The sequence below is a fragment of the Helianthus annuus genome, chromosome 14, assembly GCF_002127325.2.
Source record: "Helianthus annuus cultivar XRQ/B chromosome 14, HanXRQr2.0-SUNRISE, whole genome shotgun sequence".
Classification (NCBI taxonomy): domain Eukaryota; kingdom Viridiplantae; phylum Streptophyta; class Magnoliopsida; order Asterales; family Asteraceae; genus Helianthus; species Helianthus annuus.
Window position 1 is genome coordinate 34986826 of NC_035446.2, and position 72089 is coordinate 35058914.

Below are 72089 nucleotides of genomic sequence, written 5' to 3' on the forward strand. Positions count from 1 at the left end.
GACATGCTTCGGGCATGCGTCATCGATTTCGGCAACGGCTGGGAAAAGCATCTCCCTTTGGTGGAGTTCTCATATAATAACAGTTACCATACCAGCATTCAAGCCGCTCCATTCGAGGCATTATACGGACGTAAATGCCGGTCACCTCTCTGTTGGGCAGAGGTGGGAGATAGTCAGATTACGGGTCCAGAAATTGTAGTGGACGCCATAGAAAAGATTGCACAGATACGACAACGCATGGCGGCAGCACGCGACCGTCAGAAAGCCTACGCAGACAAGCGTAGAAAGCCTTTGGAATTTGAGGTCGGAGACCGGGTTTTATTGAAAGTTTCACCCTGGAAGGGTGTGGTACGTTTTGGCAAACGGGGCAAACTGAATCCGCGGTACGTCGGACCATTCGAAATCTTAGAAAAGATTGGCAAGGTAGCCTACAAGTTGAACCTACCAGCTGAACTCGGAGCAGTTCACAATGTCTTTCACGTATCGAACTTAAAGAAGTGCCTATCAGATGAAAACCTCATCATTCCTTATAAGGAACTCACTATCGACGAGCGGTTGCAGTTCGTTGAGGAACCAGTTGAAATCACGGACCGGGATGTGAAGGTCCTCAAACACAAGAGAATCCCTCTTGTTCGAGTTCGTTGGAACTCCAAACGTGGCCCAGAGTACACCTGGGAACGCGAAGACAGAATGACAGAAAAGTACCCCCAGTTATTCGAAACCAATGCTACCACTACTGAGGATGAAGCTACTACTTCGGAATTTCGGGACGAAATTCCAGATCAACGGGGGGAGGATGTGACACCCCAGGAAAACCAGTGAATGCTATAACTTACCTAGCTTCCTCAGTGAGTGCATACCAAATTTCGGGACGAAATTTCCAATTAGTTGGGGATAATGTGACAACTCGAACTTTAGACTTACTGTGATGTAACGTTACGTGCTTACGAGAACTGAATTATATGATTTTAAATGAATATTTGTTATGTGTGCATGTATGCTATGTGTTGCACGAGCCCAAATTACACGAACCGGTCACACAAGCCCTTTGGGCCACACTTTGAAATCGGACCCCATAAGGTAACCGAGTTGGGCTCGGCCCACTCCCCACTCGCAAACACTAAACCCTTTGGTAAGGGTTTGATTCTCATTGTGGTTACAATTTTCATAACACACACACACCCTACTTGCTCTCTCTCTCTCGGCTCACTTGGAACCCGACGGCAAGAACACCCCTACTCGGATCACCCTCTTCTCCTTCTTTAATCCGGTTAGTGATTATGTTATTGATTGTGTGTTATTGGTTGTTTGTTGATGATTGCTTAATACTCGAAGGATTCTTGTTAACATGCTATGAATAATAATATTACTAATCAATGATAGATAATGATCATGTAATTGGCTTGCACACGAATCGGATATATATGAATGTATCGGCTGTTATGTATTGTTTGATCGGATATGATTAGTAACCGAGATCCATGTTAGAATGTATAATTATTGATGAGTTGTTTAAGGGTTATTCATGTTGTTCATACGAATTAAGGTTTAGAAAACCCTGTTTGATCGATAAATTCTTGAATGGTAAACTGTTAGTTGTTAATTGATTTTTGGAAACTGACAACGATAATTGATTTGCATAAATGTTGTAACTGAATTGCATGAAATCAGGAAGGCTGTTACACATTTGGTTGCGACTCGGATTGCGAGTCGGAACCCCACTCGAGACCACAACAGCACAAGCCGGAACCATGGTTGCGAGTCCCGTTGCGACTCGTAACCACACCATGAAGAGCTGAAATCACCAGTTGCGACTCGCAACCTCCTATTGCGACTCGTAATCTCCGGCTGTGACTCGTAACCGGGCCATGATGAACCGAGACCGCCTGTTGCGACTCGTAACCACCGGTTGCGACTCGAGATCGCTGGTTGCGACTCGAGACCCCCTGTGCACGTACACTGTTTTGGGCCTACACTGTCACGGGCCCAACCTTATGACTGTTATGTTATTGGACTGCTTAGGTTAATCGGGCCGACTACTTGGACTCGTTATTTGATATGAACTGCTGATATGTTTATGTGCGTTGCCATGATCATACTTGATACCATACGTGATACAAACGTGCTACATACGAACCTAACTTGCATAGTAACCATGATAGGACGTGGTTGATTCCTTACTTGTATACTTGAGCATTATACTGTCTGCCGAGCAAACCCAGGTGAGTTCACACTCCTACTAAGGCATGGGATTCCCGGGTAGTGGGAATGGGATAAAGGTTACAATTGACTAAGAACGAACATATACTTTTCCTAGACTATCACCTACCATGATCCTCGGATGTCAGGACGGTTCCGTAGGTTAGGATAACACCTACGTGGTCATATGCCATTACTGCCTCGGATGTCAGGCACGCACGTAAAACCTACGTGTACGCATTACTTACTTCTATCCTCGGTACAAAGGATACGTACGTGAAACCCACGTACACCCCCGCGTCTCCTATCCTCGGTTGTGAAGGATACGTACGTAAGACCTACGTACACCCCATACGCGCTACTGTTCTCGGAAGAAGAACAGGGATGATACGAGTAGTTGATACGAATAGTCTAGTGGTCACATAACATGGGAAGCCCCCACCTATATAACTTACTATCGGCCCAGTAGAGCCACCCTTTACTTACTGTTACGCACTTACTTACTGTGAACTCGCTCAACTAGTTTGTTGATCATTCTGTTACATGCCTTGCAGATCATTAGGTACTTGGAGCTTGCACAAGGAGGAGCCGGTCGTTGTGGACAAGGATCGTATTACTTTGATTAGATATTTATGACATTTCAGTATTTTAATTTGGGTTTATAACAATGCTTCCGCTACTTAAACAATACTTGGTTTTGAAATATCGATCATGTCAGGATGAACTACTTTATGACTTTTATTATTATTAAATGCAATGTTTGATATGATTGATGGCTTGATCCTGGTCACGTCACGCTCCCAAGCGGTGGTACTCCGCGTGTGGATTTTGGGGGTGTGACACGGTAGACCAGGTAAATCTTCAGGAAACACTTGAGGAAATTCGCGTACAACTGGGATATCCTCTACCCTTTTCTCTTTCGTCGATGCATCAGTAACTAGTGCCAAAATGGCAGTGTGCCCCTTTCGTAAACATTTCTGAGCCTTCAGGAAGGAGATGATGCCAACCACAGCACCACTCTTGTCGCCTTGAACTTCGAGAGGTTCTTTACCAGCACGAGGAATACGGATGATCTTCTCTTTACATATGATCTCTGCTTGCTACTTGGATAACCAATCCATACCAACGATGATGTCGAAACTCCCCAGAACAATAGGAATGAGGTCGATAGAGAAAGCTTGACCAGCGAGGATAAGATTACAACCCTAAACTATGTGTGTGGCCTCTAGATTTTTACCATTAGCTAACTCTACGACATGTTTGGTGCTTAAGGGGGTTGGTGCACGTTTTAACATTTGACTGACTTTAAGAGACACATAACTTGTATCTGCACCCGAATCAAACAAAACAGTAACGTAAAAGTCGTCGAGAAGAAACTTGCCCATGACTACGTTAGGATCGTTCCTTGCGTCACATCGACCCAGCACAAAAGCACGACCCCTAGCTTCATTGCCGTTATTGTTCCCACCGTTGTTGTTACCATTGCCTTGGTTGTTGTTGTTGTTGTGATTCTGATTCTGGTTTAACTAGGGGCAATCACGCTTGAAATGACCTTCAGCCCCACACTGAAAACATCCTCTGTTGCCCCGCTGTTGCTGCTGCTGCGGGTTTTGTGGGGCTGGTAATTGCAGTTGCTGGTTCTGATTCGCAGGCCGTGGACTCCTACAGTCTTTGGCCTCGTGACCCATCTTGAGGCACCTCTGACAACGACCCTTGTTGCACTGGCCGCTGTGATGCCTGTTACAGTTGTGACACTTGGGGTGAAATCCTTGATACCTTTTCTGCCTATGACCACCAGAAGATTGCTGACTAGGACTCTGGTAGTGGTCAGTCTTCTGTCGCTGAGCCTGAGACTGAACTGTTGCTGAACCCTTGCTGGAATCCCCATCCCATTTTCTCTTGTTGTCACTGGGAGTAGCAGAAGTAGTAACAGCAGTAGTGGTAGCACTGATGCGTTTGGGCAACTTGTTCTGTTCCACCGCCTGATCTGTGAGGCGATGAGCAAGACGTTGAATGTCTTGGATATTATCGAGATTAGCCGATGTCACATGGCTCTGAATTTCTGATGCTAGACCCTTGAGGTACAACTCAATGTGCTTGATCGGAGGGTCCACCATGGTTGGACACAAGATGGCCAGTTCGTTCGACCGTTTCGTGTAAGCTTCGATTTCTGACCCCGTCATTTTCAAATGATACAGTTCCACCTCCAACTTGTGGATGTCATCACGTGTGCAGTATTCCCTCTTGATAAGTTCCTTGAAATCATTCCAAGGGGTGGCGTTAGCAGCTGCCAACCCTAGGATCTGTACTTGCGTGTTCCACCAAGTTAGCGCGATTCCTTCCAAAGTACCAGTGGCGTACTTCACCCTGCGAGCCTCAGGGCATTCACACATCTCGAATACCGACTCGAGCTTTTCGAACCAATGGAGTAGTCCCACTGCTCCCTCTGTGCCACTGAATGTGCTTGGACGACAGTCCATGAAGTTCTTGAATGTGCAGACAGGTTGCGGGGCGGGTTGGCCTATTGTGTACGAATAGGACGAAGTTAAACACAAGAATTAATGTAGGATCTAAAGATCCTAGTGTGAATCACATCCGCAGGGTATACTACCTGCTTGTGCAGCTGCAAGTGCCGCAGCTACTTGTTGGTTGATAAGAGCCGTTAACTGGGCTTGAGTCATGTTAACACGTCCAGCCATTGATCTTCACGTCAAAGGCAACATAAGTGAGAAAGGTTCGCGAATAGTGCGATGACAGAAGAGTGTAAGCACACAAGTGTTCTCAAACAATAACAAATAGTGAGCAATGTAATCTAAGCATACCACGAGCAAAGTTCTATGTAATTCTAGCATGTAGGCAATAAACATAAACCTTATTACCTAGGATGTTGAGTCTTGCACGTGGAGCGAAGCGTTGTTGTGGATCGTTAAGAGCACTGTTCTGGTTATAGTCTGGTTTTAATAAAAACGTTTTTTCCATATTAAAACCAAGTTCTCTATAACCAATGGCTCTGATACCAATCTGTCACACCCCCAAAATCCACACGCGGAGTATCACCGCTTGGGAGCGTGACTGACCAGGATCAAGCCACCAATCATATAGAACAACGTATATAGTATAAGTAAATGTCATTAAACCAAACCCATCCATATGAAAGGTGTTCAAAACATAAGTAATAGTTCAACGTTTAGCGCAAGCAAATAAGTAAAAGCCCAATCATAAATAAGTATGTAATGTCATAATGTTCAATCATAGCATTCACGATCCTTGTCCACAACGACTTGCTCCTCCCTGTGCAAGCTCCATATGTACCTAAGGTCCTGCCAGGCATGCAGCAGAGAGTCAACAACTAGTTGAGCGAGTTCACAGAAAGTAAGTTCGAAATAGCAAAATCGTATGTTCATTTAGTGGGGGCTTCCCATGTATGTATGTACTAATAGTGGGGGTTTCCCATGATTATATTTATTACTAATGGGGGCTTCCCATGTTTATCCTTACTAGACTATTGTAACCATGTGTGTTCTTCTTAATCCGAGAACAGGAATACGTACAAGGTCACGTAGGTTTTACGTGAGTTCCCTTCCCCGAGGACAGTGGTACGCGTGGGGTTTACGTAGGTTTTACGTAAGTGTCCTTCCGACCCGGAAGACAGTAGTAGGTATGAGTTTACGTAGGTTTTACGTAAGTGTCCTCCCGACCCGGGAGACAGTGGTAGATACTAGTTTACGTAGGTTTTACGTAAGTGTCATGACTAACCTGAGGACGATGGTATATAGTCTAGCAATAGCGTAAGTACGAGTAATTATCCAATTCAAATCTTCCAACCCAATTCCCAACCCGGGAATCCCATGCCTTGGCTGTGTGAACTCACCTTGGGTTGCTCGGTATGCTAAACTATGTGCTCGCAAGAAATCAGTCAAGTCCTATAGTTATGCATGCATACACAATCAGTTAAGCTCGCATGGATTCGCATGTAATATATGTCACGAAGTGTTTTTAAGCAATCATCGTCATGTAACACATAACAGTTATTTCACATTCATCCAATCACACTTGACAGAGTTAACATCTAACAGAACTAATGAGCTAACTGAATAAATAGAATTAACAGAGTTAATTGATTAACAGGATTAATCAACTTAGCTTAACAGGGTTGACATGCTTAGCAGAATTAACAGAAGCTCGGATCATGTATCATTACTATAATTCGGACCATAACATAACATAGGAGTTCGGACCATAACATGTCATACAAACTCGGACCATTACATTACACAAGAAACTCCAGTAGTCCCACAAAGGTCATGGGTTCGATTCCCACAAAGGGGGTTTTCCTAGATTTATTGGGTTTCCTCCTGAATTGGTGTATAGGCATTATTGCCTAGTGGAGATGGATATGATCGGGTGGTTCTGCTGGTGGCACGATGATACTCCAGTAGTCCGTCAGTGATCCAAATTTGCCGTTCAAAAAAAATTACATTACACAAGAAACTCGAACATAGACCATCAAAGCATAACTCGAACAACATGTGCAAGCAAAACTTCGGACCAAGCATGCCTTAGATTAAAACTCGAATTAATTGATTTAGATTAAAACTCGGACTCCATCATGTAATAAGAATTCGGACAGCATCATTTAAACAAGAACTCGGATGGTATCAATTAACAAAATTCGGATGGCCTTGTCCCTTGTCAAAAGTCGGACAAGGGGACTTCCCCCTTTACAAAGTCGGACAAGGGACTTGGCCCTTTAAAACTCGGACACCCCCCTCCCACACTTGAGAAATTCGGACCCCCTTTTACTATACAAAAGTCGGACCCTAAGCACCATGTGAAATTCGGACATCATATACTACAACAAGTTCGGATATCATGCTCCATTATTAAAAATTCGGACTACATGAAGTATAAAGGTCGGACTAGTTAACCTCACAAAAATTCGGACTCCATATCTTACAAAAGTTCGGACCTTTCACACTTCACAAAACCCTGATATAATTCTACGGACTAGAAATCATACAGTATTCAAAACCAAGTTCAATATAACAGTTACGTTTTTGGTTTTCATACGATCAGGAAAACCCTAATTCATTCATTTTGCATAGCAGAAATCAAATCAAAAATTAACATCTTCATCATACCAGGCATATTAGCATCAGACAATCGATTAAACAACCAATCACAACCATTTCACAATAAATCAGAATTGATCAAAAACACAGAACCATCATATGAAAAACTAGGGTTTTTTTGCATGAATCAACAATCAATGATTAATACAAACAATCATTAAACAATTACCTTGGATTGATTCTAAATGGATTGAAAGATCAAGATTGATGCAGAAGACTTGTGCCAATGATGAAGAGGATGGTTGTAGAGAGAATTGGAGAGGAAATCTTAGGTACGTATGATGATTGTGTGATTGATTAGTGAAGGGGATTAGGGTTATGAGTTGTTAAAGTTTCACTATTAGCACTAAACACCCTTAAGTATTATCTATTACAGTTTCGTCACCACATTCAAGTATTTGTCAAATCTTTCACAAGTAACACATAACCATGCACAATTACAATACGCTTTATTAAATCAAAACGTGTATAATTACAAGGCAACAAATTGTGCAAGTAAACAACTAAACAAACAGTGAACGTGCAATAAATGCGAAAGTGGAATCTCGAAAACTCGAGTTGTCACAGCTATGGTCCTCGTCAAGCCCCAGTTCAAGCCGCCGCTCATCAAGCTCTACTCCCAGCCCCTCAAGGTCAACCCGCAGCTCAAGCACCCGCGGTCAATGCTCGAGTCTGCTTTGCATGTGGTGATCCTAGCCATTTTGCAAACATGTGCCCAAACAGGGTGGTGAAACAAGAGCCCCAGCAGCAGCAGCAGCAGCCGCCTCAGCAGCAGCAACAAGCAGCCCGTGCCAGAACCTTCAACATCAACGCCCGTCAAGCTCAGGCTGACAACAACGTGGTTAATGGTACGTTCCTTGTGAATGGTATTTATGCATCGTGTTTGTTTGATACTGGAGCCGATAACTGCTTTGTGTCATTTGAATTCGAGAAGCTCCTTAGTCGTAAGCACTCTTATCTCCCCTCATCATTCGAAGTCGAAGTCGCTACTGGCAGAACTGTCACCGTTAATTCTGTTCTCCGTGATTGTACCCTCGAGCTCAACAATCATATCTTCCCTATCGACCTTATTCCCATGCAACTCGGAAGCTTCGACATTATAGTAGGCATGGACTTTCTTCGCGAAAACCATGCTGAAGTTGTGTGTTTTGATAAGATGATTCGATTCTCGCTCGCTAATGGTGATCTATTATGTGTGTACGGTGAAACAGCTTCGAAAGGTCTCAAGCTCATGTCGTGTGTCCAAGCTAGCAAGTATCTCCGCAAGGAATACAAAGCTTTCTTGGCTAACATCGTAGTAGCGGAGAAGGAAAAGAAAAGGAAGACAGAAATCAGAGACGTTCCAGTGGTCCGTGAATTTCCTCAGGTGTTCCCTGATGATCTTCCTGGACTACCGCCAAGTCGTGATATCAACTTTCGTATCGACCTCATTCCTGGAGCTAATCCCGTAGCCAAAGCTCCATATCGACTCGCTCCATCCGATATGCGGGAACTTTCGAACCAATTCCAGGAGTTACTTGAAAAAGGCTTTATTCGCCCGAGCACCTCTCCCTGGGGCGCACCAGTCCTTTTCGTTAAAAATAAGGATGGGTCGTTCAGGATGTGCATCGAGTATCGGGAGTTGAATAAGTTAACCATCAAGAACCGTTATCCTCTACCTCGAATCGATGACTTATTTGATCAGCTGCAAGGTGTCAAGTGTTTCTCGAAGATCGATCTACGTTCCGGTTATCATCAATTGTGCATTCAAGAGGAAGACCTTCCTAAAACCGCTTTTTGAACTCGATACGGCCATTATGAATTCGTTGTTATGCCTTTTCGTTTAACTAACGCACCCGCGGTTTTCACGGATCTGATGAATCGCGTGTGTAAGCCATTTCTAGACCGTTTCGTCATCGTATTCATCGACGATGTCTTGATCTATTCCAAATCGAAGGCCGAACACGCGCAGCATCTACGTTTGGTTCTCGAGTTACTCCAGGGGAATCAACTCTATGCCAAGTTCCCCAAGTGCGAATTCTGGCTAGAGGAGGTTCAATTTCTGTGTCACATCGTTAATAGTCAAGGTATTCATGTCGATCCCGCGAAGATTGAAGCAGTTAAGAGCTGGATTACGCCTAAGAACCCGTCCGAAGTTCGTTCCTTTCTCAGACTAGCGGGCTATTATCGACGATTTATCGAAGGATTCTCTAAGATCCCTGTGCCGCTTACCACCCTTACCCATAAAGACAAGCCTTTTGTTTGGGGAACCGAACAAGAGTCTGCTTTTCAAGCCCTCAAGCATATGCTCTGCAATGCTCCTGTTCTCACGTTGCTCGACGGAAACAACAATTTCATTGTCTATTGTGATGCTTCCAACCTTGGTCTTGGCTGTGTTCTCATGCAACGGGACAAGGTTATAGCTTACGCATCTCGTTAGCTCAAAATCCATGAGAGGAACTATACAACCCATGATCTCGAGCTAGGCGCAGTAGTTTTTGCATTAAAGATTTGGTGACACTACCTGTATGGTACCAAGTGTACGATCTTCACCGATCACATGAGTTTACAACACATCTTTAATCAGAAAGAACTTAACATGCGTCAACGCCGATGGGTAGAACTTCTTAACGATTACGACTATGAGATTCGTTACCACCCAGGCAAGGCAAATGTTGTTGCCGACGCGCTCAGCAGACGGAGTTATTTGCTTAGTATTCGCAATACCCAAGCCCAGCATGACCTCGAAACCCTCATCCGCGAAGCCCAACATTCTTGCTTTAATGAACGCACTTTGAAGAAAGAGAGGATCTATCACGATGGAGCTTAGCTGGTAAGCAAAGCAAATGGGATTTTCTATTATCTGGACCGAATTTGGATCCCTAAACGGACCGATTTGCGAAAGATTATAATGGACGAAGCCCACAAATCCTGATATTCTATTCATCCCGGTGCCGATAAAATGTACCAGGATCTTCGCTACAAGTACTTGTGGTCGGGCATGAAACGGGATATCGCTCTTTATGATGGAAGTTGCCTGACTTGTGCAAGAGTTAAGGCTGAACATCAACGACCTTCTGGCTTACCCGAACAACCGCCAATCCCCATATGGAAATGGGAGAGTATAGCTATGGATTTCATAACCAAACTTCCGCCAACGCCATGAGGTCATGACAGCATTTGGGTTATAGTTGATCGTCTGACCAAATCAGCACACTTTTTGCCAATACAGGAAGACTACAAGGTAGAACGACTAGCCCGAATCTACACCGACGAGATCATTTGTAATCATGGTACGCCTCGTGACATCATTTCTGACCGTGACACTCGGTTTACCTCGAGATTGTGGGAAACGTTTCAAGCAGCTCTTGGTACGACGCTTAACCTGAGTACCGCATTCCATCCTCAAACCGACGGACAGACTGAAAGGACGATCCGTACTCTTGAAGATATGCTCCGCGCGTGTGTCATAGACTTCGGTGGTAGTTGGAACAAATACCTACCATTAGTCGAATTCTCGTACAACAACAACTATCATGCCAGCATACAAATGGCACCATTCGAGGCTTTATATGGAAGAAGATGTCAATCCCCTATTATGTGGCACGAGATCGGTCATTCGCAACTAACCTGTCCCGAGTTACTACAAGAATCGACTGACAAAATCCTCCAGATTCGAGACAACTTGTCGAAAGCTCGAGATAGACAGAAAAGTTACGCCGATAGAAGACGCATGCCCCTTGAATTTGACGTTGGCGACTACGTACTCCTAAAGTATCACCTTGGAAGGGTGTGGTCAGATTCGGCAAGAAAGGGAAACTAGCGCCTCGATATGTTGGACCTTTTAAGATTCTGGAAAGGATCCGCAAAGTCGCCTACAGACTCGAACTACCGGAGGAACTTAGTAACGTCCACCCGACTTTCCATGTGTCCAACCTCCAAAAATGCCTAGTTGATCATGATCTGATTGTACCTCTCAACGACCTTCAGGTAAACGAAACGCTGCATTTCGTAGAAAAGCCTGTCGAAATCATGGATCGCCAAACCAAGCAACTCAGACGCTCGCGCATCCCTATCGTGAAAGTCCGATGGGAAGGCAAACGAGGCGCGGAGTTCACTTGGGAACTCGAAAGCGACATGAAGGCTAAGTACCCGCAGTTGTTTAAATGAAGATCTGAAGCGAGAAATTGGTAAGATCATTCACGGTGCTGTGCAGCTTTCAGCCTAATTTCGGGACGAAATTCCCTAAACAAGGGGAGGCTGTAACACCCCGTGTTACCAAATGTCAAAGTCAAAGTCAAAGTCAAAGTTAAGTTTGACCTCTTTGACTGTAATTAGTCTATTTTATGTTTTATTTGTATTATGTGGAGTAAGTGTTGTTAATCAAAGTAATCAAACGAATCGAATGTTAATCGACGCGAAACGATTTACGACTGTGAATAGTAGGAAGTAACAATGCGATAAAGTTAATCAATCAATAATCAAGCTAATCGAATCATCAATCGAACTCGAAACTCAAATTACGCGACTTTGGTATTATTATACGTGTGTGTGTGCCTTATGTGTTACCTGTGCGTGCTTACTTTATGTTATGTGTGGTGATCAATCGAATCGAAACTCGAAACTCAATCGAAATCGAATTATGATGAATGGAAGCGAAAAGATAAGTGAAATGTAAATGCTTGTATGTAGATATAGTAGTTGGGACTAAAAGTAATTTGAATAGGAAACTCTATCGTATTCATATCGTCTTCAATCGAAATCGAAATATCAGAAATCGTCGCACCAAACGCTCAACGCAGGCTGTTGATCGATCAGGCTCCTAGCCGATCGAACAGCCCAGCCGATCGGACGGACTGTCCGATCGAGCAGGCTGTCCGATCGGGATGCCTGGCCGATCGGCCAGCTTTTTCCCTCTTTGGAAGCCTATAAATAGGCCTGTCATTGTCATTCTTTCCACTTTTGGAAACCCTCTGACCGACCAGCTCGTGTTCTTCACTATTTCTCAGATTTCTCTCAATCCCGGTAAGATTTCATCCTAAATCTTGTACTTTCTTGATCTATGCACACTCCTACACCTTTCTATCTTTCAAATCTTAACTTTTAACCGTGAAATCATCAAGATCTAAGTGTTCTAGGATGATGTCATCATGGGTTCTTGAAGAACTTCATGTTTTGGCCTCAATCCACCAAGAATCACTTGGATCTAGCCGATTTCCACAGAAACGAACTAAGATCTATCACAGATCCGAACATTACCATGGGGTGAAGGATTGAAAGAAGGATTTCCAACTTTCTTTCAACTCTTTTACACTCAATGCCTTCAAACCGGTAGAAACGGAGCTTGAGCCAACTCACTAATCGTTCTAATGGTTGTGTGGTTCAAGATTCGGATTCTATCTACGAGGTTCACCGATTTCGGGTTAAACGTTAAACTACCGTTCCGAAACGTTCACCGGCCAGACATTAGGTGATTCCTGTCCGAGCAGGGGAAACAAGTAAGAACAAAGGTGCCATGGTTCAACTCATTGTCAAAATACCTCGATATAACGTCAAACAATCAGAACAACCAAGTGTTAGACGAACAGGCCGACCAGGTCAGAATGCTGACCGCGAACAGGCTGTTCGAACGAACAGCCCAACCGATCAGACATGTCAGCCGATCGACCAGGCCAGCCGATCGGCTAGCATATGGCCCCACACTTTAACAATTTCATGAATTCTAGTATTGAACGAAGTGTTGTTCGATCGAACTACGGGTTGGGTTGAATTACTCTTCGGATCATGAGATACTATGCTTCAACACTTAATCTATTTTCAACTCGTTCGACGTATTGGAGTGCCACCCGATCGAACATGCTGTTCGATCAGGTGACATCCTACTAAGGACCCCTTCTGAAGTACCTAACCGATCGGTTAAGCCGGCCGATCGAACAGCCCGTTCGATTGATCGACCTGAAAGGTAAGAACACTTCAATGTTCTCAAATACTACAACGAAAACTTCAAAAGGACAAGCCATCATACACAAACACATCCTACTCAAAGGAAGAAAAACCCACTTGAACAGACCAACCGATCGAGCCTACCGGCCGATCGAACAGGCTGTCCGAACGGACTGTCCAACCGAACGAACGACCCGTTCGATCGAACCTACATTTCGATCGACCAGGCTGTTCGACCCATCATCACTTGTTCCCATTTAACGTGTTACTCATCGTTATGCTATCGAACTATTCAGGCTAACCCTACTCTCAAGCGCTCCCTTCAATCCATCAATCGCTGTGAGTATACTCGAACCCTTTTTGCTTTAGCACTTTTGGGTGTTACATACGTTACTTATCCAAAATCACAATCGAACACACTACTCAACTATGTAAACGCTAACCGTTCTGCATGTATTACGTGACTAAATGAATGCTTGTTGTTATGTTTACACGTGGAATGCTGTCTACCTGCCTTAACGACGTAGTACTATAGTTTAGACTCAGCACCCGTTCACACGGGGGTTGTTAAGGACAATTACTTACATGGATTACGGTGGTAATCATGTATTGCAAATTGTCTCGGACAGTCAACCCGCAGTCATTGGTATCGATAGATCCATGTCGATAATTAACATGCTTTTTTTTCCTCTGTGTACGTGCTGGTTATGCGTAAACTATTTCGAACTCTATATGTTATTATCAAACTTGTATGCTCCCCTTTACATTTTATGTATTGACTTTATTTTAACATATGTGACAAGCAATTAGGATGCTTATCTGCTAGGAAGGCGAGCTTAGAATAAGCGTCTAGAGCATAGTTGTCTGTAGATCTTGCAGATCGAGTCTCTAGAGGCGTTTGAACAATTATATTATTTATATTTGAATCTGAGTTGTCGGAACAGAACATTTGACTAGTTGTTATCTGTAATAATTTGTTTTACTATTTGGGATATGGTATGGGACGTATTAATTAAACTAAATAGTAATGATAGTTGTTGTTGAAACTTCTGGACAATCTGTTTCGCTCAGTGCCATGCCCCGATGATTCTGCCATCGGTTGGTGTGTGACATGAATGATCACACATATGTAACCTCCAACGAATGAGCTTTTCCAAGTGTATGAAGTGAAAGCATGACCTTTCCAAACCTATGCAGCAAGCGGGTGAGCTTTCTAGGCGTATGAGGTGAGCGAATGAAACTTATCACACGTATGAGACTTATATGCTTGAAATCTTCTAACGGATGAGGCTCATGCGTGCGTATGAATGCACTCAATGATTTCTTCATATGTCTGAACACCATTTTATGGAAATTTTGCCAGAATTTTGGTGTAAATGGATAAATTTTTGTGTATGCTTTTGATATGTTGTACAATAGTGAAAGATGAAGGTGTAGAAGAAGAATCAGAACTTTTTAACCGCGAGAAGTATGAGAAATTTGCAAATTAGGTCATTTTTAATCTCTTCCAATCAAATTCTTCAATATTCAAGTGAAATACAGGTAGATATTAGCCATCCTCGCTCTGATACCACTTGTAGGATCGGTTTGGACAGTTAGAAATGTGTAGAAACAAGAAAAACCGCTTTCCAAGATATATAACGGATCAACATACATGTGGAATCCATATATTGATCATATATAACACTTGTTTCATAAATTCACTTTGTCATTTCAAAATTTAGCAGCATGACAGTACAAAATGAAATCCTATCAAAAGCTCCAAAGTGTCAAGTTCCAAAAGTCTTAACCCTAAGCGCATGAGCCTATCTATTCATAGGCATATCATGAGCATACGGCTCATGGGCATGGTTGAGTCAAGGCCTCATACGCACGTATGACTCATGCGTGCGTATGAGTCCTTGCTTTACATTTTCAAACACACATGACACCATGTTATGCTACCTATACATAAAACTACACTGTAAGTTGTACACTTGTCGGGCATGTGTGGTTTATTTGAGAGTCTCACTTTAAAAGTCGCTGAAATATATAATTATACACTTTTCACACATCATTTATTTGTCACTTTTTGTGATTTCTAGATTTGCTTTGCCTTAAGTTCCTTTGCTAGTTTGCTTTCTATGTGTGTGTTTAGGTTTAATAATTCTTGATTTCGTGCATGCCACATACTCGTTCTCAGGGATCCCCCAATATTGTTTATTCAGAGCTCGAGCGAGAGCTTCACGAGCGCATGCCATAAGGAGCACGTGAAAAAGATCCCCGATAAAAAGGTAATCATCCTTATTCATCTTCCTACGTTCGACATGGGTAATAACCTAGACCCACCGCCTAGGCATACGATCCATCAGCTTACAGGAGGTAGTTCTCCTATCACTCGACCCGCCATTCCGAATATCCATAGTTGGAAAATCTCGTCCCATATTATAACCACCATTGCGAATACCACCCAGTTCTATGTCCTTGATGACGATCACTCGATCAAAACACAAGTCAACAACCCATAAGAGCCCCGACACCCATGGAATTTTTACCGCCCCCTTAGGCAACATCGGGCACATCAATGACCTAAGGCATAATATGAACTAAAAGAGCAAATGAATAATCAATCAAAATAAAAAAAAATTGTAAAAGAGGTAATCAAAAAGTATATTTTGATGTCCTTCAAGAATCATTTTTTAAAAGATCAAGCTTCATGTAATTTCTAGAAGAAAAGATGGGTAAGGGCATGAAAGTCGTGGGATATTAAGTAAGTACAATGCCGGAATTTTTTTTGTCATGATATTGTCAAACACTCCTCAGTATTCAAACATATAAATTTAATTCCTTAACTATTTATACACGAATAGTTACAAATCGTTGTATGATACAAAGCATGACATTATTGACTAGCCTATTGGGTTACTTTTTAAAGGAAACATTACGATTAATGATGGGAAAAATGCGAAACCGGTCACAAACGGTAAACACAAACGCGGAAGCAAACTTCGTTTGACCAAGACTTTTCCCAAACTAGAATGAACTTGTGAGGATGCAAACAAATAGGGTATCCCAACTACAATCAAAACAGCCCCAAACAGCCCGAAAACAATAATAATAAGAACACCAAATTTTAGCGTGGAAAACCTCTCAAGAAAGGAGAGTAAAAACCACGGGACTACTAGAGCCGCTTCAAATCCACTATCACCAAATTAGAGCAATACAAAGTCTTCCCTAGGTCTACTAGAGGCATACAATAATCATCATACACTTGGAATCAACAACATCAAGCATATGGAATCAAATACAAAGACAAAAGAAGGAAATGTCACCAAATTCTGCAGCAGCAAACAGAGGCTGTGCAGACGAACTTCCAGAGCTTATTTGGACAAACCCACCGTTGGATAAGGTCTCCCTGATGTCCGGATGACTGTGCCAAAAATTCAGAGCGATCCAACGGTTCAATCTCCGGGAAATGGACGACCTTTGCAGCTAGGTTTTGAAGTGACGGAAATGAACTTCTTCTTTTGTGTGTGTGTTGTTGTTGCTATGATTTTAGGGTGTTATTTTCAGCTCAAGACCCCTGCTTCTTTTATTCAAGATAAATAAAACCAAATGGCCCAATAAGAATTATTGTTGGGCTTCCACATGGGCCAAAAAACCCAACAATTCTCCCCCTTTTTGGCCTATGAGGAAGAGTTCGCCATCCCGGCGATTGAGCAACATATCTTCAACTTCTCCCTTGCCAAAGATTTTGTCAACATATCGGAACCATTATCATCGGTATGAACTTTATCAAGTTCAAACAACTTGTCTTCAAGCGCATCTCTAATCCAATGATACTTCACATCAATATGTTTTGTTCTCTTGTGAAACATAGAATTCTTTGCAAGGTGAATAGCACTTTGATTATCACAAAGAACCACGTAGCGCTGTTGCATAAAGCCAAGCTCCTGCATAAACCTTTTCAACCACAACAGTTCTTTGCATGCTTCTGTTGCTGCCACATACTCAGCCTCAGTGGTAGACAAAGCAACATACTTTTGCAGTCTTGACTGCCATGAGACAGCTCCCCCTGCAAAAGTCATCAAATATCCAGAAGTGGATTTCATGTTGTCTTTGTTTCCCGCCAAATCAGAATCCGTATAACCAATAAGCATTGGCTTTCCATTTCCAAATGTTATACCCAATTTGGAAGAACCACGTAGATATCTAAAGATCCACTTAACTGCTTCCCAATGCTTCTTACCTGGATTTGATAGAAACCGACTAACAACACCTACTGCATGGGCAATATCAGGTCTTGTACACACCATTGCATACATCAAGCTTCCAACCGCTGACGCGTATGGAACTTTATCCATGTCTTCAATCTCCTCCTTCGAAGAAGGGCAATCTTTGTCGGTTAGTTTAAAATTGGGAGTAAGAGGCGAACTAACCGCTTTAGCTTTAGCCATGTTGAATCTGCTAAGCACCTTCTCAATGTATTGCTCTTGTGACATGTGCAACTTCTTTGAAGCTCTATCTCTAGTAATCCGAATACCAAGAATTTGTTTTGCTGGGCCCAAGTCTTTCATAGAAAACGACTTGCTTAATTCTTTCTTCAGCTGAACAATTCTCTCTGCATTCTTGCCTACAATCAACATGTCATCAACATAGAGTAATAAAATGATAAAATCATCATCACCAAACCTCTGAAAGAAAACACAGTGATCTGAAATAGTCTTTCGGTAGCCTTGCTTCCCCATAACAGACTCAAATTTCTTATACCACTGTCTTGGTGCTTGCTTCAACCCATAAAGACTTTTCTGAAGCTTACAGACATAGTCTTCTTTACCTTTAACCCGAAAGCCTTCAGGTTGCTCCATATAGATTTCTTTATCCAAGTCACCATGAAGGAAAGCTGTCTTGACATCCATTTGCTCAACCTCAAGATCAAGACTAGCTGCCAAACCAAGAATCACCCGAATGGAACTCATCTTCACGACTGGAGAGAAAATCTCATCAAAATCAATACCCTTTCTTTGACTGAACCCTTTAACCACTAATCTGGCTTTGTACCTAGGCCTCGAGGTATGTTCTTCAGTCTTCACTTTGTAGACCCACTTGTTCTTCAAAGCTCTTTTGCCCTTGGGCAACTTTACTAACTCAAAGGTATTGTTCTCATACAAGGAATTCATCTCATCTTGCATGGCTTCAACCCACTCCCTTTTGTGTTCATCTTCCATCGCCTCTTCATAACACTCGGGCTCTCCCCCGTCAGTGAGCAAGACATACTCATCAGTAGAATAACGGGTGGAAGGATGACGATTTCTTGTAGACCGTCTGAGTGGGATAAATGTTGGCATACCTGGCACTGGTAACTCTGGATGAGGACCCTCATCTAACTCTTGCTGCTCTGGAATATCATGATTATCAGTACCGTGTTGTTCATCATGTTGAATATCATCTTCATTATGTGGCTCAGAGTGTTGTGGAGGAACTGGATCCAAATCAGTAAGATCATCAGTATGTTGAGGAACTATCTTTGTCTTCTCAATATCTTTCAAACTTTGATCTTCAATAAAATCAGCATCGAAACTTCTTATGAGTTTCTTCGAGATTGGATCATAAAACCTGTGTCCAAACTCATCTCCCCCATAACCAACGAATATACATGGCTTGGTCTTTACATCAAGCTTTGTTCTTTCATCTTTGGGAATATGCACAAAAGCCTTGCATCCAAAGACCCGCAAATCATCGTATGAAACATCTTTGCCGCTCCAAACCCTGTCAGGAACATCAAAAGACAAAGGAACACAAGGAGTACGATTAATAACATTTACTGCGGTGTTCAAAGCTTCACCCCAAAAGGAATTAGGCAACCCTGCATGTGATAGCAAACATCTAACCCTTTCAGCCAATGTTCTATTCATCCGCTCTGCTAAACCATTCAACTGTGGTGTCTTTGGAGGAGTCTTTTGGTGCCGAATACCTTTCTCTCTACAATAAGCATCAAAAGGACCAATGTACTCACCTCCATTATCTGTTCGAATACACTTGAGCTTCTTCTCAGTTTGTCTCTCAACCAAGGCATGAAACTGCTTAAATACATCTAAAACTTGATCTTTAGATTTCAAGGTATAAGCCCATACCTTTCTTGAATGATCATCAATGAATGTGACAAAATATAAGCAGCCCCCAAGTGTTCTAGTCTTCATAGGACCACAAACATCTGAATGCACCAAATCCAGTATATTGTTTCTTCTATGAGGAGGGTGACTCTTAAAAGAAACTCTTCTTTGTTTACCTGCTAGACAATGAGAACACTTCTTCAAATGAACATTAGTTAAATCTGGCAAGGCATTTCTTTTCAACAATATATGCATCCCTTTCTCACTCATGTGACCAAGTCTTTTATGCCATAACTCGGTCATATCATTATCGACTAATGAGTGGACTGAATCTGTAGAGATCTTCGGATGTGCCATATATAACTTTGAACTTCTTTTACCTCTTGCCACGATCAAAGAACCACGAGTGAGTTTCCAAACACCATCACCAAAGGTACTATGGTAACCATCATCATCAAGTAAACCTGCAGAGATCAAATTAAGTCTAATATCTGAAACATGTTTTACATTATGTAAAACCAACTCCATCCCAGTATCAAACTTCAAGCAAACATCTCCAACACCAATGATCTTAGATAGCCCATTATTACCCATCTTAACAACCCCAAAGTCACCAGGTGTATAAGATGAGAAAAAATCCCTTTGTGATGTCACATGACAAGTAGCACCACTGTCAACAACCCAACTCGAATCATCACGTGTAATGTTCACCACATCATCATCACAACAAATAAAGAACTCTTCGGTAGCAGTATTAACTTCAGCTGTGTCATTGCCACCATCATCTTTCTTATGGTTGTTCTTCTTATTGTTGTAGTCAGCTTTCTTTTTCTCCTTCTTCAGTTGTCTGCAGAATTTAATTGTGTGCCCTTTCCTACCACAATGATGACATTCATAATCAGCAAACTTACCTCGAGACTTACTACGATGCTTCTCTTTGTTACTCGGACCTCTACTTTGACCTCTCCCCCTGCTTTCTGTAACTAAGACATCTGAATGTGAAGAGGAACCTTGTGACTTTCTTCTCATCTCTTCATTTAAAACACTGCCTTTAGCCATTTCCATAGTAATAATACCATTTGCTGCAGAGTTGGACAATGATGTCCTAAAAGTCTCCCAAGAATCCGGTAAAGTACCAAGAAGCCATAAGCCTTGTACCTCGTCTTCAAACTTGATACCCATTCCTGCAAGCTGATTAATAATACCCTGAAAAACATTCAAGTGATCAGAAACAGGAGTTCCATCATTGTACTTCAAATTTATCAACTGTTTAATCAAGAACAGTTTATTGTTTCCGGTCTTCCGAGCATACAACTCCTCAAGCTTGTTCCACAAAGTACGAGCGTGAGTCTCACCGCTAATATGGTTCAAAACATTATCATCAACCCATTGGCGAATATAACCACAAACCTTTCTGTGCAATATATTCCACTCTTCATCTGTTTTATCACCCGGTTTGTCGGTATTAAAAACAGGCATATAATAATCCTTAACATAAAGGAGATCTTCCATCTTGCCTTTCCAAACATGATAATTAGAACCATTCAAATTCACAATCCTACTTGTATTAGCTTCCATCGTTCAATCAAGTTTCAACCCAATAACAAGAGCCAATGGCTCTGATACCACTTTGATGGGAAAAATGCGAAACCGGTCACAAACGGTAAACACAAACGCGGAAGCAAACTTCGTTTGACCAAGACTTTTCCCAAACTAGAATGAACTTGTGAGGATGCAAACAAATAGGGTATCCCAACTACAATCAAAACAGCCCCAAACAGCCCGAAAACAATAATAATAAGAACACCAAATTTTAGCGTGGAAAACCTCTCAAGAAAGGAGAGTAAAAACCACGGGACTACTAGAGCCGCTTCAAATCCACTATCACCAAATTAGAGCAATACAAAGTCTTCCCTAGGTCTACTAGAGGCATACAATAATCATCATACACTTGGAATCAACAACATCAAGCATATGGAATCAAATACAAAGACAAAAGAAGGAAATGTCACCAAATTCTGCAGCAGCAAACAGAGGCTGTGCAGACGAACTTCCAGAGCTTATTTGGACAAACCCACCGTTGGATAAGGTCTCCCTGATGTCCGGATGACTGTGCCAAAAATTCAGAGCGATCCAACGGTTCAATCTCCGGGAAATGGACGACCTTTGCAGCTAGGTTTTGAAGTGACGGAAATGAACTTCTTCTTTTGTGTGTGTGTTGTTGTTGCTATGATTTTAGGGTGTTATTTTCAGCTCAAGACCCCTGCTTCTTTTATTCAAGATAAATAAAACCAAATGGCCCAATAAGAATTATTGTTGGGCTTCCACATGGGCCAAAAAACCCAACAATTAAGTCATACGTACATATTTAATTGTGTTAATGGTTCCTATAATGTATTAACTACTCTAGTTATTTAAACCTTTTCCAAAACCTATAGAATTAGATCATCAACATTTTCCTATTAATTTTGTTCAAAATCATGCATTTGGTAACTTAACCGTCACTAAAAAATATTTTGATGGTAAGTGGTGCACTTTACAATTTCGAGCATGTAGTTGCATGTGTGTATTTAACATAGAAAACTAGAAATTGTTAAGAAAAAAGGTAAATATGTGATTGCATCTAACTCAGCCACGTCTCAAGGTGAGATCTATACATGTAACAAGTGAGTTGCAAAAAAGATAAATATCTTTGGAGGAGAGGAACTGCTCTAGATCGTATTCCGACCGAGGAAACCCTAGCTAAAAGAGTCATTCTGATCTATTCATGCTCATGTTCTTTGTGTAGGGAAGCAATAGAGTCGGCGAACCACTTACACTTATTCTCTATGTTGCATCAGTTGTTTGGGAGCGATTGTCCTTTTAGTGCTCCATCACTCCAATATTTGTTTTTTCTTTCTTGCATCTACTCAAGATCCATGAAGGGATCTCTGGGTCAGCGGTAAAGAGAAACATAGTACATTCGGTGATAGTTTTATTTTGTTGTGGACCTAAAAACTTACAAATTCAATGAAGTGTTTTTTTTTTTTTTTTTGCCAAGATTGTGGACATCACGAGCCTCATGGACGAAATCAAATCATTTGGATTCCTATGGGTGTGAAAGAGATCCAAACTAGAACACTTGGATTGGTTACAATGGTGTGCATTTATCAAACAATATTGATGAATATTAACGTCAACCATTCTGACACCCTAGGCAAATCTCAAACGGCCCGTGACCATGAGAGCTTCTTGGATCATAAGGAATGCTTCTCTTAAATTGCCAACGTGTTTTGGGCGGATTGACTTTGGAGCACATGAAAACTCCACAGCTAAATATTCTCATATGAGAGTAATACTAGTATGGATGCTCTTTTGAAAGTTTCTACTAGGGCAATGGGCAACCGGATGAGCAACCGATAAACATATAATATTGATGGTACAAGTTAGCGGATTTTACAAGATTGGTTATGAGTTGTCAATATTTTTTGGCTGTGCTTGTAATCTGTCTATAATAAAATTTGTCGTAGAAAAAAGAAAAGTCAGATTAAGTGATACCCATCCATCTATCTATCTGAAGTTTGATCCAACATCCTTTTCAATAAACTTTTAACTAATAATATAAGACTAGCGGGTGTGGGGCGTTTTTTGGGGCGGAGGATGCCAAGCAACACTGGCTAACCCACATCGTACCAGCGTTGGCCACGGCGTTGCCCTGCTAGCGTGACTTTGAAGCCTGGCGTTGAGCCGGGGGGGGGGATCTGAGCTGGCCGGCTAGGATTGGTGAATGAAATTAGATCGTTTGGGGTAGCCGTTAGCCATAGCCGTTGGGCATGGCGGTTTCAATGTAAAAAATCAATTTTTTTTAAAAATTTACAAATTTTTACCTATAAATACCCATCCCAAACTTCATTTTTCCACAATTATTTACAAATCTTCTTCAACCAATCTCACACCAAGCAACAAATCTTTTTCAACCAAACCAACATCAAAAAACCGAACATGGTGCATTGGACGGAGGAGGAGATCGTACTTGTCACATCGATCGTCGATGCACAACATACGTTACAAGGTGGTCAAACCGCGTATTGGGGACAAACGTTCCAACAATACCAACAACACGTTGGGAACACTCGTAACAATTTAAATGCTTGCCAACGCAAGTGGCGTGAACTAAAACCGAAGCTGGATCGATTTAAAGTTTGTTTCGATTGTGTCCCTACGGGCGACCTAAACCACGACGATCGAATGGAGATCGCGAAGATCGAGTGGAGGCATGACGGGAATCCGGAATTTAAGTGGGTTCTCCACTTTAACATTTATCGAACTCTGTAATTTTTTTAGGAAGTGTTAACTACTTTTTTATTTTTTTTAGGATTTAATAAATAGTTTTTTTAAATTTTTAGGATGTTATGTAACTTTTTTTTAAATTAATATAATTTTGCGTTTTATTTTATAATTCTTAACTATATAAAAAACCAACATGGACCACTAACGCCGCTAACCCACGCTCCTTGCACACTCAACTTTTTTTGGGTGGTCTGATAAAGCCCACAATCACACCACGAGTCGAGCAATCCCACCAACCGAACCCCCACACCTCCTCATGGTCTATAAAGCCAACTCAATGAAATTGATAAAAGAAAAGCGTCCACGTCATATCCTACCATCGGCAACCGCTTTTAACTCTTTCCTCGTCAACTTTCGTATAAAAGCCAGCCCCTTTTCCTTAACACCCACCATATTCTTCACCCTTAAGCTATCTCTCTCACATCTATAAAATTCCCCACAACCACAATTAACCGTTGCAATCAAATTAAAAATGGAGAAAAGTGAAGAAATTGATGGTAATTTTTTTGAGTCGTTACCCGAAGGGTTTATAGCGAACGCTATGGCCCGTACGAGCCCTAAGGATGTGTGTACGTTGTCGTTGGTGTGTACGTTGTTCAAATCGGCTGCGGGATGGGACGCTGTTTGGGAGAAGTTTCTGCCGCCGGATTATCAGAAGATTGTTGCGGCGGCAGACGGTTGTTCGAAGAAGGAGGTTTATCTACGCCTTTGTGATTATCCGGTTCTTATTGATGCTGGAAATAAGGTTTGTTTTTTAGTTTTTGGTTTTAATTTTGTTTGTTTTATTCATAACTAACTCGTGTATTATTCGGGCTGAATAATAAAAATGTTAGATCGTGATGAAGATTTAGGAATTATAAAACGACGCCGTTTAATTAACTTGTTAAAAAGTGGGAAATAGAATCTTGTGCTAGTATAACTATACAAGGGCTGTTTGTTTACCTCTTAATGAGCTCTCTGGTTTAGAGCTGTTACTAGTTCAGCACTTAATAGTTCAGACTGTATGTTTCACGAGCGAGGAGATGTCTGAATGGTTCAGACATTGCCTTTGAATGGTTAAGATTTATACAAAGTCTGAATGGTTAATATCTCTAATCTGAATTGGTCAGACATTTGCCTCTGAACGGTTAAGTATTATACAGGCTCTTAATGGTTTAGACCTCTTACTGGTTCAACACTTAATGGTTCAGACCTCGTACTGGTTCAGATCTTTTACTGGTTCAGCACTTAACCATTCAGATGTTGCCAAACAGCCCCTTAATTATTAGGTATAGGAGATATGTTTGTTGATTAGTTTGATGTATGAGGAAATCGAGTGTTGGTGTTTTGGATGCTATTATTTTTCATGTTTATGATAATACAAGAATACATTTCATTAGCAAAATATGTTATTTTGATTAAGAAGTGAGAAACATACACAAAATTGGGATTATGAACTACGATCAGGTAACTGAAAATGATGAAGGGAATGATGAGCAAAGGTTTTTCTTTGATGGATGCATTTGAATTGAATTATGCAATTGGAACATACATTTTGAGTGTTTATACATATTTTGAAGAAAATAACTATGTTTTAATAAATGCAAGGCGCGTGCACGCGTGATGTATGCGCGCCTAGGCGTGCTTTTTAGAAGTTACAATACATATGTAAAGTTAGTCTTTCATGATAGTGAGCGAATTTTCTCATTTTTATGGATTTGAGTCCCGGAAAGTAGTTTAGAGAAATGGTTTCTACATGACATTTTTGTTGCATTTTGAGTAGGCTCAAATGGTAGGTACCCTTAGGAAGAGACAACGTGGATTAGTTAGCTAAAGGCTGAACAAAATGGCTACCAAAAGAACTTCTTTATCTCTTCATAGACTCAAAATAGCTAAACGCTGAACAAAAGCGTCATTGCAATTTGTGAAATGTGTTGATAAATATGGCTTTTCGCCTTTCTATAATAAGCACACATCTATAGAATAATATCACATGTTATGATTTAGTTTTGCGTACCACATGCGATGTTAATACGTCATCTTACATCATAGTATCTTTTTTTGACCCATGTTATTCACCCTAGATTTTCCAAATTTTCTATTTTCTTGAAAGGGAAATTAACATAGACATTGACTCTTCGTTCTTTTCCTAGCGACTTGAAACCTCTACATGTTAAATGAAGTTAGGGATGTTTGTTTTTTTTTTTTTTTTTTTGACTTTTTTTTTATCATACATTATTGTATTGAACTTCCAATTCTTGATATTGTATGTGTCTTACCTTCTGTAACTTGTAAATCAAGTATGTGTTGGCGTTTGGCCGGTGTCTGATGATGTGACGACTTAGATGGCCGCCACGTTGATACAAAAAATTAATAAGAATTTAAAAGTTTGGTACATTAAAAGGTATGTTATATAGTTCAGTACATATCCATATGGTGAGAAGTTTCATTCATTTACATAAAGTTTGCCCTATATATTAAGCAGTCTAAGCATGAGGTCGGGGATAATTCGGTAATTTTACACCAATCTCAAATTATGCATAAACATCATTCTCTAAATCTGATATATTTTGACCATAAATAGTTAGAAAATCATAATTTTAATCCGCTCTGCGTTATGAATTATGATGTTACTCTCGCGAATCTGAGTCTATTGTACTTGTAACAGAGCTTCTGGTTACATAAATTGAGTGGAAAAAAATGTTACATGTTGGCTGCACGAGACCTCTCGATCATTTGGGGCGATACCCCGAGGTACTGGAGATGGATTTCTATCCCCGAATCAAGGTTACATTTCTCCTCTTTATTTAATATTTGTCTTTTCATTGTTGGTCTAGAATTTTCTTTTTCTGAAAGCACGGATTTGACCCCAACGGCAGGTTTGCTGAGGTGGCCGAACTTGTTAGTGTATGTTGGCTCGAAGTTCGTGGTAGAATCGATACTTCCCTGCTGTCATCCGACACTCGATATGCCGCTTACCTTGTGTTTAAATCGGCACCACACACTTATGGATTTGAATACCATCCTGTTGAAGTTTCAGTCGGTTTAATTGGTGCTGAGAATCAAACCGAGAGTCAGATCAAAACGGTTTTTCTTGAACCGGAAGCGTCCGAAAGGTACAGACACGGTGAGTATGAGCGGTCACTGCCGGGAAGAAGACGGATGGGGGTGTTTAGCCGTTTGAGAGGGTTAGCTAGCCGAGCTAATGCAACCCCACCTCAAATTGGCCCGAAACGCCGACAAGACGGGTGGCTTGAGATAGAATTGGGCGAGTTTTATAATGGGAAGGGTCAAGATGGGGAGGTTTATATGAGCATGATGGAAGTGAAAGGAGGGAACTGGAAGGGTGGTATAATCATTCAAGGGATTGAAATTAGGCCAAAGGCAAGTTAAATATTTCTTTTTCTTCTTGTTAACAATGATTGATGGTTCTAGTCTTGTACTTATGATATGATCGTTGTTGTCCTGTCCGTATCACGCTTAATTGCATCGATCTTGGACCCCACCGTACACTTCTGTTAGTTGAGATGCGAAATGACAATTTTACTCTTTCTTTTTACCCATGTTCTTTGTAATAACAAAATGTTTTACACTACACCCTGTACAACTAACTTTTAGCAAGTCAAACAAGCAAGCCAGCCTCGGCTCAAGCTTGGCTTGTTTACAAACCTTGCCAATTTCGAGCAAGCTTTTTCCGATGGAGATTCAAAGCATGAGCAGCTCAGTGAAGATGATTCCAACCCTGATGTCAGGATTGAGGGGTGAAAACATCTCTGGGTATGGACCATTCGGAAGGAGTAGTTGCACACTTGCACTCCTTTTGCGCCCATATGTGGGATTTGGGGCTTAATTTTAGGCCTTCTAAGCATATTTGGGACCAAAATATAAACACTGTTTGGACTAAATCAAATTAACATTTGGATCAGACCGTGATGGAGATTTCAAAGATTCCAAAATTACATAGCACATATGCAATGAAGCGATGATTCTAACGTACAAGTAATTTTTCAAGTAATTTTTCTTTGTTCTTCATTTTCGTACATCTCTTCCAAAACTAAATACTGAAGTGCAACGGAATATTTAGCAGCTGCTGTTCTCACAATTTCCGGACCATTACTCTTGATGATAAATGACCCGATTCCATCACCTGCCAACAACAAACAAACACATTGCAAGGTTTAAACATGCAAGTATATGTCATTTATATGTGATTTACTATTTCAAGATAAAACCGTAGAGACCTTTGACGGTGTATATAGAGTTGACCCATCTCTTGTAAATGTGAAGAAATTTAGGGGTGTCACCATGGTGAGTGTCAGATAACAAAAGCATACAAGTCCCTGTTTCACTGTGTTCAAAGCGGGTGAATCAGTTGTATAATAAGTTAAAGAGTTAATTACTGTTATGGTTTGTCAAAAATCACTATTTCAGTCCATTAGTTTAAAAATTGCGATTTCAGTTCCTGTGGTTTCACTTTCGTAACCATTTCAGTTGATGTACTTAACAGAATAATGGATTGAAATGGTTACGAAAGTGAAACCACAGGGACTGAAATCGCAATTTTTAAACTAATGAACTGAAATAGTGATTTTTGACAAACCACAGGGACGAAAACAGTAATCAACTCATAAGTTAATAACAAACATAAATGGTTTACTTACTTGGCATGATCAATTGCATTCCGACACAAAGCTAAAGTTCGAACTATCGCCAATTCTCTTCCACGAGGACTATGGTACCTCTGTTGGCAAATTCTGCATTACACAAAACAAAGCTAGGAAAAATTAATGTTGTCAATTATCTCTTTGAGAGAGAATATCAAGACTACCTTTCATCAAAAAATTCTCCAAAATCATCAATTATAACCAACACAGGAAACTTATCATGCATGTGAAAGGCAGCAAAGAACTTGTTGATCCCTTCCTCATCCTCCACATATCTAGAATTTTTTTTTTTTTTTGCATTATAAAGTAAATTAAATATCAACAAAGAAAAAGCAAATTGGATTTTAATAATCCAACCGACTGGACTGGACTGGACGATAATAATTCATTCCAACAAAGCCGCTCCTAGCTTTCACTGTCGTTACCTGAACTCTTATCTGCTCCGAACTTTCATGTATGTCATGTCAAAATAATTTACAACATTCTGATCAGGCAAAAGCCAGCAGTTGTCAATTGTTCATTATTAAGCACACAGGGTTTGGTTTGCTTTTCTGTTACAGTGAGATTACGAAAGTGAAAGTTACGAGTATAAATTAGTTTAATCGTTAACTTTTTTTACACCTAAATTACCGCCTAACATTGCACTCACAAGAATTTAAACCTACACCACTTTTGTGAGGGGCAAACACCCTACCACTAGACCCCCTAGAAGTTGGTTCGTTTGATAAATGGGCCAACATGAACAAGAAATTTCGTTGGATTAGTCAAACGAACAAGGTCTCGCTCATTAAATTGTGTTGATGGTATAAATTATTATCAGATATTTTGGATTATTAAAATAAAATGCAATTTCCAAAAAGAAAAGAGGGCAAAAAAGGAGTGAGCACTGGTGGGCAGTGATAGGAGACCAGGGAAACTTGGGCTCGATCCTTGAGCCAAACGGGTTTTACCGGTAATTTACCGTCGTGCCTATGGGCGGGTGGATTACAGGGTTTTCCCCGGAATTGGTGGTGGACGAATCAGGGTACACTCGGAGTACTCCGTTTGTCCAGTGGTGCCCAAGAGTGTTCGTGATTGATTTGTTCGCCGTTAAAAAAACAAAAAAAAGAACAGAATCTTTAATCTTACTTGATTTGGATTCGATCAAACACATTAGACGACGGATCAACTCCCTGTGAATCAATCAATAATGAGCAAACAACAATGATAGTAAAAAGTAAAACAATATAAACACAAAAAGACCTTGGAGAGAAAGGGGGCTTTCGTGCGCCGACTGCAAATAAAAACAGCAGACGTGTGGGCGTCGTTGACGAGGAAGTTGAATGCGAACTGGAACAGCAGCGATGTCTTCCCTCTGCAACAACATCAAAGTGATTAGATGGTGTGTTTGTGAGAAAGATGAGTAATAGAGTGAGTACGATGGAGGAGGGCCTGAGAGGAGGATTATTGGATCGTCGTGTGTGGTGGGGGAGTTTGTGGTGGAGAAGAATCTCTCCACCATTGTTACCGGTGGTGAGTCGAGGGACGAAGGAGTGAGTGTACTTGCCCCCTCTAGTCTACCCCTAATTAGACTAAAGGGTATGGGGCCGGCTGAGGCCCGGCTAGGACCGGCGCCGGTCCCCCACACCACCTCCCTGGGGCTCGGCTCGGCACAACCGGCACCCCACAGCCGGGTTAGCCGATCCTCTCTCTTAACACACACATGTATACATATATATATACGTAAAGGGGCTCATCCCCCATCCCCTAGGTTCATCCCCTCCAAGCCGAGCCTACGTGACAGCCCATCCCCTTGGAGATGAGGCTCTCCATACCCTTTAGGGGGCGTTTGGTTCGCATGAATTCAATAGAATTTAAGGGAATTGGAATTTGAATTCCATCTCTTAAAATGTTTGGTTCACAGAATTTGATGGAATTGGAATCTCAATTCCAATCTTCATGTGTTTGGTTGACAATGGAATTGGAATTGGAATTAGGCATGAATTCCTTCAAATTCCTTTAACTAAAGGAATTCAAAATCCTTCCTATATGTGAAGGAATTAAAGTAATTTCATTGGAATCTTCGACCGTTTCGACCTGCACCGTTTCAACCCGTACCGTTTTGACCCATACTGGTTTCAACCCGTACCGTTTCGACACGAACAGTTTCGACTCATACCGTTTCGACGCGAACAGTTTCGATCCGTAACGTTTCGACGCCAACGGTTTCGACCAGTAACGGTTTCGACCCGTACCGTTTCGACGCGAACGGTTTCGGCCCGTAACGTTTTGATGGCGAAAGTGGAGTTGGTCACATCCTCTGCTCATATGGCTGAAAATAAAAATGGTTTACTATCATTAATATATACATGCTGACTCACAGATAAGACCAAAACACACAAAATAATCCTTTATAAACGGTTTCGAACCGTAACGTTTCGATGGCGAAAGTGGAGTTGGTCACATCCTCTGCTCATGTATGGCCAAACATTCATATGGCTGAAAATAAAAATGGTCTACTATCATAATATATACATGTCGATTCACAGATAAGACCAAAACACACAAAATAATCCTTTATAAACGGTTTCGACCCGTAACGTTTCGACCTATACCGTTTCGACGCGTCCGTTTTGACCCGTACCGTTTCGACCTGTACCGTTTCGACGCGAGCTGTTTCGACCCGTACCGTTTCGAATCGAACCGTTTCGACCCGAACCGTTTCGACGCGAACTGTTACGACACGTACTAGTGGTTGTGGGTGCCAGGGTGATGAATTCCAATTCATTTGACAACCAAACACAACAAAAATGGAATTGAGATTCCAATTCCAACAATTTCCAATTCCAATTGGAATGTTTAAATTCCAAATCCAATTCCTTCAAATTCTAATTCCTATACAAATTCCAATTCCAATTCCAAAACATTCCGCGAACCAAACGCCCCCTTAGTCTTAAGGGCATGTTTGGCTAACGGGGTGTTTGGGATTCCTTCTCAAAAACAACTTATTAACTTATATAAGTCATTAACTTTTCAAAATAAGCACTAATGGGTGTTTGGTTTAGCTTTTTAAACTTATGCTTATATAAGCTAATTCCAAGAAGCTTATGGGAACATGGTTTTTTAGCTTATTTGAATAAGCTTATTTGAAGAATATGGTTTTTTACTCATTACACACAATGATAACATACCCCTTCCCATAATACAAAATAACTTAACAAACAACTAAAGATTAATTATTAATTATCAACTTGTAGAATATAAGCTAATCCAAACACTTAAAAATAGCTTATCAAATGAAAGAAAATAAGCATAAGCTACTTGAAAATATAAGTATAAGCCAAAAAAAATAAAAGCTAGGCCAAACACCCCCTTAAATAAGTTAAAACAAACACTATAAAAACAACTTATTAACTTTTATAAGTCAATAAGTTATAAGTTGCTCCAAAATAAGCTAACCCAAACACCCACTAAGTTGTTTAAGTTAAAAAGGATTTTTTTTTTAATAACTAATTGACTTATGACTTTTTAAAAATGGGTTTTAAAAAAGTGTTTAGATTAGTTTATGAGTTGGAAATAGCCAATAAGTCAATAAGTTGTTTTTTAAAAAGTGTTTAGCTTAGCATATTGATCTAAAATGACTAAAAGTGTTTGAAAAGCTATAAGCTCCTCAAAAACTCACAACATTCTAACTTCTCAAAAATGATTTTTTCTCCTATACAAAAAAGTCATTGTGAAAAGTCCTTTTGGGTTTGTCAAACACTAAATCTCCTTATTAGCTTTTTGTAAAAGTCAATAAGTTATAAGTTGGGATGGAAAAACTTAGTCAAACATGCCCTAATATTTCAGCTAGGTTCATGCATTTGTTGGGGTTTTTTTCTGACTTGGTGTTTACTTAAAGTTCTTAACCAAGGACAAATCTATTTGGATCAACAAAATGTTCCCATTATATTTGATTACTAGATAGGATTTTTAGGCCTACACGTGACTTGCATCTCATCCATTTTGGTAGTATATCCGTGTCGGTAACGAAAACTTAATGATCTGGGATATCAAAAATCACCAATTCGTTCATTTGTTACAACGGCATGAATTGGATATTCGATCTCGTCATTTAAATCCATTTAGAGAAACATATCATCATTTTGGCACATAAGTAGCAGAGATGAGGATGCTAAGGTGGATGTGTGGGCACATCAAGATGGATAAGATAAGAAATGATGTCTTTGAGATAAGATAGGCAAGTTAAGAGGAGGTGATGCCCATAGTTAGAACCATGGACACGCTTACTATGTAGGGGAGAATGAGCAGAGGCAGATCTAAACCGAGTTAGGAGTAGCAGATTAGGCAAGATTTATTACATTTGCATCTCTCTAAGGACAGTCGAGAATGGGAGTTTGTGGAGTCGGGGATTTAAGGTTAAAGGCTTTTAGGAGTAGGGTAGGGTTTGTTTTTGTTTTTTTCTATTCTCGCCTTACGAGTTTAGTTTCTTAGTGTTTTTCTTGACGTGGTACTTGCATGCTATATACATCCTAATTTGAATTTTATGTGTGGTTATAACTTTGGAGCTTTTATTATATGACATGTAGTACTGAACATATGCCGTGAATCATAACAAGCTTTCAGTTGGCATATAGCAACATCAGTTACTGTTTGTGATGGAGAATTCCTTATTACAACATCAATTACTGTTTGCAATCGGTTCTTATATGTAAAGCAGTCGTGCCTGACCAGTGACCACAAGAATAACCATCTCTGGCCAAGACATCCTCTTTATAGCTTTGCTCTCGTGGTCAGGCACGGCTATTTCAATATTAGAATGGTAAAGGAGTTATGCATGTCCACAAGAATATCAACAATAGAAACCAACCATTATCGAGTCTAAAAGGCAATAGTACTGGTATAATCCGATCAAAATGTTAAAGATTTCATATTCAAGTACAAATTGGAGAAACATGTTAAAAGTTTTTGAAACCACTCTGTTCGAGCATTGCAATTTGCACCCATCTTCACAATCGATACCTGCAACACGTTATATTCGTCCTTACTTCCATGCACGTAAAAATAAATAAAACTCATATGCATGTAGTGTAATAGCCTAGCCTAGCCGGTATAACAAAAATCGCACAATCAGCTTACCAGAGCACACACGATGTTTTCACTTTTTGTAGAGTATGTCATAGTGACCAGGTCGGTATAACAAGACAATGAACGGGTTTGGTTCAGACCCAGTCTCACTAGTACTAGCGTTTGCACCATCTGCGGGTGTGGGAACAAAATCATGATGGTTCACACTCACACCGCCCTCCTTTTCACATGAGCTACGGTCTAGATATACAACACGAATGGGTACACCCAATGCATCACACAATGCTGTGATGTGCACATGGTCACTTTCTTCGCCCATGGGCTCCACTGACGTCTTGCAAAACTTCCATATTTAAGAAAACGTACTTCAGTAAGTAACAACTATGCATTTAAAGATATTAATATCAAATTTTCGTTTAATACCGTACCCAATAAAAAAATCATAAATTTCAAATATACATACACGCATTCTTATATTATATATGCTATAAATATGCTATTTTGTCACATCAACCAACTTTTGCCCCTCAACTTTTATAATAAACAACTTTAGCTCCTCAACTTTTATAATGACATGTTTAGCCCCCTTAACTAAAACATCAATCAACTTTAACTCTCGCAATTTGCTTATCTACGTTTCTAACCCGCGTAATCCACGAGTTTGATATTAAACTCTTTTGATTGGTTAAATATGATATTACGCAAGTTTTCAGGGGTACATATGAAATTTCCCCGTAAAACAAAGCCATGAAATAGGAGTTTTAAGTACAGAACCAACCTGCTCTACGGTTGTATTTGACAAGCCAAGTATGAAAGGTTCGAAGAATTCCGAGCGTTTCTTGATTTCTCCAGAGGTGACGAATCTAAAAAACATCACAACTACAAAGTGGACAAATCATTAAATAATTGGTAATTAATATAATAGGTGGTTATGAACATAATAGGAAAGGTATAAATTATTCCAAATTGCCAAAACTAACCATAATCAGATACACACTGATCGCGACTTCTTGATACGAGTTCATCATGACTGAAAAAGAAAAGAGATTATTTCAGGCTCACAAAAACACTTCAATCCATATTCAGACAAAGGCATTTCAGTTTTGCTTTTATTAAATTATTTGAAGAAATATGAAAAAGTTGATCCCCAAACCTTATAGAAAGCTCATTCCCTTGAAGAACACTATCCAGCTGCTCGATAAACAACTGTTTGGAACAAGATCTAAATATATCAGGCTTTTATATGTTAAAAATTCAAATACAACTGGAAAGTTCCACCCGCGCGTTGCAGCGGGTAGGCTTTTAAACATCGAGACGTAGATGAAGAAAGCTTACGGTTACGATAAACATTATTGCTGTCCGAATAAATGTTAAGAAACACAAAATTGAACTTAAAATTAAAAGAAGTAAAAATTTGAACATATGAAAAACCTTAACAATAGCATTTAAAAATTGTTTAGTTAAACAATAAAAAAATGTTAAATAATAAGAGAAAAACTTGAAAAAAGAAAATAATTTTAGTTAGATTAATTTTATGTATGCTAAATATGAAAATAAAAAAAAGAACTTATAATAGTTTAATTAATTTTTTTCTGAATAAATTGGATAAAACCTAAGAAAAAAATTTATTACTAATATTAGAGATAAATGCAATTTGTTTGCATAGTATAATCCGTAATTTTGTATGAGAAAATAAAGGAAACATAATATATTAATAATCAAGCTGAATTTGAAAAGAACTATTTATATATAATGTACGGTACTACTTTAAAATAAATAATTATGACATTTTTACCTTTGTGCACACAGATATTGTTCTTTAACATATATTGGTATTTTGGTAACTAAATTACATTAGCCGTCATTAAAGAATGGATTCATTATGCATGGAAACTTACTGAGAAAAAATCTTCAAATGTGAAGTCAGCATAACCTAAATCCTGAAGGGTCTTTCTGCATTTTTCCACATTTGCTTTAACGTGCTCGACCTCTGCTTGGTCTTGCGATTCAAGAATATGTTCCTTTTATGCATAGAATGAAAATATAACTCTTCAGACCAACAAACGGATGCAGATATTAGGATAAGAGAGAAAAACGAAATGAGCATACGAGATAAGAGAACATAAAACTCCGGAAGAAACAGTTCCCATCTCCACGCGTTCGTCTAATGGCGGCATATTTTTCACTCAGCACCTGCATACAAGTACAAGTCAAATTTCAATGCAAAAAAAAATATATATATATATTAACATGAAACACAAAGAGATAAAAGTAACCTTTATTTTCTCCAGTAAAATAGGGCTTCCAGACTTATACTCAGCTTCTAATGAAGAAAGAGGTTCCTGTAATGACACGAATAAAATGTTTAAACTAAAAAGTATACTTAGCACAGAGCTCATCGTATAATAAAAACAAGACTACAAGAGTAAAATGCCATTTTTGCCCTTGAGGTTTGGCCAGTTTTCCAACATTCGTCCAAAGGTTTGTTTTTCCGAATCTGGATCCAATGATTTGAAATCTTGCCATTTTCATCCGGCTCGTTAACTCCATCCATATTTCTCACGCTAAGTCGGGTATTTCACTCTTTTTTGTTAACTTAAACGGCAATTTCCGAATTGCCCTTTAAGTACATTATAAGCTAAATGCTTGTACATAAAGTGAAAAAAACCGAATTGCTCTTTAAGTTAACAAAAAGGACGGAAAGACCCTCGACTTAACATAGAAAAATGGATGGAGTTAATGAGCCGGATGAAAAAGGCAAGATTTCAAACCTTTTGAATCCAAATGCGGAAAAACAAACCTTTGGACAAACGTCGCAAAACTAGCCAAATCTCAGGGACGAAAATGGCAATTTACTCTATAAACAAAATAATCCTTGAACCAAACAAGCAAAAAACACCACACCGGAAAGCGTTACACCATGTATTCATAGAATATAATATAGTGAATATACAAAACATATACCTGATAACGACTTCCAAAAGGATACTGCAAACAGCCATGTATATTAAGAGAAATTTGTAAACATAGACACCACTACAAAGGGATTTATTTATCAGCGATAAAAAAAACTTTAAACAGTTATTTTTATATTACCTTATCACCAACAAACGGAAACCTAGCTGCATCTTGTTCAAAAATTGCAGACTGTTGTTGCATAACATCACTATCCTTGTAATTGGACCAATCATCATCAGCTTCATAATCTATGTTGAATGCGGTGGACTCTGATTCAGATTCCACAGGGATCTCATCATGATTCTGCATCTTTTCCAGCAACAACAATACTGCAGGAATTGTTTTCGTTTATGTGGTTGCTTTCACCTCTGCCAAGAACCTGCTAAAAGTTAAAATATGCAAAGAGAACGGTTACATTATATATCTAGAAGGATAATGATAAGTTAATGACAAATATAAAAGGAAATTAAATGAGTATATTTGCTTAAAGTTAATAGATGAAGAACACTCATTAAAGCAAAGATATAATTGGCCCGTAGCATTACAACTCAAACAATGCTTACCCTCTAATGCTCGTTTAACTAGACCATCTTAGGTAGAAATAGACGACATGTAGAACATTCAAACATGAAGGCGGTAAGAGTGGTATGTCCCTAAGAGCTTCTCAAATAGAAGCCCTAAGAACGCAGCCAGGTTACACCTGCCAGGCGTTTGCCCCATAGTCACCAAATTCGCGGTTTACTCCGATTTGGGTATGTGGTTCTAGTTCGCGATTCGCTAGATGGGACAAATTCGGTACGGAGGGGGGTAGGTTCATTTCGGTAAGATCCGGTACGGTGTACCACTGAGTCTCGATATACACAAATTAAAACAGAAATTACTATATTCGTTAATCCATATACCAAAATCCAATATTCATATTACCAAATAGAAAACATAAACATAAAGTTCTAAAATTCTAATCTAGAAAACATGAAATTTGCCGATATTTATATATGATTCTGTTATAATTTCTGTGTAAATTCTTTTTGGAAATTGGAAGAATTAAGGTCGTCGCTGGTTATACATATTCTGGGGAGTTTCCCGCTTGCCTCTTTCCCGCCAATTTTATACGTACCCACAGTGAAGGTACGTATTAAAAACGAACCAAAAAACATACCCCAAAACGAATTGAACGCTGAATCGAAACCCTAAATTTGCAAATTAGGAAGCAAATTGGGTTGTATACGTATTCCGTATGGTACGAAACGTACCAAGTCGATGTACGCTGGTTGGCCAGCGAATTTGTATACGTATTCCACATCCCTCACAGCCAAAAACGTCCAGAACTCCAGATTGAGGATGCTCTAAGAAGCAACTAAAAGGAGACACAATTACGACAGCAAGCCCAGCATGTTGAGAGCTCACAGCCAAACACGCAAACAGCTTGAACGACCATCATGGTTGACTACATGACTTAACTCGTGTTCTTGTTTCCGTGTGTTATTTGTCAAGTATTACTTCTAATTATTCACATATAATCCATTAACAAAACACATCAACAATACCTCTTAATCTGTTTCACTAACGGCTCCTTACTAATTCAGTAAACTTCATAATCACAAACGGATGAGTATGATATCAATATCACATCCATAGGCATATGATACCACATTCATCATTAGATAATTACATAAAAAATCAGAAATAAGTTTAAAAAATCTAATAAAACTAAAAACAACCACGCAGAGTACAAATTACACAACAAAACCGAATACAACTAAACAACAAGATGCATTCAGATTATCACAACACAAAATTCCAACTATGCCCTAATTTTAACAAATAATTCAAAAGCATCAACCCTGTTTTAAACAGAACAAAATATGTAACCTACAAAACCCTAACTTCAGTTAAAAATAGAAAATTACGAACTTATGCATATAATTCCACGTTTATCATCCATCATAAAATAACTACATAATAAAATAAAATTAAAAAAAAAAACACTAAAAAAATTGAAAATCAGGTAAAAACAACTACAAAACTGATCCGCAACGAAAGAACAAGATGCATTAATATTATCACAACACAACTTCAAACAAACACCCTAATTTTGACGGAAAATGAACATGAAATGTAACGTGTAACGTACAAAACCCTAATTTGAGTGAAAATTGGAGAAATTCGAACCTGTAATGTGAAGATCTGAAGATGACGATGAAAAACCGATCAGAAATTAGAGAAATTGAGAAGATGAACAGCAGAAATTAGCGCAGATGATCCATGATGAGTTGTGAGTAGAGTAGTTAATCGAAGAGAATGATGTGATGATTGACGTACGATTGGCGGCTTTTTAAACACGTTCGACCCGGCCCGTATCTCGGTATCCGAGCGTGGAGTGGTTTGTGAAGTGTTAATATTAGGGATTTTTACATATTTCCCCCTATATATTTCTCCAAACCAAAAAAACAATTACATATTTCCCTTTTTTTGAGAAATTACCCAATTACCCTTATAAAACCCATATAATCGTTTCCTATTCTCCTAGTATACACACGAACCCTGCCAAACCCTACAAGATCGTTTCCTATTCTCCTCTAGTACGCACAATTGCAAGTCCAGGTATATTGATTACTTCGATTGTTATTATTTCTGCATCGATTGTTAATGTTTTTGCATTGAATATTATTGTTTTTGCATTGAGTCTTGCTGTTTTTCATCAGATATTGATTTCGCATCAAGTATTATTGTTTTTTGCGTCATTCAAGTTAATATGCTGAAAAAAGTCTTATCTGATTGTTTTTTTTATGCAACGATTGTTATTGTTCTACTATTATTATGTATTATTTGTTTGCTAAGAAATAAGAAAATGAAAAAACAATGAACTTTTTGTGGTGTGATAGTGGGTCGGTGGGTATGAATCAGTTTATTGTTTCAATGCATATATGTTTCAATGCAAGTTTAGGAAAAGCCTAAGCCTATTGTTTGTAGAAACTAATCCTTCTTAATTGTTTCAATGCATTGTTTCAACAGCCTAATTCTTATTGTGATAATTGTTTGTTTTTTTTAAGGTGATTCATGAAGGAAGATGATGATATGAATGATATGGAAGACCACTTATCTACACCAATTTGAGAGAATGAGGTAGAATCATCAATACTCAACATCAAGCCTCAACAAGCAAAAAGGGACGAGGAAAGAGTACAAAAAAAACATGAAAGTAATTCGTCAAAGCTGAGCGGTTGATTTTGAATTTTTGGTATCGTATTTGTACTTCTTAAATTTTACTAAACTTTATGTTTTTGAACGGAATTGATTACGAACAAGTAAGGATTGCATTTTAATGAAAGTTTCGAATTTTTATTATGTGGTTTTGTTTGTATTGTTTGACAAAAGTAACGAGTAGAAGAATTTGGGTGATACTACATGTAATTGATTAATGATATTAGAATGGGGAAATATGTAAATATTCAGTGAGTAGTTCATTAAGGGTAAAATAGTCATAAATAAGAGTTATTTTAATGAAAAGGGGAAATATGTAATATATATGGGTTAGGGAGGGGAAATATGTAATTGTTTTTTTGGGTTGGGGAAATACGTAATAAGGCAGCTTAAGAGGGGGAAATATGTAAAAATCCCATAATATTATATTACTAAGAGTAAACTGCCATTTTGGTCCCTGTGGTTTGATCAATTTTACCATTTTAGTCTAAAACTCAAACTTTTTGCATCTGGGTCCTTGTGGTTTCAGTTTTATTGCTATTTTGGTCCAAAAATAAATCAAGTCATATTTGTCTTATAAAATCCTGTTATTTTGTCATTTTCTGCAGGGGCAAAATGATCATTTCTTTTTTATAAATAAATACCATATTTTATAAGACAAATATGACCTGATTTGCCCATGAGGAAAATGACAAAATTGCAGGATTTTGATAAGACAAGTATGACCTGATTTCATTTTTGGACCAAAATGGCAATAAAACTGAAACCACAGGGACCCAGATGCAAAAGGTTTGAGTTTTGGACTAAAGTGGCAAAAGTAACCAAACCTCAGGGACCAAAATGACAGTTTACTCTATTACTAAAGTATAGTTTCAGTCCCTGACGTTGTCAATTTGGTTCAATTAAACCCCTGCATCAAACAGTCGTCAATCAACCGTTAGTTGACTAGGGTGTTGTTGTCTTTTTACTTAAAAAATGAAGAGCAATACAGTCATTTTGTATTTTCTAACCTAATATATCACATCCTTCTAAAACCCTAAATTAAACAATTCAGTCCTCATATCTTCTCCATTTCCGGCAACCAGTTGATTTTTTCGGCTAACACTCTTAGAAAACTCGAATCGTTGCAAGTTCTCAACCTTAGATTGGAGTGGAAGTGATAAGCCGTGGGTGCGACTTGATTTGAGACAACCATGCCCGTTAGATGCGTTATGGGCGCCGGATTATTTGTATGGTTATAGCTAGTAATGTCAAAACATAAGAAAAACTAAGCATAACCAAACTTTAAACTAAAATTAGTGTACCTAGTTCTGGTAGGGGTGAGCTGAAACAGAGCATAATCTAACTGGATTCTCGAATCCATCTTGGTTCTAACTTCTACTTCTTTCCACCACAACGATGAACTAATGACTTTTAGGAGTGATTCAGAACCACCAAACACATTATGATCAAATCGAATATTGGTGGGATATCTTCTAAACTAATTCTGATGGTGACAGTTTTCTTGTTTTAACTTTAATAAGTATAAGAGAGGTATTACTTGATCATCACTTTTCTGACATCGTTGGAATGGATAGAAGCATTGTGATGAAAAAAGTAACCACTTTATAGCAACAACCACCTCAACCGCTTTATGTTGTCTTTGGGGTTCTGTATTCTATTCCATTAATTCTGCATTCTGATAATAAGGTGAAAAGGGATTCAGTTAATTTGTTTTGGTGGATTTTTAGTGATGTTGAAAATACAATTCTAATGTCATAAGATGCTAAGATCCAATCTGTTGTTGTGAATCTAAAAGTAATAATAGTAATTAACGTGTTTTCATCAGTTGACCACTATTTGAATATGCGATACAGGGTTGGTGTGATGTTAAGCCTCTTTTTATCATCAGGTATTCTACAAAAGGTTGATTTTCTGGCATCAGCTTAATTTTTCTAGCAACCAGTTTTAAGAATTAAAAACCCTCTGTATCGCTTATAATCAGTCTTAATCTCGGACATATATTCTTGTTTATTTTGATTTTAGACATGTTTTTATATTGGTATGCGGCGGCGAGGGGCGGCGGCTGGTGGTGATTGTGTGGAAAGGGGCGACGGCTGGTGGTGTGGAGAGGGGACTAAAAGGGGATTTGACTTGTTCGTATCGCAGTTTCGGTCCCTTAAGGGTAGTATGGTCTTTTAACCATAATCCAAACTGTTGACTAACAGAGTTTGGTGCAGGGGTTTAATTGAATCGAATTAACAACGTCAGAGCCTGAAGTGTTGATTTTTTTGAAATAAGGACTGAACCTGCGAGCGGGTGTTAACCTCAAGGACTGAAAGTGTACTTTGCTCTTATTATTATTATTATTATTATTATTATTATTATTATTATTATTATTATTATTATTATTATTATTATTATTATTATTATTATTATTATTATTATTAGAGTAAGTATAGTTTCAGTCCCTAAGGTTTACTGTGACAACCCGTTCTCTCGACCCTAATTATCAGGAGAAGGTGTCACACCCCAACCGATGGCGGAAACATCGGAGTGAGATGAAAACGAGATTGCAGGAGACTTCATAACACTATTTGTGACAATAATTAAATAATGGATTTCATTTCATTTCTAAAAAAAGTCAATTACAAAGATTTGAAATAAATACAACATGAGTAACGAAATACAATACAATAAGAATACAAATTTAAAGTGTGTATCTAAGCATCCTACTAGATTCCATGCATCATCAACATCAACGCTAAACCTGCAACATGTTTTAAAAGTGTAGTTCAATACAAAAGTATTGGCGATCATACAAGTTTGGTGCGTAGTATGTAAGTATAAAAATGATAAGGAACAATCCACATGGCAAACCTAGTTATCAAGATTAACGTATAAACTGGCATGCGATTTACAGGTCAACCCTCTGTTTACGCAAGTATAAATGAAAATTTAACATGACCACTAGTCTACGGGTGATGCGTTACTCCTATAGCGCTATACATGTTAAGTGGAGGCTTGTACGAAGCTAATGACAAGTTCATCACATAAGAATCACCAAGAAAACACGAATCAAGCATAACAAATAGTAAGCATGTATTGGATTGTTTGTTTGTGTATTTGCATAAGAATATGTATACTAAGTGTGTTTTGTATATAAAAAACATGTTACACCCAAAAGTGTGAAAACGGTAAGATGGGTCAAGTATACTCACATTGGTTGCGTTCGCGATTCCTTGAAAAATAACGCACGAAAAGGAATTGGGAACTTGGAACAAGGAGGGTTATCCTAAAACAAGAATTAGAAAGTACTAAATAAAAATGGAAAAGTGAATAATAAAATTAATTGTATCTATACGTAGAGTATAACTTGGGTCATCACAGTTTCCTAAATTCGGGGATCCGGGTAAGATCAAAGATCGTCACCTCTTAGAAAGTTAAAGGCTGTCCAAAATTTCGATCAGAAACATGCAACCATCTTCAAGTTCTTTTTTTCTTCACTAGGGAGAAAGCCCGTGCGATGCACGACATGCATAATATCTATTGTTTGTTCGTGGTAAGACGTCTGACACGGCCAGTGCATAACATGTAAGACAATACGCCTACAAAGGGGCGTGCTTAAACTTTATTAATACCATGGACCATAAGTTGTTTCCTTGGCAAAACCTGCCGGCCAAAAAGAAGTGAAAAAAGATGTCTTCTAAGAAAAAAAACATTAAACAGAAAAAAGGAAAAACGCATAAACTCTCGCACGCCTTCCTATCTTATTGTATAACACATAGACCAAACTTTAGCTAACGCATGCCACCGTCATCCTCAATCCCATCACCAGCCAACTGACTGCAGTGAAATAATGAAAAGAAAACTATTAAAAATGGTATACTATGTTTACGTATATATGCATCGAATAGTAGTACGGGTTTTCATTACTAACACTAAGTGCAGACGGTATACAAATGATTAAAACAAATATCATATATAAGTTGTGACGCTTTCAGGTGGTTTATATTTCTGAATTGGACACACTTTTCTCTTTAGTAGCCTACGATAAACCTTTAACCTTTCACAGATCCAACAAGTCATGTGTTATGCATAATGCCTCATGCCACATAGGGTGTTTTATTGGCTCAAAAATTATGTCCACACGCATAGCCGCCTGAAGCTCATAGCCACTTTTGACAACTATCAGATTGTTAAATAGATAATAACCACATGTCAAATACCCATTTATACAATAAAAGAAAATGCAATCTAGGCTGCTATAAAAAGAAACGGATAATTAATGGCAAATTTATATATATTCTTCAAGAACACTACCTGAAACTCTATCAAGCATAATTTGTTGATGATGCAATATTTGTTACTACTAACAAACAATATAAGACCTATAAAGGAAAGTCTAAATACATACTTTTTGTCATCAATAAAACACAAATTCTTGGAAAGGTCACTACACAATTAATAATTTATCATATAACAGTTTATATTTATTAATTCAGTTGTTGATGCATGGAATGCCTGTTGACTACGTCTGCATTACGTCTTACGTCAAGATAGGTCAACATAGGAGCTAGAATGTCAAAATTAGGTTTTATGTTGATAGTTTCGCTTATTTGTACATATGTTGAATTAGTTCCGCTTATGTGTCAGTTAATAGGTTCGCTTATGTGGTTTAGGTGAGAGGTTCGCTTATTAGGCATGTCGAATAAGCGAAAGCTCAGGTGCTATATATAGTCACCATAAGCGAAACCTAGTCAGTCTTTTGGTGGACACTGAAGCGGAACCTGATCATTGTATTGGCACTGAAACTCTGTCAAATCTGATTCAAAAAGTAATAAAAGAGAAGGAATTGAAAAGGAAAAGTTGTGTAACCTCATTTACGTTGATTCCGCCTTCGTATGTGAAGATGAACGTTCTCAACTGACTGTTTAGGGTCAGAACACGGTCCAATAAGTGGCATCAGAGCTCAGGACGAGGAGTTCATACTACTACAGCTTGATTCTACCGAATTCTCTCATTTCTACTCACTTTCTCTCATACTTTTTCAGTTTGAACTGGTTCCTACGGTTGAAATGGCCTGAATTTTGACTATAACGTGTGAAACACAGTAATAACAAACCCTAGAAAGTTTCAGGTTAAAATTTGGACTAAAACATGGTGAAAATTGGTTAGAACTAGGTTCCACTTATACGGATAATCGGAGGTTCCGCTTGAAATAACCTAGTAGTTTCGCTTTTAGGGACATTTCGCTTATAGGTTCCGCTTGAAATACATAGTTCCGCTTGAAACAAACTGATAGTCTCGCTTATTCAGACAAGTAGTTCCGCTTATTTGAATGTTTCGCTTGTTGGTTTCGCTTGAAAGAACAAGTAGTTTCGCTTGTAGTGACATTTTGCTAGTTCCGCTCATACGAACACTAGTTGTTTCGCTCATAAGGACAACTTGCTAGCTTCGCTTATCTGTCAATACATACTTTTGCTTATCTGTCACAAGCTGGTTTTGCTTATCAATCATACCCTGTTTCGCTTATTTGTCACATTTTTCAAAATCTCGAAAATTTTTCTAAGTGTTGGTTGACTTTGCAGGTACATTCATGATGGATGATATTTTCTTGAACCCGTTCAGTGATATGTACGCGTTTGCAGGAAATACCGGAAACGATGATACTTCATCAAACAAAGAAAATGAGAATCCGCAGAAAGAAAAGAAAAAGGAAGCTTGGGAATCGGAAAGTGCCTTCGGAACATTCAATAAACCCCCAAAGCTAATGGCTATCGAGGAGTACAGTCGGTGGTCTAGGAAGTTTGAAGATTGGCTGATGGCATTCGCATTTCCCAGCTGGAAAAGTTTGAAGAACTGTTATGCAAATGGAAACAAAAATGATGAAACGTTAAGATCAGCTGAAGAGATTGATGCATTTGTAGCTGAGCAAAAGTGTGTGGCTTTGTACACGACATCATATCAATAGAATCACGTCATTAGTATGTTCTTGTGTGTTCGGTCACGCACGTTCACGAATTCCGCACGTCGAACGTTCGTTACGCAATCGTACGGTGTCAAAACCGATCCTACAAGTGGTATCAGAGCAAAAGATCTTTGGCAAAAGCTAGAAAAGAAATGTCTAGGAAGTACTGAAATTGTGAAAAGTAAAAAGAAACTTCTTAGGAAAGAGTTTGATCTTTTTGGATGTCTGAAAAACGAGTCAGTTTGCAAAATGATAGAACGGTTTGGTCATCTGAAGCTGGAATTAGCACGACATGATATCATTTATTCGGAGGATGAGCTTATCGACAAATTGTTTGATTCGTTACCCGACGAGATGGATTGGAGGTATTATGCGTTGATGCTGAAGAATACCATTAAGGATCCAGAAAAGTTGACGTTAGATTTGTTGATTGAGAAACTCGAGAGTCACGAGTTAGAGCTGAAAAAGACATACAAAGTCAATCACTCATCTTACCAGCAGAATTTGGATCTATATTATCCGAAAAGCATGATGCCAAAAGCAACTTCTCCAAAAACTGCATTTTCTGCTAATAATGTGTCGACAGCAAGCAAAGAAAGTCAAAGCAGTCAAAGCAGTGGAAGTCACAGTGGTTATCACGGTGGATCTTCATCATCTGCAAGTCATTCTGATGCAAAGTTTCATTGCAACATCGCAATAGATTTGAAGAATGCTCAGAATTTTGACGAGGAGTCAGCCAAATAGCAGATGGTCTTCTTGGCGTCGGTGTTGGAATCATATGAAGGGTTAGTAGCTGGGAAGATCGGCAACACAAATCTGACGAAAGAGGACTATGATCAAATAGATCCTGAAGAAATGGAGTTAATCGATATTCGTTGGGCGATGGCCAGTGCTGTTCGTAGAGCACATCGTTTTATGGAAATTACCGGCAGGAAGACAATTGGTGGTCCATCTACCAAACTGGGGTTCGATAAATCCAAAGTGACATGCTTCAAGTGTAAGCAGAAGGGTCACTTCAAGCGAGAATGCAAGAACGCTTATGCTGATGAGTCAGAGAACCCTTTCAGAGATGATTACTACAAGAAGGCGATTTATCATCAAAATAAATCTGAGCCGCCTAGATTGAAGCAGTCAGAAGATAACAGAGAGAAATCTAGAGCTCTTGCGGTGATTTACGATGATGAGGGGTATGATTGGAGCAAAGAAGTTTTACCGGAAGAAGATGCGGTTGGTTACGCATTCATGGCGAAAAACGATGAACCTATTCCGTGGAAAGATAATCGTACTGAAGAGCAGAAGTATAACAATAGGAAAATGATTGCTGAAAACAGAATAATTAGAAATTCTCGTATCTATCTGGAAGCTAGAAGAGCGAGAAGATGGGATCCGGATAGGGAGTGTTATCTTGATGAGTATGGAAATATTGCGATTGATGACAAAACGCTTGATCTGGAAGCCATCATCAAGGAGATAAAAGAAGAGGATGAGTATTGGCAAAACAAATGGTGGGGAACTCCAACCGAGAAAATGAAAGAAGAAGAGAAAGAGAAAGAAGAGAAAGAGAAAAAGGAGAAAGAAGAGATCGAGAAAGCAAAGAAGATTGATACTGGCATTATCGATACAACGCAGGAGTTGACTGCAGAGAACCTGGGAAAAATGGCTGACAAAGTGCTGGCTGCTAAAGCACTTGAGGTAGACTCTAACTCCGTGTCTGAGTCAAAAGGCCAGGTCAGTCCAAACTCGTCAACGAATGCGTCAGGTAAAAAGATCGAAGGAAATGTTGATTGCAAAAATTGCAACAAAGAGTGCAAATTTTGTAATACTGTCACATATCTCAACGGTGAAAAAATTAAAGATCTGACAGCAAAGGTCAGAAACGTTGAGAATCAGATTCTTGGTCGTGACAAAACAGTGAAAGCTTCAACTGAACGGATTAAAGAATTAACTGCTCAAATTGAAACTGATAAAATTGAACACGAAAAAGTTAAACATGAAAATGAAAGGTTAATTCTTGAAAACCGTCAAATTTCTGAAAAGTTTGAAAAACTTAAAAGCACAGTGAAAGATAGTAATGATCGAAATGGTAAAACTTTTAAAGAAAACGAACATCTAAAAGTAGTGCTGAGAGTAAAAGAAGAATCAATCAACAAACAACTGGATGAAATCGCTAAATTGAAACTTAAATTTCAAGAGGCTGAAATTGAAAACGAGCGAATCCAGTTAAAGCTTAACAGCTATAGCTCCGCAAGCTTTGTGTTGCAGCACATTGTTCCCAAACTCATCGGGAAAAACAAAGCTGGCGAAGACGTGTATTCTGATGGAACTGGGGTGGGTTTTCACAAAGTTCCACCGCCGATTCTGGATAACTACACGAAAAAGCAATCTGGGTTGGTTGAACTTGAGGAAGGAAGTGAAGTGAAACTTCCTGAGAACATTGATGTCACGTTCACATCTTCTAATGACGATAGTGTCCAAAATGATGTAGTAAAAAGTGTTGTTGAAAAAGTTCTAAAAACAGATAGTAAGATGGGTGTTTCTTGGACAAATACATTCCGAAACAAAAGTCCAAGAACAACTTAAATTAAGAACAAATCTTGTCATGTACAAGATGTTGGGTTCAGATAAGTTGTTTTCGGATTCAGAGTTTCCGATTGAGAATGTAAACATGAACAAATTGACAAATGTTTTCAAATTGGTTGAAGTTGAGTTGTCAAAAGTGAACAATCTGAGTTGAACAAAGACAAGAATGAATTTTGAGAAAGCAAAAGATTACAACAAGAAATCTGTTTATCCACCGCGTTTTTACAATAACAACAAGAACAACTGGTTGGGTGGTTATCAGGGGGGTAAATCGTATCAGAAAAGAAATGTTCCAAACAAGAGGTTTGTTGAGAAGAAGGTGTTTGTGAATAGTTCGAGTTCACTTGCTGATGAAGAAAAAGAAATTTTTTCAAAATCAAACAAAGAGTTCTTTGAAAAGAGAACTTCACAGACTCAGTCTGAAGGCACAAGTCGGGTACTGAACTTGCTTTAGATGTAATCAAGTTGGTCACATTGCACGAAAGTGTAACCATGTGAAGCCTAAGACTGAAACTGTGAAGACTCAACAAAAGAAAGTTGATGTGAAGGGAAAAACACCAATCGTTGTTGAGAAAAAGAGTGTGAAAAATGAACCCGTAAAGAAGTTGGTAACTAAAAACGACAAATTGTACAAAAGGGTTGCATTATCTCACCAAGTTTGGAAACCAAAAGTTGAGAAGAAAATTTCAACTTCTGAGGTGAAAAAGGCTGAAGAATCAATTACGGTTGATTATGATGCAAATTTTCCACCTCTCAAGGCTGAAAATTTCAAAATTCAAATTGCAAGAGTCAAGGTTACACCTAAGGCTGATGAGGCCTGGGTGGACACCATGTTTGACTAAATAGTTTGAATTGCCGGAGCTTCCTGGATCGCGAAGCATGAATCGGCATCTTTCTTGAAGTTGTTTAAGTGATAGTCTGTTATGTGCAGGATCTTTCAAAACTTGTATCCAGATGGATTATGGATAGTGGAGCTTCAAGACATATGACAGGGAAGACTGCGTTACTATATGATGTGAGGAATATCAACGGTGGTTACGTAGGATTTGCTGGTAATCAAGGAGGAAAGATTATAGGTGAAGGAATGTTATCCAATGGAATCGTAACGTTTGAGAGAGTTAAATACATCGCTGAGCTGGAGAACAATCTACTGAGTATCTCCCAGATCTGCGACAGGATGTATACTACTCACTTCACTGACAAAGAATGTTTGATCTTGAAACCGGGATTTGTGATACCTGAGGAATGGATCATCATGAGGGCACCAGGAGTCAATGATCTGTACGTATTGGACATGAGCGTAGCTACTACAACCACGGGTCAGGCTCATTGTTTTGTGTCCAGGGCAACTGAGAAAGAATCAAGATTGTGGCACCGAAAAATGGGGCATATTCACCTAAGGAAGATGAATCACTTGGTGCATAACGATTTGGTCACAGGAGTTCATGTCAAAGGTTTTCATCTGGAAGGGGAGTGCATAAGCTGTGTCAAAGGCAAACAGATGAAAAAGTCACACCCTACAAAGCAAGTCAATTCAGTTTCAAGACCGTTGGAAAGACTTCACATGGATTTGTTTGGTCGGTGAATGTCAAGAGTATTACAGGAGATTATTACTGTTTGGTCGTGACTGATGATTATTCCAGATTTTTGTGGGTTTCATTCTTGAAAATGAAAGACGAAACGTTTGACAGTTTAATGGCGTTGTTTAGAAGGATTGAGAATCTGTACCAAAGGCCTATCAGTAGAATTAGAAGTGAAAATGGTACTGAATTCAAAAACAGTAAGATGGAAGAATTTTGTGATGAAAGAGGTATATTGCATGAGTTTAGTGCTCCGTACACTCCGCAGCAGAATGGAGTCGCAGAACGCAAAAATCGGACGCTAATCGAGACGGCTAGAACTATGCTCGCAGATTCAAAGTTACCGATAAATTTTTGGGCTGAAGCAGTTTCTACCGCATGCTATACGCTCAACAGGGTTCTCACTGTCAAAAAGTTCAACAAAACATGCTTTGAGCTAATCAATAACCGCAAGCCAAATTTGAAGTATCTAGAACCGTTCGGGTCATCCTGTACAGTTATAGAGCCTAATGGAAAGTTTGGTTCGAAGTGCATTGAGGGTATATTTGTTGGTTATGCCAATCCATTGCGACGTGTCTTCGTTCCAAGTGAGAAGCGGATTATTGAAACAGCGAATGTTGAATGTCAAGGTTACACTATGCCGCCGCAGAATCCTGGAGATTCATGGCGTTATCATTATGACAAACTTTGGGATTCGTTTGACATGAGAGAAGAATCAGAGGAAGATTAAGATTTCTTTGATGAGCTGGATATTTTGCGAGAGTATGAGTCGCAACTAAGGTTCCCAGCGGAGTATTCTAGAAGACCTCAGGAAACTTCAAATGACGATGAAGCAGGTCCTAGTAATGCTGGTGAACATGATGATGAAGTTGCTCCTGGTAATCAGTCAGCAGTGAATGATGATCAAGAAGCTGATAATATGCCAGTATTTGACCATGGTGATTCAGATTCTGAGGGGGAGCAGATCCAGATATCAAGTAAAACAAACCAAGTTGGTGAACAAGATGCAGATCAGAATGTTACTAATCTGGAGGGAAATGTAGATGTTCCAAGCGAAGTGATGCCGCGAACTCTTTCTTATCATCCAGAGGAGTTGATCATAGGAGAATTGCAAGCAGGCGTTCGCACGAGACGTCAAATTGACCAGGGCCTTACATGTTTTTATTCTACAGTAGCACCTTTACAAACTGAATTTTCATTAAGTTGTTTTATCTCGCAGATTGAACCGAGAACTTACAAAGAGGCGCTTACTGAAGATTCTTGGGTCATAGCGATGCAAGAAGAGTTGAGTCAGTTTGAAAAGTTGGGAGTGTGGAAGTTAGTGGATTTGCCGGATGGTCAAAGGAAAATCAATACAAAATGGGTATTCAAGTGTAAGAGAGATGACAGAGGAGTTGTTGTAAGGAACAAAGCTTGACTCGTTGTTCAGGGATTTAGTCAACAGAAGGGGATTGATTTTACTGAAGTCTATGCTCCTGTGGCACAGCTAGAAGCAATCAGAATTTTCCTAGCATTTGCGTCTTGGAAGAACTTCAAAGTATATCAGTTGGATGTAAAGTCAGCGTTTCTTTATGGGAAGGTCAAAGAGGAGGTTTATGTTGGTCAGCCGCCGGGCTTTACTGACCCAATCCACAAAAACAACGTCTACTTATTGGAAAAAGCGCTGTATGGTTTACACCAGGCCCCGAGAGCCTGGTACGAGACTTTGTCTCAACACCTACTCGCTAACAAGTTTATTCGTGGAAAAGTGGATGCCACTCTCTTCACTAAAGTCGTTGATGGTCATCTTCTGATAGTTCAGATTTACGTAGACGATATAATTTTCGGGTCAACGAATGAGAAATTGTGTAAAGATTTTGAACAGGTGATGAAGCAAAAGTTCGAAATGTCATCAATGGGGGAGATGAAATTCTTTTTGGGTCTTCAAGTTGAACAACTACCTGAGGGAATTTTCATTCATCAGACAAAGTACGTTCGTGATATTCTAGAGAAGTTTGGGATGTCAAGTTCTACTCCAGTTGCTACCCCACTTGCAACAAATCATGGGATTCACCCAGATCTCACCGGAGACAGGGCTGATGAAACGTTTTACCGTTCCATGATAGGTTCTTTGATGTATCTAACTGCTTCACGTCCTGATATCATGTACCCCACGTGCCTCGCGGCAAGATTTCAGTCTAACCCGAGAGCATCGCATATGATTATTGTGAAAAGGATATTGCGTTACCTGAAAGGTACTCCGTCATTGGGGTTATGGTATCCTAGGAAAGGCGACTTTACGCTCGAAGGGTATTCCGATTCGGATTTCGGATGCTGCAAAGTCAATGCTAAATCAACAACTGCAGGATGCCAGTTTTTTGGTCCTAGATTGGTTACCTGGCAGTGTAAGAAACAAACGTCTGTGGCGCTATCTACATGTGAAGCGGAGTATGTTTCTGCTAGCAGTTGCTGCTCTCAGATCCTGTGGATACAGCAACAGATGCGCGACTACGGTTTGCAGTTTCTTAACACACCTCTTTTTGTTGATAATGAGGCCGCAATAAATATAACAAAGAATCCAGTACATCACGCTAAAACCAAACATATAGAAATTCGTCATCACTTTATTCGCGATTGTTTCGAGAAAAAGTTGATACGAATTGAGAAAATCCACACTGACGAACAAAAAGCTGATTTGCATACCAAAGCTTTTGATAAAAATCGGTTTCAATATTTGTTAAAACTTAATGGTATGAAATTGTTTTCGGTGTCGGATGGAATTGTGAGCGTTGATGAGAGTACTGTTGCGGATGAAGACGAGAAACAATCTGCAATCGTTTGTCGATTTTTTACGTGTTTTGGTATTTAGGGGGAGTAGAGTAGATAGATGTATATAGATTTATTTTCAGAAAATACAAAAACAGTAAAAAATGCAAAAATACAAAAACATGATAAATCTGAAAAAGAGCTTGTGTATATAGGGAAAATGATAGTACATCAGCTAGACAATTACAGTATGCTAAAGATTTGTAAAGTCTAAATGAGTTAAACAATCTCACTAATGATGTGTCGATAGGTTTTCGCACATTTAGTAGATTTATTCGGGATATAAACCTAAAATTTCAAACTTGCGAAATTCGTGGGGAACACTACTTGGATATATAGGTAACCCCTGAAATCTCGTTTGAAAGGTCTCGTATTCTGATATACTAGGTTTTTATACTCAATGATGTCTGGGGTATTATTCCGGGACTTCTGCTGAACGGAAGTTCTGACCTAGTCCTTGGATAATACTTTCATCAAATGCTTGAAACACAGCATAAACCCTCAGCATGCAGATGAAACAATAAAATTGATAGTCGCTGTTGTTGTAACTAAAAGATCCTCTAAAGGGGACATACTGAAAAGTCGAAGCTGATATCTCTCTACGCATACGGAAGTATCGACCTGAGATCCCTCGGCCCTCGCATACCTAATTTATGTACATATATCATTGTAGTATACTCACCTGTAAGACTGAATATTGGGATTCTGGATACGGGAGTATATTCAAGAGGTGGGACACATGAATTAAGCTAAGTTCATAAGTCATCTAAATTGTATCCTGAATAAATTGAAAATTGTGTGAGAATTTAAGATGGATCAGTATATTAACAATCGAGGTGAATTGTTTAAATCTGAATATGAAATGAAGCTTAACGGTACTAGTAATTTGTCTGAAAAGCTGATATGATTCCCTGACATGCTCAACAAAAATAAGTTTGTATATAGTTTACTTTGTTTATTTTCCGCAATTTAAGTTTTCTGTATTTCATTTTTTAGTTTAGAACACTTTATAAAATCCAAAAAGATTTTATTTCTGCTTTATTTTTGACAAACCAAAGTAGAGAGTTGATTGTTGAATTCTCGAAGATTGAAGCAGATGTAGGAAAGTTCTGAGCTGAAGAATGAGGAGAGCTTACTTTGTCAGAAATTGAGATGTTTTCAAAGACAAAACAAGTTCATTAAGTTGATGCTTGTTACATTGTTTTTAGAAAAAGTGAAAATGTTTTTACAAAATCAGTTTGATTCGTCAAATGATCAACCAAGGTCATTAAGTTGAACTTGGTAGATTAATTGAGTAATCAGGGTCATTAACTTGAACCTGAATACTTGAGTGGATTTCTAAAGCTGATTAAGTTTGTGTTTTATTTTTGGAAAGATAGTTTGTAATGTTATTGTTTGAGACACAGGTTTGGACTTCATTATTTCCAATGGAAGCTAATTGTCAAAGCATGAACCAGATCTCTCAGATCCCAGCATATCGAGAGGGGGAGTCTGTGAAAGGGGGAGTCTGGATCAATAGTCAAAGGGAAGATAAAAGTTGGAGTCAGGTTGTGATCTTAAATCTGTGAAGCTAAAGTGATTATGATAAGAAGACAGAGAATTGAAGAAAAGACCAAGACTGAAGACTCGGAGCTGAAGACTTTGTCAACATCCAAGGGGGAGTCTGTTGATGCATGGAATGTCTGTTGACTACGTCTGCATTACGTCTTAGATCAAGATAGGTCAACATAGGAGCTAGATTGTCAAAATTAGGTTTTATGTTGATAGTTTCGCTTATTTATACATATGTTGAATTAGTTCCGCTTATGTGTCAGTTAATAGGTTCGCTTATGTGGTTTAGGTGAGAGGTTCGCTTATTTGGCATGTCGAATAAGCGAAAGCTCAGGTGCTATATATAGTCACCATAAGCGAAACCTAGTCAGTCTTTTGGTGGACACTGAAGCGGAACCTGATCATTGTATTGGCACTGAAACTCTGTCAAATCTGATTCAAAAAGTAATAAAAGAGAAGGAATTGAAAAGGAAAAGCTGTGTAACTTCATTTACGTTGATTCCGCCTTCGTATGTGAAGATGAACGTTCTCAACTGACTGTTTAGGGTCGGAACACGGTCCAACATCAGTAGTAAGACAAGATGTTGGCATTGTAATTAGTAAACATCATTTACATATCTGTTGCTTGCTGCATAGAAGTTGTTAAATTTTTTGGACGGAACTGGTCCCACGGCTTTGACCTAATCAGACAGACAGCTAGTACAAACCTACGACCACCACCCGACCTCATTCCAAGAACCAGCTGCTGCTGGTAACCAAATCCAACCTAAAACCAAAAAATAAAAACATCAACATGCTGCTGACATATGAGCTCTAATCTGTTGTACTAAGCAAGCAATGCTTGGCATGATTTGTCATAGAACGGTGCACTGCTGCTGGTGTCTTTCACCATTTTATTTAAAAACAATGGATTCCCCTCAGAAACCAACCTTACAAATGTGGGAGCATGAAATTGACTGTTATCATTGTAAATCATATCCTGGCTGGGACCTTTGTGAAGTTGTAATTAATTCGTATACCTTGGCTGCTTTTTTGCGAGTGTAAGAGGGACACCAAGAGCGCCATGACAAAAAGAAAAACCCCTTGCAATCAGACCTATGACACGAATAAAAAAGAGCAGAACCCAATCAGAGGCGAGATGTATATGAGTATTTAAACAACAAACCGACTAATCGTGCTCGGCTATCTCCATATAAGCGACATCCGGTAAGAATCGTGGTCGGAACCCTTTCTCTCTGTTTTAGATGGTCCGTAAGTTAGCCACCTAAAAGATATGGCAACATAAGCGGGTTAGGTATCAAACGGGTAAAAATGGGTTCATCTTTACTACAGTGCAACATGTTCAATTTTTAAAAAAATCTTTTATTCTCGCAACAATTTAGGAGGTTAAATACATTAAAATTAAAATTTGAGCCCAAAACGCCTTTCAACACGTTTTTAACCAACCCACACCCCTTTTAGCAAGAACTTTTATTTGACCCGTTTCATATACAAGTATACAACACAACCTAGATTGGCCTACTCATAACTATAAGAATAATTGAGTGTTGAAAAGTTGTAATTAATTTGTATACCTTGGCTGCTTTTTTGCGAGGGTAGGAGCGACACCAAGAGCGCCATGACGAAAAGAAACACCCCTTGCAATCAAACCTGTGACATGAATAAAAAAGGATCAGAACCCAATCAGAGGTGAGATGTATGAGTATTTAAGCAATAATCCACAGAAATGCTTATGTGAAGAACGAAAAACCAAATTAACTCATAATTTTGAAAAAGATTTTTTAGAGCAATTCATAATTGAAAATATGCCACATCTGATGCCATGTGGCATATAAAACAGAGAATTACCTTAGCGTAACAGTTGGGAGAATAACAAACCGACTAACCGTGCATGACTATCTCTCCATATAAGCGACACCCGGTAAGAATCGTGGCCGGAACCCTTTCTCTCTGTTTTAGATGGTCCGTAAGTTAATCACCTAAAAGATATGGCAACATAAGCGGGTTAGGTATCAAACGGGTCAAAATGGGTTAAAATCTCCAAAATTTTCGGCCATTAAAAATCCAAAATCGATCCATCGGTTTTTGTTTCGGCTCCATTATTTTGGTTCAGATTTTTCGGTTGTTTCGGTTATATGCTCAACCCTATTTTATAACTATTTTTTCATATATTACACATCGACCCATCAGCAACGAAATACAATCTAAATTATGATTACAAAAACAATATTATTACGATACCTTTTGCTAATGCGCTGAACAACATCAAGAATTTCCATCAATTGTTGCACCTTGGGATTTGTCAGTCTGTCTTCACTTTCCAATATCAAGTTCGAGAATTTCATAACCGTAAAGACCTCAGCTTCAACTTTGTTTAACATAGATTATTTGGAGTATCTTATAAACTTACATGGTTAATTGGAGACATCACAACAACATTGTCTGGGCACTCAGAAATGTATGTCTTGATCAACGTCAATGATCTGCCCAGAGCTATTTATTTACGATACTGCGAAAAATCAAAATATATTCTTGTGAAAGGTGGGAACATAGTACAGGCATATTACCTTTCTTGACTTATCTAAAGACCCGGCGGCGGAGCAAACAATTTAATGAGTATTTTGTACGGTCAAACACAATGTTCCTATTTGATGAGTATTTTGGACAGCAGGGCCGACCTAACCCAAGTATTTTGAGGCTTGGGCCTTGGGCCACCAAATCTATAGGGCCTCAAGATTTAACCACCGCCGTCTCATCGTCGCTAAACTCGACATATCTTGCCTTGTCAGATAATGTAAGGCATGCGACAAGACATGGACCGACACACAATTTAAACAATATAATCCCGATAAAGTAAAACTAACAACAAAATTGCAAACCTAATAGTTTAAATTAACAACATAACTAACTTCAATTCAGTTTGTAAAAAGCGTTCAAATTCGGTTAATAAACTTGAAGAAAAATATAACAAAAAACCTGATTCTTTGCATACTTCATCAGCTTCATCTTTGACCATGAAATTGGAATCTTTTGAATTCAAGCCCATGAAATCCCTTTCAATCTTTCAACTACAAATATTAACTACCACGAAAATTAAGTGATTAAAAACGCCCAAGAATCTAAACAGAACCCATAAATTTTGAAGAACCTTTGAATTACCTTGTAATTTAAAACCCGGATTACAGCTCAACTGTTGAACCCCTCTGTCGGAACCCTAGATGACTAAACCGACATCGCTTTAACCCCTGTTAATAGCCGCTCACGCATCTCCTTCTTTCTCTGTGTTCTCTGGTTCTCCCTCCCTCTCTTCTCTGAATATGCAATCGGAAGCATCAGAGGGAACACCGGATTTCCCTCTTTGTCACTATAACATGCGTATTCGTCGGAGAAAATTAAGATACAAAGACAGAAAAAAGGTCATTTTGTATAGACAGAAGGTGGAGGAAGCTTTAGCGGTGGCATTAAAGGGGAAGAGCACCATTCGATTAAAACTAATTTGAGGGAAGAAGAATCGATTGGGGCAATTCAGGAATCAAAGGGCAACGATTGAGTTGAGAAACTGATGATAACATTCTGAGGGTTTGATGTAGGGAAAGCAGGGCAAAATGGGAAGAAAAATGTAAAAATATAGAGTTTTGTTTGAGACTTTTAGTCTGCCATACACTAATGTATTTAAGAGGCTCATAATGAAGGTTGTAAAAAGTTGATATAACTAAATTTTTAAGTACATATAGATTAACACCTAATATTTTAATGATTACTTATGTATGCACTAATCTATAATAATATTAAATGTTTAATGGCTAACTTACATATTAATTTGTCAAAACAAAAAAATAAAGAAAGATTAGAATCTGCCTAAGTTCTGGTCGCAGCCCTTGAGGCAGAATTGAATGATTTTTTTAATTGTTTTAACAACTAACAACTTGTATTAAATGCCAACCAACCTTAACCCTAATCCTTCCCTATAAATACTAAGCCATCTCCAAGCCATATTCACTTTTCTAAACACTCTCAACTCTTTCTAATCACTCTAAATTCGCAGCAACATCAGAAGTTCGAGCAGATTCAGCAAGTTTCACTAAAGTGAGCATAACTCACCCGTTTCTTGTCTGTTTTAGTCCATTCTTTTTCCTATGTGCTTGGATTGACCTTAGCTTCAATTCCATGGGTTTTTCACAGTAAATAAGTCCCTGGAACGTCGCCAAAAAGGCTCCAAAGTTCACTGTTCATTTCTGATTTCATCTAAATCTTTACTAAACTTGTTTAACTTGAGTTTAACTCATCTCAAACCTATGTCCTTATGCTTATAACCACTTCTATGGTTAGTTAGGCTTAAAAACAAGGTTGAGACATTCAAAATCAGAGGTTAAACCTCATATACATTCTGTCTTGTTTAGGGTTTTTAACCCACAAGTAATGTTTAAGTCCAAGACTTGATGTAGGTGTGATTATGGACTAACTTGGGTTATCCAACATAAAATCCCCACATTACTTGATGATTTCTCATAGAGTAGTTGTTTATATTCTTGTATTATTCCTAGTTCATGACCCTCCTTGTATGTTTTTACATCAAGTGTAGTAGTGAACACTTAAAGGTACCTAAATGGAAGACTCCTCTTCCTACCTCCTACATGATTTCCATGAAACTTAGAGGTACCTAAATGAAGATTTAATCTTCTACCTCATGCTTGACTATTGGATTTATTAATATATATTACATAACCTATATAATACATAAACATATTATCCGAATAATCGAATCTTTGATGATGAACTAGTGTTCATATGTCAAGGTACTAGATTATATCATCCTAGACTTTGATAACTTGTCACTGTGACAACTCGAAATTTAGAACCTTTCGTTGTAACTTGCTTGTACGTTATGTGATTAGTTGAATGATTAAACTTAATGATAACGTGAACCTTTATGTGATATGTGCTTTATTATGTGTGCGTTGGTATATTTATGTATGCGTTATATGCGAACCGAGAACCCAACACGAAACAACAAAGAACCCGACTCGAGACCATGAGGTCTCGAGTGAATAGTGACCGAATGGGCCTTTGGGCCGAGAACCTTTTGGCCGGTTGGGCCTTTGGGCCGTAAACCCCCACTCGAAACCCACTAAGGGTGCACACACTTGGAACTAGCCTATATATAAACCACCCTTAGTTATTTGTTACCATTTGTTGAAACATTACACCCACACACTCTCCTACTTCTCTCTCTCACTTAAACTCTAGAACACAAACACTTCATCATTCTCGGATTTGGACTTGGATCGGCTCACACACACACCCGGTTGGAAGCTTTACACACACACCCTCGAAACCCATCAACCGGTTAGTATTTCTTGTTGATTATGGTTGAATGCTTAGTGTTAAAATGTTCATATTATGTTTGTATGATGAGATTATGTGACAATATGATTAAGTTGTTGAGTTATACATAATGTTTTGAAAAAGAAATTGGTTCATGAATGTTTCTTGTTATGAGTTGAACTATACATATTTGATGTTGAAAATGGGTTCATGGTATGATAAAAAGGTGAATGATGATATTGGTTGCACTTGGATTTGATCCGAAAAGTTTGGGTGTTTATACTAAGAAAATCGGCTAATGAATATGTTTGTCAAGTAGGATGCATGCTAGTAAATTGTATCTTGATAGTTGTTCATGATTTTGGGTGAATAAGTGTTGTTTATGTTATGAAGAACTTGATGAATATAAGTTTGATTATTTGAAGAACACTTTGAATGATAGTTGAAGATTGAAAACCCTTGTGATTTTGATCCATCTTTGACTAGTAACCTGATTAGGAAAACTGTGAGTGGAATGCTATTGGTAGTTTCCTGATTTGGGCCTGATTATATTGTACTAATGGGACTGATACACCTGCATCAACACGTGAACTTGAAAACGACTGATACCGACTCGCAATCACACGGTTGCGACTCGCAACCACAGCGTGTCAACTCGAGACCACGCGGTTGCGACTCGCAACCATAACAGGACAAGCCGAAACCACAGGTTACGAGTCCTGTTGCGACTCGAGACCTCAGCATGATGAACCGAGACCACGGTTGCGACACCGGTTGCGACTCGCAACCACCTGAGATCAGCACACAGCATGACTCGAGACCATGTTTGCGAGTCCGGTTGCGACTCGAGACCACACTTTTGGGCCTTAGTTAATGGGCCAGACTGATGGGCTTCTGTGTTAACTGCTTTTACGTGTTTGGGCCTTAGTAGTTGGACTGAACTTGTGAACCGTATGTGCTACTGTTGATTAGGAACACTGTGAACTGTTACTGCTAAACGTGCTTGCCAAACGTGTTGAACATTTGTGCACTACTTGGTTCGAATCTGACTATAAGTGATATCCGTGTTAGGACGTAACTGACTACTTGCGACTTGATTGACTTTCTGTGATTAACTGCCGAGCAAACCAAGGTGAGTTCACACCCTCTACAAAGCATGGGATTCCCTGGGTTGGGAACGGGGTTAAGGAACGTGGGTTCCTCGTCCTCCTTGGGCAGGACGTCAGTGGTTCAGGAATGTGATTCCTCGTCCGGATGGACGGATAAACGTACTAGACTAAAACTCTATCACGAAGTCCCTCCTTTTTGTATCGACTAATCGCCGGGCCAATGGCGAGCGGGTCATTAGTTAGATAGCGCTATTTAGGTCTGACAAGCCTCACACCGTGCCGCAGAGGACGGGCGTGAACTAATGGATCTGGGGCACGTCAATGATGATAGACATTGATGTTTTCAGGGCACATAAACATGACTACAGTCAGCAGTCGATATGGTAACGAGTCTAGTGTACGCATGGGGTAGCCCCCACGGCTGGAGAGCCGGATGATGTACGCATGGGGTAGCCCCCACGGCCGAAATGCCTGATAACTACATGGGGTAGCCCCCACGGCCGGAGTGCCGGAGTAACTGGGAACGAACATGTCACGTTTTTTAAACTATGGGGTAACCCCCACGGCAGGATGCCAGTTAAAGGAAAACTGTTTTTGAATAACTAAAACGAACGCCCACCCGTGAACTCACTCAACTAGTTGTTGACTCGTTACTACATGCTTTGCAGGACCATAGGTACTCAACTGGAGCTTGCATGGAGGAGGATCGTTGTGGGACACGGATTGCTGCGTGCTATGTTAAACTTGGAAACTTTTGAACTTATGTTATAACTTTAAACTTATGCTTCCGCTTGCAACTTAAACTTATTTGTTTTGGAACACCAATCGTATTGGTTAAACTTTTATAATTACTTATGTGCTTGTTCAGTATGATTGGTGGCTGGATCCTGGTCAGTCACGCCTCCAAGCGGTAGTACTCCGCAGGTGGGATTTTGGGGGTGTGACAGATTGGTATCAGAGCCATTGGTTATAGTGAACTTGGTTTTAATAAAGGAGAAACGTTTTTGTTAAAACCAGACTATAACCGGAACAGTGCTCAACGGTCCACAACGACACTTCGCTCCTCATGCAAGGCTCGACGTTCTAGGTAATATGATGTATGTATATTGCCTACTTGTTAGTTGCGTAGTACATTGCTCATGGTATGCTTGATTAGTAGGACTACTGTTGTTTGAACACGTGCGTGCTTACTCTGTCCTACTATCGTACTTTCGCGAACCTCTCTCACACGTGTTACTCTTATTATGAAGAACCATGTCTGGACGCGTTAACATGACACAAGCCCAGTTGACGGCTTTGATCAACGAACGAGTTGCCGCAGCGCTCGCAGCTGCACACGCAGGAGGTATATCCTGCAGTCCGAAATTGTTTTAGGATCATTTGGATCCTACTCTCGTGAACCAACCTTTGTGTTAAACTCTGTCTTTCTTTCACCTACCTTAGGTCAGTATGCTCAGGCACCGGTGTGCACTTTTAAGACCTTTATGGACTGTCGACCCACTACTTTTAGCGGAACTGAAGGAGCAGTAGGTCTCCTACACTGGTTTGAGAAACTGGAGTCTGTGTTCGAAATGTGTGAATGCCCTGAAGCGCGCAGGGTGAAGTATGCTACTGGTACTCTCGAGGGTTTGGCCCTCACGTGGTGGAATGCTCAAGTGCAGATGTTAGGGTTGGTTGCTGCCAACGCCACCCCATGGGAAACTTTCAAGGAAATGATCAGGGAGGAATACTGCAGTCGTGACGACATTCACAAACTGGAAGATGAGTTCTACAATCTCAAGATGTCGGGGTCAGAAATTGAGGCATACACTAAGAGATCGCATGAGCTTGCTTTGTTGTGTCCTACAATGGTGGATCCTCCGTATAAGCGAATTGAACTCTATCTCAAGGGCTTGGTGCCAGAGATCCAAAGTCATGTGACTTCAGCAAACTTGACTACTATCCAGCAGGTTGTACAGTTGGCTCACCGTCTCACTGACCAAGCGGTGGAGCAGAACAAGTTACCGAAGCGTATAGGTGCTGCAACTACTTCTGGTGCTTCTAGTGGGGATAAACGGAAATGGGATGGAACTTCAAGCAGGGGTTCAACTTCGGTGCAAACTCAGTCTCAGCAGAGAAAGACGGATGATCACAAGAGCCCCAGTCAGCAATCGTCTGGTGGTCAAAGTCATGGCGGATACAAGGGGAATCACCCCAAGTGCAATCGTTGCAACCTACACCACAGTGGGCCATGCACCAGGGGCAACTGTCATCGATGCAACAAGCCGGGTCATGTTGCAAAGGATTGCAGGAGCGCATACCCCGCCAATCAGAATCGTCAGCAACCTCAGCAGAACCAGCGGCAGCAACAGGGTAACAACAAAGGATGCTTTCAGTGTGGAGCTGAAGGCCACTTCAAGAAAGATTGTCCCCAACTGAACCAGAACAACAACAACAACAATCAGGGGAATGGTAACAATGGAAACAACAACAATGGTGCTAGGGGACGAGTGTTCGTGATTGGTCAAGGGGAAGCAAGGAATGATCCCAACGTGGTGACGGGTAAGTTCCTTCTCGACGACTTTTATGTTACAGTCTTATTTGATTCGGGTGCCGATACTAGCTATGTGTCACTAGAAGTTAGTAAGATGCTTAAGCGTATTCCTACACCCCTGAGCGACAAACACACCGTAGAGCTAGCTAATGGTAAGAGTTTGGAAGCCTCACACGTAGTCAAGGGTTGCCAGCTTATTCTCGCTAACCAGACCTTCTCTATCGATCTTATTCCTATTGTTTTGGGTAGTTTCGACGTTGTCATTGGGATGGATTGGTTATCCCAACATCGAGCAGAGATTCTTTGCAACGAGAAGATCGTTCGTATTCCTGGTTTAGGTGGTGAACCTCTCATGATTCGTGGCGACAAGAGAAGTGCTGTTGAGAACATTATCTCTCTTCTTAAGGCTCAGAAATGCTTACGAAAGGGCCACACTGCGATTTTGGCTCTAGTTACTGATACCACAGAGAAAGAGAAGAAGCTAGAAGATTTTCCCGTTGTACGCGACTATCCTGAGGTATTCCCTGAGGAATTGCCTGGTCTTCCGCCCCATCGCCAAGTCGAGTTTCAGATTGATTTAGCTCCTGGAGCCGCGCCTGTAGCCCGTGCACCTTATCGATTAGCGCCATCAGAGTTGGAAGAACTCTCCACGCAACTACAAGAACTCTTGGATAAGGGTTTTATTCGTCCTAGCTCATCGCCTTGGGGAGCTCCAGTACTATTTGTGAAAAAGAAGGATGGTACCTTCAGAATGTGTATCGACTATCGTGAACTCAACAAGGTGACTGTGAAAAATCGTTATCCTCTACCGCGCATTGACGACTTGTTCGACCAGTTGCAGGGGTCGAGCTACTATTCAAAGATCGATCTGAGGTCGGGATATCACCAGTTGAGAGTTCGAGAAGAGGATGTCTCTAAGACGGCCTTTAGAACTCGTTATGGGCACTATGAGTTTCTGGTCATGCCGTTTGGGCTGACGAACGCACCGGCAGTTTTTATGGATTTGATGAATCGAGTGTGCAAGCCGTACCTGGATAAGTTTGTTATAGTCTTTATCGACGACATCCTGATCTATTCTAAGAGCAAGGAAGAGCACGAGCAACATCTACGACTTATTCTGGAACTCCTTCGGAAGGAACAGCTTTACGCGAAATTCTCGAAATGCGACTTCTGGCTTCGAGAGGTCCATTTCCTAGGGCATGTGGTGAACAAGGATGGGATTCACGTTGATCCATCCAAAGTGGAGTCTATTAAGAACTGGCCTGCGCCTCGCACACCAAAGGAAATTCGCCAATTTTTGGGATTGGCAGGTTACTACAGGAGATTCATCAAGGATTTTTCTAAGATCGCGCAGCCTCTCACGTTGTTAACACAGAAGGGCGTTGTCTATCATTGGGGAAATGCACAAGAGTTAGCTTTTCAGCATCTAAAGGATAGACTTTGTAGTGCACCTATTCTTTCACTGCCAGAGGGCACAGATGATTTTGTGGTTTACTGTGATGCATCAATTCAAGGTCTTGGTTGTGTATTGATGCAACGAGATAAAGTCATAGCCTACGCCTCACGACAACTCAAAGTTCACGAGAAGAACTACACGACGCATGATTTAGAGCTGGGAGCTGTTGTCTTCGCACTTAAACTATGGCGGCATTACCTGTACGGAACCAAGTGCGCCATCTACACCGACCACAGAAGTTTAGAACACATATTCAAGCAGAAGGAACTGAATATGCGGCAGCGACGATGGGTCGAACTGCTGAATGACTATGAGTGCTCTATCAGATATCACCCGGGCAAGGCCAATGTTGTGGCAGACGCCCTCAGTCGAAAGGACACTACGCCTAAGCGCGTAAGAGCTTTACAACTCACGATCCATTCTAGTCTACCTTCGCAAATACGAGCTGCTCAGATAGAAGCACTGAAACCAGAAAACGTTAGAGCTGAAGCTCTACGCGGGTCAAGGCAACGCTTAGAACAGAAGGAAGACGGTGCTTATTATGTAACAGGACGCATTTGGGTCCCACTCTATGGCGACTTACGAGAACTTGTGATGGATGAAGCGCACAAATCTCGCTACTCGGTACACCCTGGTTCGGACAAGATGTACCACGATATTAAGACTACGTATTGGTGGCCTAGCATGAAGGCCCACATAGCAACTTATGTCAGCAAGTGTTTGACTTGTGCGCAAGTCAAGACGGAATATCAGAAACCCTCAGGCCTACTCCAACAACCAGAGATACCACAATGGAAATGGGAGCAAATTTCCATGGATTTCGTTACTGGCCTACCTAGATCACAGCGCGGAAACGATACTATCTGGGTGATCGTGGATCGACTCACAAAATCCGCACACTTCTTGGCAATCAAGGAAACAGATAAGTTCTCCACTTTAGCGGAGGTATACCTCAAGGAAGTTGTTTCGAGGCACGGGGTGCCCACTTCTATCATCTCTGATCGAGATGCACGTTTTACTTCGGAACTGTGGCAGGCAATGCACAAGTCTTTTGGCTCACGTCTAGATATGAGCACAGCATATCACCCACAGACGGACGGGCAGTCCGAACGCACTATTCAAACCTTAGAAGACATGCTCCGTGCATGTGTAATCGACTTTGGCAACAGCTGGGAAAGACATCTGCCACTCGTGGAATTCTCGTACAATAACAGCTACCACACCAGCATTAAAGCTGCTCCGTTTGAGGCATTGTACGGACGTAAATGCCGGTCACCCCTCTGTTGGGCAGAGGTGGGGGATAGTCAAATCACTGGTCCAGAACATGTGGTAGACACTACTGAGCGGATTGCTCAAATACGACAACGCATGGCGGCCGCTCGTGACCGTCAGAAGGCCTACGCCGATAAGGGCAGGAAACCACTTGAGCTCCAGGTTGGGGAGCGGGTATTACTCAAAGTTTCACCCTGGAAGGGTGTGGTTCGTTTTGGTAAACGCGGCAAACTCAATCCACGATACGTTGGACCTTTCGAAATCCTTGAGAAAATAGGCAAGGTGGCCTACAAACTGAAATTACCAGCAGAACTCGGTGCAGTTCACAACGTTTTCCATGTGTCGAATCTGAAGAAGTGTCTGTCAGATGAGACGCACGTGGTTCCTCTGAAGGAACTCACGATCGACGAACAGTTGAAATTCGTCGAAGAACCTGTCGAGATCACGGACCGGGATGTCAAGGTCCTCAAGAGCACTAGAATACCTCTTGTTCGAGTTCGTTGGAACTCACGTCGCGGCCCAGAGTTTACCTGGGAGCGCGAAGATCGGATGAAACAAAAGTATCCCCAACTGTTTGAGAACAGTACAAACGCTACTGAGGCTGAAGCTACGGAATTTCGGGACGAAATTCCAGATCAACGGGGGGTGGATGTGACACCCCAGGAAAACCGGGAAAACCATGCAACTTGACTAGCTTCCTCAGTGAGTGCCATCAAATTTCGGGACGAAATTTCTTTCAACTTGGGGATGATGTGACAACTCGAAATTTAGAACCTTTCGTTGTAACTTGCTTGTACGTTATGTGATTAGTTGAATGATTAAACTTAATGATAACGTGAACCTTTATGTGATATGTGCTTTATTATGTGTGCGTTGGTATATTTATGTATGCGTTATATGCGAACCGAGAACCCAACACGAAACAACAAAGAACCCGACTCGAGACCATGAGGTCTCGAGTGAATAGTGACCGAATGGGCCTTTGGGCCGAGAACCTTTTGGCCGGTTGGGCCTTTGGGCCGTAAACCCCCACTCGAAACCCACTAAGGGTGCACACACTTGGAACTAGCCTATATATAAACCACCCTTAGTTATTTGTTACCATTTGTTGAAACATTACACCCACACACTCTCCTACTTCTCTCTCTCACTTAAACTCTAGAACACAAACACTTCATCATTCTCGGATTTGGACTTGGATCGGCTCACACACACACCCGGTTGGAAGCTTTACACACACACCCTCGAAACCCATCAACCGGTTAGTATTTCTTGTTGATTATGGTTGAATGCTTAGTGTTAAAATGTTCATATTATGTTTGTATGATGAGATTATGTGACAATATGATTAAGTTGTTGAGTTATACATAATGTTTTGAAAAAGAAATTGGTTCATGAATGTTTCTTGTTATGAGTTGAACTATACATATTTGATGTTGAAAATGGGTTCATGGTATGATAAAAAGGTGAATGATGATATTGGTTGCACTTGGATTTGATCCGAAAAGTTTGGGTGTTTATACTAAGAAAATCGGCTAATGAATATGTTTGTCAAGTAGGATGCATGCTAGTAAATTGTATCTTGATAGTTGTTCATGATTTTGGGTGAATAAGTGTTGTTTATGTTATGAAGAACTTGATGAATATAAGTTTGATTATTTGAAGAACACTTTGAATGATAGTTGAAGATTGAAAACCCTTGTGATTTTGATCCATCTTTGACTAGTAACCTGATTAGGAAAACTGTGAGTGGAATGCTATTGGTAGTTTCCTGATTTGGGCCTGATTATATTGTACTAATGGGACTGATACACCTGCATCAACACGTGAACTTGAAAACGACTGATACCGACTCGCAATCACACGGTTGCGACTCGCAACCACAGCGTGTCAACTCGAGACCACGCGGTTGCGACTCGCAACCATAACAGGACAAGCCGAAACCACAGGTTACGAGTCCTGTTGCGACTCGAGACCTCAGCATGATGAACCGAGACCACGGTTGCGACACCGGTTGCGACTCGCAACCACCTGAGATCAGCACACAGCATGACTCGAGACCATGTTTGCGAGTCCGGTTGCGACTCGAGACCACACTTTTGGGCCTTAGTTAATGGGCCAGACTGATGGGCTTCTGTGTTAACTGCTTTTACGTGTTTGGGCCTTAGTAGTTGGACTGAACTTGTGAACCGTATGTGCTACTGTTGATTAGGAACACTGTGAACTGTTACTGCTAAACGTGCTTGCCAAACGTGTTGAACATTTGTGCACTACTTGGTTCGAATCTGACTATAAGTGATATCCGTGTTAGGACGTAACTGACTACTTGCGACTTGATTGACTTTCTGTGATTAACTGCCGAGCAAACCAAGGTGAGTTCACACCCTCTACAAAGCATGGGATTCCCTGGGTTGGGAACGGGGTTAAGGAACGTGGGTTCCTCGTCCTCCTTGGGCAGGACGTCAGTGGTTCAGGAATGTGATTCCTCGTCCGGATGGACGGATAAACGTACTAGACTAAAACTCTATCACGAAGTCCCTCCTTTTTGTATCGACTAATCGCCGGGCCAATGGCGAGCGGGTCATTAGTTAGATAGCGCTATTTAGGTCTGACAAGCCTCACACCGTGCCGCAGAGGACGGGCGTGAACTAATGGATCTGGGGCACGTCAATGATGATAGACATTGATGTTTTCAGGGCACATAAACATGACTACAGTCAGCAGTCGATATGGTAACGAGTCTAGTGTACGCATGGGGTAGCCCCCACGGCTGGAGAGCCGGATGATGTACGCATGGGGTAGCCCCCACGGCCGAAATGCCTGATAACTACATGGGGTAGCCCCCACGGCCGGAGTGCCGGAGTAACTGGGAACGAACATGTCACGTTTTTTAAACTATGGGGTAACCCCCACGGCAGGATGCCAGTTAAAGGAAAACTGTTTTTGAATAACTAAAACGAACGCCCACCCGTGAACTCACTCAACTAGTTGTTGACTCGTTACTACATGCTTTGCAGGACCATAGGTACTCAACTGGAGCTTGCATGGAGGAGGATCGTTGTGGGACACGGATTGCTGCGTGCTATGTTAAACTTGGAAACTTTTGAACTTATGTTATAACTTTAAACTTATGCTTCCGCTTGCAACTTAAACTTATTTGTTTTGGAACACCAATCGTATTGGTTAAACTTTTATAATTACTTATGTGCTTGTTCAGTATGATTGGTGGCTGGATCCTGGTCAGTCACGCCTCCAAGCGGTAGTACTCCGCAGGTGGGATTTTGGGGGTGTGACAGTCACGATTCTAACGGAACCTTGTTCCATGAAAACACTTAAACTCCTTAGAGTTTCCTAGTGTCAAGAACAAGTATCATATGTAGTAGGTGATTATTTTTATATGTTATTTTCATGTTGTTTTAAATTCCGAATCTCGACTCTAAACATACTTGAACTTTAACCCTTATACATTCGATCTCCTAATCTCATTGCTCGTCAACAATTGGATAATCGGAAAGCATATGCAAATTTGTGAGTATACTTGACCCATTTTACCGTTTTCACACTTTTGGGTGTAACATGTTATTATATACAAAACACACTTACTATACATATTCTTATGCAAATGTACACCAGATAGTCCAATACATGCTTACTATTTGTTATGCTTGATTCGTGTTTTCTGGCCCATACTTATGTGATGAACTTGTCATTAGCTTCGTACGAGCCTCCATTTAACATGTATAGCGCTATAGGAGTAACGCACCGCCAGTAGACTAGTGGTCATGTCAAATTTTCATTTATACTTGCATAAACAGAGGGTTGACTTGTAAATCACATGCCAGTTTATACATTAATCTTGATAACTAGGTTTGCCATGTGGATTGTTCCTTATTGTAGGATCGTGAAACGACCTGACGAGTCTATCAGAAGAGTGCTCAGACTGAATCAGAGGCGGAATTCATTGATTCAGTCTTTGTCTAGCTTGATTTCACTAATTTGTCTCTGTTTATTGATCTGCTAACAAGTTACAAGCTCCGGAGATGATTTGGCAGGGCTTCGCCGTACCATACAAGACCACACACACACTTGTTATATCTGCTGTCTGGTTTCGCTTATGTGAACCCTTATATAGAGTTGGGGTTTCGCTTCAGTATACATGTCCTTGAAGCGAAACCTTCAAGTGACATCCAAGCAAAACTATATGATGACATCTAAGCGGAACCTCTACCAATGTCACCATAAGCGAAACCTATTCAACAAACACACCGTACTTCCTATTTTCTCGTACAATGTGCCTTAAACTAGCATTCTAAGACTAAGACTTGATCCAAGACGAAATCAACAGATGAAGTGCACCAACAGACTCCCCCTCAGATGTTGATGGAGTCGTTCATCAAGTCTTTGGCAACTTCATGTCTGTGCTTCTTTAGTCTTGATCAATCTCCGGGCTTCTTGGACTCGAACTAAGATGTAGTCGACAGACAACTGCACCAACAGACTCCCCCTTGAATGTTGACAGAATCTTTAGTGAGAGTCTTCAACATGACATTCTCAATTTTGATTGGTCTTCTTCAGGAACTTTTCCTGGAATCATATCTTCTTCAGGAACTTACTCCTGAAATCATGTGCCTGGATCTTTCTCTGGCTCTAACTCTCATCAGACTCCCCCTATCATCGAGCTGGGATCGCTGTCTGGTATTTGTTATCACCATTGAAATCAACTCCTGGCTTTATCAGTTTAAGCTCTTCTCAGGTTCTGATGTGTCTCCTGGCCTTCCGTAGCAACAGGATCAGAAACCTGCACAACTCAAACACTCTTATCACAAAATAAACACTATTGTGATTCAACTTAATGAATCAGCTAATCATTTAAGAAAACTATGAAGATCAAATTGCAGGTTAACATTCAACTATAAACTTCAAGTTAATGAACCCCTTTAGTCATTTCAAAATCTTCACCTTTTCACACACTCTCTCCCAAACCACAAGTTCAACATGTTTAGCACTTGAAATGTTGAAAATCAACTCTTCACAATCAGTTGTCGAAAATCTTTTTGAAGTTTTCAAATTTCAAAACAAAAATACAATATTTTTGGATTTTTGAATAAGGTGAAATATTGAAAAAAAAAAAAACTGAATACAAACACTATTTTTGAGAGATTGTGCAAGAGGATCATATCGGTTTTGAGACACATCACTAACACCGTTGATCTAGATTAATCAGCAAATGTTAAAAACAAATTTACTTCTGATTGTCAGTATTGTTGTCCACTTAAACTTCTACACACGTTTTCAATTGATTCCAGATACGTATTTAATGTCTTAGCACTTAAACTTATTTGAGTGTCCCACCTCTTGAATATACTCCCGTATCCAGATCCCGATATTCAGATTTACAGGTAAGTATACTACGAACGATATCTGTATATAAATTAGGGGATATGCGAGAACTGAGGGATCTCAGGTCGATACTTCCGTATGAGCAGAGAGATATCAGTCTCGGCTTTTTAGTGTGTCCCCTTTAGAGGATTTTTTAGCTACAACAGCAGATCATCAATTTTATTGTCTAATCAGCTGAGGGCTAATGCTGTGTTTCAAGCATATGAAGAAAGTATTATCCAAGGACTAGGTCAGAACTTCCATTCAGCAGAAGTCCCGGAATAATACTCCAGACATCATTGAGTATAAAAACCTAGTATATCGGAATAAGAAACCTTTCAAACGAGATTTCAGGGGTTACCTATATATCCAAGTAGTGTTCCCCACGAAATAAGTAAGTTTGAATTTAGGTTTATATCTCGAAAACAATTTACTAACTGTGTGAAGCCTACTGACACATCATTAGCAAGACTTGTTTAAAACATTTTTGACTTCACAAATCTCTAGCATGTTGTGATAGTCCACCGATGTACTATCATCTCCTCTTATAGCAACAAAACTCATTTTCATTTTTCAATTTTTTAAATTTTTCAAAATTTTATTACTCCCCCTAAAATCAAAATTTGTTTCAATTATGATTTTCTGAGAAAAAAAAATTGAAAACAAACTATACGAGAAATTTGACAACATTATGTGAATTACCTCAATTCACCATTCTCATGCAAAAACAATCAGAACTCCCCCTCACAACAAACTATTTTCCCATTATGATTTCAAAACACTTAAGTTTGTTTTAATCAAAATGGTTTTTCCGGAAAAATTAGTTTGTTTACCAACCATCTGTAGATTCGGGGTTACTTCATCACATGACAATTTTTAGAAGTTCAGTTTTAAATCTCAATCACCTGTAGAAAATCAAGTACAACTTAGTGTCCCTGATTTACCACATGTAAGGCGAAAAATCACTAGAGTGAAATTTCTCAAGAAATGTGCCGATTCATGT

General features: G+C 39.8%; 3 protein-coding genes and 1 long non-coding RNA gene across 8 annotated transcripts; 1 reads left to right on the forward strand and 3 right to left on the reverse strand.

Annotated features, from left to right (window-relative positions):
• Positions 1-23990: 23990 nt before the first annotated feature.
• On the forward strand, positions 23991-27216 carry LOC110921137 (putative F-box protein PP2-B12). The gene is made up of 3 exons (XM_022165406.2): positions 23991-24419; positions 26322-26440; positions 26533-27216. Exons 1-3 carry the CDS (start codon positions 24147-24149, stop codon positions 27044-27046), a joined length of 906 nt encoding a protein of 301 aa, XP_022021098.1. The 5' UTR covers positions 23991-24146; the 3' UTR covers positions 27047-27216.
• A 331-nt stretch (positions 27217-27547) lies between these two features.
• LOC110921138 lies at positions 27548-29970 on the reverse strand. 2 transcript variants are annotated; one of them, XM_022165407.2, is made up of 7 exons: positions 29736-29970; positions 29560-29671; positions 29446-29489; positions 28482-28592; positions 28315-28407; positions 27895-28001; positions 27548-27800 (listed from the first exon to the last, which is right to left on the reverse strand). In XM_022165407.2, the coding sequence occupies exons 1-7, from the start codon at positions 29816-29818 to the stop codon at positions 27661-27663; spliced, it is 690 nt and encodes a 229-aa protein (XP_022021099.1). In that variant the 5' UTR covers positions 29819-29970; the 3' UTR covers positions 27548-27660. The 2 variants fall into 2 exon arrangements, with proteins under 2 accessions (XP_022021099.1, XP_022021100.1); XM_022165408.2 differs by lacking the exon at positions 28482-28592 and having other exon boundaries at positions 29736-29969.
• Positions 29971-33148: 3178 nt separating this feature from the next.
• On the reverse strand, positions 33149-38694 carry LOC110926464 (OVARIAN TUMOR DOMAIN-containing deubiquitinating enzyme 1). Of its 4 annotated transcripts, none has more exons than XM_022170222.2 (11): positions 38515-38694; positions 36481-36721; positions 36349-36372; positions 35661-35726; positions 35494-35577; positions 35283-35405; positions 34538-34590; positions 34365-34414; positions 34163-34263; positions 33436-33727; positions 33149-33318 (listed from the first exon to the last, which is right to left on the reverse strand). In XM_022170222.2, the coding sequence occupies exons 2-10, from the start codon at positions 36649-36651 to the stop codon at positions 33455-33457; spliced, it is 945 nt and encodes a 314-aa protein (XP_022025914.1). In that variant the 5' UTR covers positions 36652-36721; positions 38515-38694; the 3' UTR covers positions 33149-33318; positions 33436-33454. The 4 variants fall into 4 exon arrangements, with proteins under 4 accessions (XP_022025914.1, XP_022025915.1, XP_022025917.1 ...); XM_022170223.2 differs by having other exon boundaries at positions 36481-36724; XM_022170225.2 differs by lacking the exon at positions 36349-36372.
• A 16189-nt stretch (positions 38695-54883) lies between these two features.
• On the reverse strand, positions 54884-57083 carry LOC118486362. Its single transcript, XR_004878640.1, has 4 exons — positions 56989-57083; positions 56423-56521; positions 56254-56323; positions 54884-55276 (listed from the first exon to the last, which is right to left on the reverse strand). It is a non-coding gene; the product is annotated as an uncharacterized LOC118486362 (long non-coding RNA).
• Between the last annotated feature and the right edge of the window lie 15006 nt (positions 57084-72089).

Bases quoted from the DNA above. Each gene is read 5' to 3' on its own strand.
- LOC110926464 (XM_022170222.2), bottom strand. From the start codon at position 36,651: ATGCAGAATCATGATGAGATCCCTGTGGAATCTGAATCAGAGTCCACC. The intron at 35,578-35,660 runs GTTACTTTTATC...ACTTGTATGCAG, and splicing joins TTTTACTGGAGAAAATAAAG to GTGCTGAGTGAAAAATATGC. The intron at 35,406-35,493 runs GTATGCTCATTT...TATGCATAAAAG, and splicing joins GTTTTATGTTCTCTTATCTC to GAACATATTCTTGAATCGCA.
- LOC110921137 (XM_022165406.2), top strand. From the start codon at position 24,147: ATGGAGAAAAGTGAAGAAATTGATGGTAATTTTTTTGAGTCGTTACCC. The intron at 24,420-26,321 runs GTTTGTTTTTTA...TACTTGTAACAG, and splicing joins TTATTGATGCTGGAAATAAG to AGCTTCTGGTTACATAAATT. The intron at 26,441-26,532 runs GTTACATTTCTC...CCCCAACGGCAG, and splicing joins ATTTCTATCCCCGAATCAAG to GTTTGCTGAGGTGGCCGAAC.
- LOC110921138 (XM_022165407.2), bottom strand. From the start codon at position 29,818: ATGGTGGAGAGATTCTTCTCCACCACAAACTCCCCCACCACACACGAC. The intron at 29,672-29,735 runs GTACTCACTCTA...ATGTTGTTGCAG, and splicing joins CTCTCAGGCCCTCCTCCATC to AGGGAAGACATCGCTGCTGT. The intron at 28,593-29,445 runs GTAAGATTAAAG...AAAAAATTCTAG, and splicing joins TTTGATCGAATCCAAATCAA to ATATGTGGAGGATGAGGAAG.